This window comes from Argopecten irradians, chromosome 10 (genome assembly GCF_041381155.1).
Source record: "Argopecten irradians isolate NY chromosome 10, Ai_NY, whole genome shotgun sequence".
Lineage (NCBI taxonomy): Eukaryota > Metazoa > Mollusca > Bivalvia > Pectinida > Pectinidae > Argopecten > Argopecten irradians.
This window is the reverse complement of record NC_091143.1, coordinates 42,080,957-42,153,045: the sequence shown is the minus strand read 5'-3', so window position 1 is coordinate 42,153,045 and position 72,089 is coordinate 42,080,957. Positions and strand designations below refer to the sequence as shown.

The following is a 72,089-nucleotide window of genomic DNA, read 5'->3' as shown; positions in this document are numbered from 1 at the left end:
ATAAATCATATTAATTTGCGTGAAAAACTGTAAATATAAGGAATATATTTTGATTTTCTTAAGGTTATGAGGGTATAATGATAATGTCGCCTGTGTAAATTTCATATCACACGGTTTCGCCGGGGTTACATAATTTACACGTGCTCCATAATCATTATACCCCCATAACCTCAACAGAATTAAAATATATTCCTTCATTGTACATGTTTATTTTACATATATGCTGGCCCCTTTATCAGTGTTTATTACGTATACTTAGCTAACACCGATAGTAGCATTGCTAGTATATTGTACATGTTAATTTTACATATATACTTAGCTAACACCGATAGTAGCATTGCTAGTATATTGTACATGTTTATTTTACATATATACTTATCTAACATCGATAGTAGCATTGATAGTGTATTGTACATGTTTATTTTACATATATACTTATCTAACATCGATAGTAGCATTGATAGTGTATTGTACATGTTTATTTTACATGTATACTTATCTAACACCGATAGTAGCATTGATAGTGTATTGTACATGTTTATTTTACATATATACTTATCTAACATCGATAGTAGCATTGATAGTGTATTGTACATGTTTATTTTACATATATACTTATCTAACACCGATAGTAGCATTGATAGTGTATTGTACATGTTTATTTTACATATATACTTATCTAACACCGATAGTAGCATTGATAGTGTATTGTACATGTTTATTTTACATATATACTTATCTAACACCGATAGTAGCATTGATAGTGTATTGTACATGTTTATTTTACATATATACTTATCTAACATCGATAGTAGCATTGATAGTGTATTGTACATGTTTATTTTACATATATACTTATCTAACACCGATAGTAGCATTGATAGTGTATTGTACATGTTTATTTTACATATATACTTATCTAACATCGATAGTAGCATTGATAGTGTATTGTACATGTTTATTTTACATATATACTTATCTAACATCGATAGTAGCATTGATAGTGTATTGCACATGTTTATTTTACATATATACTTATCTAACATCGATAGTAGCATTGGTAGTGTATTGTACATGTTTATTTTACACGAATACTTATCTAACCCCGATATTAGCACTGATAGTGTATTGTACATGTTTAATTTTTATTTATATATACTTATCTAACATTGATAGTAGCATTGATAGTGTATTGTACATGTTTATTTTACATATATACTTATCTAACATCGATAGTAGCATTGATAGTGTATTGTACATGTTTATTTTACACGAATACTTATCTAACCCCGATATTAGCACTGATAGTGTATTGTACATGTTTAATTTATATATATACTTATCTAACATTGATAGTAGCATTGATAGTGTATTGTACATGTTTATTTTACATGAATACTTATCTAACCCCGATATTAGCACTGATAGTGTATTGTACATGTTTATTTTACATATATACTTATCTAACATCGATAGTAGCATTGATAGTGTATTGTACATGTTTATTTTACATATATACTTATCTAACATCGATAGTAGCATTGATAGTGTATTGTACATGTTTATTTTACATATATACTTATCTAACAATGATAGTAGCATTGATAGTGTATTGTACATGTTTATTTTACATATATACTTATCTAACAATGATAGTAGCATTGATAGTGTATTGTACATGTTTATTTTACATATATACTTATCTAACATCGATAGTAGCATTGATAGTGTATTGTACATGTTTATTTTACATATATACTTATTAACAATGATAGTAGCATTGTAGTGTATTGTACATGTTATTTTACATGATACTTATCTAACATTAGTAGCATTGTAGTGTATTGTACATGTTTATTTTACATATATACTTATCTAACATCGATAGTAGCATTGATAGTGTATTGACATGTTTATTTTACATATATACTTATCTAACATCGATAGTAGCATTGATAGTGTATTGTACATGTTTATTTTACATATATACTTATCTAACATCGATAGTAGAATTGATAGTGTATTGTACATGTTTATTTTACATATATGCTTATCTAACATCGATAGTAGAATTGATAGTGTATTGTACATGTTTATTTTACATATATACTTATCTAACATCGATAGTAGAATTGATAGTGTATTGTACATGTTTATTTTACATATATATGCAGTCTGGCCCCTTTAACAGTGTTTATTACGTATACTTAGCTTACATTGATAGTAGCATTAATAGTACATTGTACATGTTTAATATACATATAGTCTGGCCCCTTTAACAGTGTTTATTAGTGCGAATCCTCTGCGTTCCAGGTCAGTATATAAAATGTTATCATTAAGTCTGCATGTGATTCGTTTAATGTTAACGTTATAGTTTAATAATTTTAACGTTGGTAATGATGCTGAAAATAATTAGGGTCAGCTTAAAACAATAAACTTATATGAAATTGGTACACAATATGTACGTATGTTCGTTCCAATAAAATTCCAGCACATCTTACAACCCAACACTCATCACTACTTTATAGAGAAAGTAAGTAGCTTCCCAATCATCCTTAAAGTACACCAACTACCTATATGATTATAGGGAATTTCACGCTTCATATGCTTGAAGATAGTTATCAGGACGTAGGTGGGAAAATACAATAATGCCATCTTTTACGGGTAGAATAGGGTCACAGGCAATCTTTCCTTTATTGTAAGGTATTTCCCTGTAATAAATTCTGATGTCTGTAATGTATTTGAACATCTACACAGGTATTTCTCGGGTAAATATTTAAAGGACTATTTGAAACTTATAATATAGAGGCTTTATTATAGATATGATAAAAATGAAAAAGAAATAAGGTGAACATCAAAATATGTTTACATTGGTACTTAGAAAATGAAGGGTCTGTTGGTCCTAGATTTACACGGAAACTTTTGATAGGACCATGTTATGAGAAAGAAATTAACCATGGAAATATATGGTAAAATAAAAATAATAAACAACAATACTCAAATTGTCTGTGTTTTCATACCAAATCTGACTTTCTGATTGGCCAATACTTTTTTACATACCACTAAGAAAAAAAATCCGAAAATGGCGTGAAATCCCAACGTTATCGTGACGTCACAATAGAGATATTGACGTTGCGTATTGATTTTGGGAAAATCCCTTTATTGTATCAAAAATTAATAGTAAGCATAATAAAAATTAATGATAAGCATTGATGAAGTAACTCTTATTTTTTATTTTATCGGGTTATGAAAAAGATTTTGTTTGCAAACTTTTGTAAGAATAAAAATGGAAAATAGTGACATCAATACTTAAATATTTTAATAGAACCAGATATCGCTGAAAAAACCAGTATAACATAAATATTAGTTCTGACTGTACTGTGAGGAGTCTTGATTGTATTGTGAGTCCTAATTGTATTGTGAGTCCTGATTGTATTGTGAATCCCGATTGAATTGTGAGTCCTGATTGTGTTGTGAAACCTGATTATATTGTGAGTCCTGATTGTATTGTGAGTTCTAATTGTATTGTGAGTCCTGATTGTATTGTGAATCCTGATTGTATTGTGAGTCCTGATTGTATTGTGAAACCTGATTGTATTGTGACTCCTGATTGTATTGTGAGTTCTGATTGTATTGTGATTTCTGATTGTATTGTGAATTCTGATTGTATTGTGAGTTCTGATTGTATTGTGAATCCTGATTGTATTGTGAAACCTGATTGTATTGTGAGTCCTGTTTGTATTGTGAGTCCTGATTGTATTGTAAGTCCTGATTGTATTGTGAGTCCTGATTGTATTGTGAGTCCTGATTGTATTGTGAGCTCTGATTGTATTGTGAGTTCTGATTGTATTGTGAATCCTGATTGTATTGTGAGTTCTGATTGTATTGTGAGTCCTGATTGTATTGTGAGTCCTGATTGTATTGTGAATCCTGATTGTATTGTGAAACCTGATTGTATTGTGAGTCCTGATTTGTATTGTGAGTCCTGATTGTATTGTGAGTCCTGATTGTATTGTGAGTTCTGATTGTATTGTGAGTTCTGATTGTATTGTGAATCCTGATTGTATTGTGAGTTCTGATTGTATTGTGAATCCTGATTGTATTGTGAAACCTGATTGTATTGTGAGTCCTGATTGTATTGTGAGTCCTGATTGTATTGTGAGTCCTGATTGTATTGTGAGTCCTGATTGTATTGTGAGTCCTGATTGTATTGTGAGTCCTGATTGTATTGTGAATCCCGATTGTATTGTGAGTCCTGATTGTATAGTGAGTTCTGATTGTATTGTGAGTCCTGATTGTATTGTGAAATCTGATTGTATTGTGAGTCCTGATTGTATTGTGAGTCCTGATTGTATTGTGAGTCCTGATTGTATTGTGAGTCCTGATTGTATTGTGAGTTTTGATTGTATTGTGAGTCCTGATTGTATTGTGAGTCCTGATTGTATTGTGAGTCCTAATGGTACTATGAGTCCTTATTGTATTGTGAGTCGTGATTGTATTGTGAGTCGTGATTGTATTGTGAGTCCTGATTGTATTGTGAATCCTCATGGTATTGTGAGTCGTGATTGTAATGTGAGTCCTATCGTATTGTGAGTCCTGATTGTATTGTGAATCCTGATTGTGTTGTGAGTCCTGATGGTATTGTGAGTCCTGATTATATTGTGAATCCTGATTGGATTGCGAATCCTGATTGTATTGTGAGTCCCGATTGTATTGTGAATCCTGATTGTATTGTGAATCCTGATTGTATTGTGAAACCTGATTGTATTGTGAAACCTGATTGTATTGTGAGTTCTGATTGTATTGTGAGTCCTGATTGTATTGTGAGTTCTGATTGTATAGTGAATCCTGATTGTATTGTGAGTCCTGATGGTATTGTGAATCCTGATTGTATTGTGAGTCGTGATTGTATTGTGAGTCATAATGGTACTGTGAGTTCTGATTGTATTGTGAGTTCTGATTGTATTGTGAATCCTGATTGTATTGTGAGTTCTGATTGCATTGTGAATCCTGATTGTATTGTGAAACCTGATTGTATTGTGAGTCCTGATTATATTGTGAGTCCTGATTGTATTGTGAGTTCTGATTGTATTGTGAGTCCTGATTGTATTGTGAGTCCTGATTGTATTGTGAGTCCTAATGGTACTATGAGTCCTGATTGTATTGTGAGTCGTGATTGTATTGTGAGTCGTGATTGTATTGTGAATCCTCATTGTATTGTGAGTCGTGATTGTAATGTGAGTCCTATCGTATTGTGAGTCCTGATTGTATTGTGAATCCTGATTGTGTTGTGAGTCCTGATGGTATTGTGAGTCCTGATTGTATTGTGAATCCTGATTAGATTGTGAATCCTGATTGTATTGTGAGTCCCGATTGTATTGTGAATCCTGATTGTATTGTGAATCCTGATTGTGTTGTGAGTCCTGATTGTATTGTGAGTCCTGACTGTAATGTGAATCCCGATTGTATTGTAAATCATAATTGTATTGTGAATCCCGATTGCATATTGAGTTCTGATGGTAATGCGACAGACAGATTAACAGACGTAAAGAAGGCCACTTGGTACCCATGTACAGCTGGATATATAATCATCATTTTATTCGACCGATCGTTCTTTATTTCGATCGTTCGTTACTGTTTTTCGTTTGTTCGTTCGCCAGTGATTTCTTTCTTTTTAGTGATTACGTTCTTTCGTTCCCGTGATCGTTCATCTGTTCGTTCTTTCAATCGAATTAAAGGGAAGGGACAATGATCGTTTGTTCGCAAATATATTACTAATATCATTACCTGAGTGGATATCCATAATTACCTACATTTTAGTTTTTTCTCTATTAATGCTACTGTTCTGTGTGTAGATTTTTACTTTTTACTTTAAATACATCAGAGAACTTTGTTACATATATTTCATTTTAGAAGGTATTCGACTGTTCTATAGATATTTCACTCCCAGTTTAATATTTTCATTTTTCATGTTCATATATAAGTTAACAGCCGAGAAGCAGTTGTATGCCAATTCTACTAAATGATATCCAGCTGCCTAAATGGTACTGCATGGTACTTTGTTATCATATTACATATTACGTTTGCATTGACCGATTTTTTATGCCTCTATTAATAAGGTCAATGTAATATGTTGTTTGTATAAACAAATGCCGTCAAAGCAAGAACAAAAAACAAAAAAACAAAAAAAAACGTTATCGGATCGTCCCACGATGAACTCTATAGATACTTCTATGATCTACAAAAACTTAATAAAAATGTCAAAGCGAACAAATTAGTGTAAAGCAAGAATTAATCGTTTTTTATATAAATTTCTAGATTTTTGCGAAAATAATACTATATTCATTGCTAATGGTCGGGTTGGGAAAGACAAATTTATTGGAAAAGTCACATGTAATGAAACTGGCGTAATTGATTATCTTCGACTGTCATCTGATTGTTTCAAGCACATATCTTAGTTGGAAATATTTGTTTTTTACCCCTCATTTTCGGATGTTCACTGTAGACTCGATTTTTACAATGTACATCATTAGGAAAATGTACATGGTATATGGTGAATCAGGGGGGTTCCCTCACTATATAGAGGTTAAAACAGAATAATTGTGTTCTGACACAAATTGATCACTACTGATAATCTTTCTAGCAATATATAAGTTGATATTAAACTTGCAAACAAATAATAATATTAAATATTCAAATGGATGTATAACGTTGAAAATATTTTGAAAGGAACTTGTTTGAATTACATATATATGGTTTAGTGACATCGAGAAATCATCGAGAGCTCATATATATTCTTTTTTTAAAAGTAATTTTGTATTTGAAAAATATCTGTGAAAGTAAAGCTAAAAGATAGGAAAATCATCATACAATTCAGAACTTAAAGCATGAGCTTACCTGAAACTGAAAGAGAACTTGTCTGTGTTTTACTGATGTTGAAAACGAATACCAGTATTTGTTTGAATGCAGCAATGAAATGGCGAGACATTTAATAGAAATGTACATACCAAGTTACTATTATATTATGTGTAGTGACCTCTTGTTACATATATCTGAATCAATATTTGAGGTGGGTATTGGTTTGGAAAAATACTTTCTTCATAAATCAATACAATCATGCATTCTATTTTAGATTGTCTTGTAGTCTGACACTTTTATTGTAACCATTGATGTCATCATTTGGCTTTAATTTTACGAAAACAAATAATTTTCTGCAAACTCTTGTGAAAATTTGCTACTTCGATTAAAACAGTTTCCAAATATTTGTGTTCATACAGTACCGTTATGGATAAAAAATAGTGACATCTTTAAATTGTACTTCTAAATCATTTGAATAAAAAGAATATATCCAAACTATTTTATATATAAGATTCAGTTGTTTTTGTTTTTGTGTCTGAAAGTGGTAGCTGATAAGCTGAAGAGAACAGACTGTGGACTGATGCATTACTTGGTGCTTTGTAGTGATATAACACTGTGTAAACAAGTATTGATTACATTATAGGCACCAACACATATTTATCCCGGAGGGCTGTGTCGCAATTATCAACAGGTCGTTACCATTTTTGGTTTATTTTCATGGCTGTATTTCTATTTATAAGATCGATTTTATTATATAATGACAAATGTTAAATTAAACAATATGACAACAATGTGTTACTTATGTACATTACCAGGTTACCTATTCTTTAATGTATTATTTTCAATGTCTTTAATAATTATTCTCCAAAAGAAGATAATAAACCACTCTGAACTACCAAAAATAGATAATCGATACACCGATCAATCGAATTACATTTCATTTTAATAAGTTTGTCTTGAATTTGTCAACCTTGTTAATGTATACAAACGCATTAACCGTAGGGACGGGTATTCAACAGGTCAACAGGTGTTCCCATTGTATGTATACATTGTAAGGTATTGTAAATAAAGGTAGTACTACGTTTACTAGACTAAGTATGTTTAACCATTAAGCTGTTCATGTTGATTTAATTACGGATAAATGCGTTTTTACTGTGTAACAACCGAATAGAGTTTATTCACTGAAGTAAATTGCGTTAAAGAAGACAGAGTTGTCGAACTTCAGTTGCCAGATAATTTTCTGTATGGGGAAACATTTGGTTTAAAAACTGTCATCTCAAATGTGTATATCCTAAATCATTTAACGATAAATATTGATCAGCCAAACACATCATATCATAGACTGACTCAAACAGGACGTAGATTCCTAGAAACGGATAAGAATATAATGAAATGATCCACAGAAGCGTTTGAAGTACAATCAAATGACTTCGGTTCTTATTGTTTTATAGACAAACCGTGTACATTGTAGATAACAATTTTGATAGCAAGTAAGGCAAGATAAAAAAATTATAATCCTTGTCATTGAGAATATTAGTAATTCGACAATAGTATAAATATACACATCTGTCCGACAATAGTATAAATATACATCTGTCCGACAATAGTATAAATATACACATCTGTCCGACAATAGTATAAATATACATCTGTCCGACAATAGTATAAATATACATCTGTCCGACAATAGTATAAATATACATCTGTCCGACAATAGTATAAATATACATCTGTCCGACAATAGTATAAATATACATCTGTCCGACAATAGTATAAATATACATCTGTCCGACAATAGTATAAATATACATCTGTCCGACAATAGTATAAATATACATCTGTCCGACAATAGTATAAATATACATCTGTCCGACAATAGTATAAATATACATCTGTCCGACAATAGTATAAATATATACATTTGTACGACAATAGTATAAATATACATCTGTCCGACAATAGTATAAGTATACATCTGTCCGACAATAGTATAAATATACATCTGTCCGACAATAGTATAAATATACACATCTGTCCGACAATAGTATAAATATACATCTCTCCGACAATAGTATAAATATACAACATCTGTCCGACAATAGTATAAATATACATCTGTCCGACAATAGTATAAATATACATTTGTACGACAATAGTATAAATATACATTTGTACGACAATAGTATAAATATACATCTGTCCGACAATATTATAAATATACAGCTGTCCGACAATAGTATAAATATACACATCTGTCCGACAATAGTATAAATATACATTTGTACGACAATAGTATAAATATACATTTGTACGACAATATTATAGATATACATCTGTCCGACAATATTATAAATATACATTTGTACGACAATAGTATAAATATACATTTGTACGACAATAGTATAAATATACATTTGTACGACAATAGTATAAATATACATCTGTCCGACAATATTATAAATATACATCTGTCCGACAATATTATAAATATACATCTGTCCGACAATAGTATAAATATACATCTGTCCGACAATAGTATAAATATACATCTGTCCGACAATAGTATAAATATACATCTGTCCGACAATAGTATAAATATACATCTGTCCGACAATAGTATAAATATACACATCTGTCCGACAATAGTATAAATATACATCTGTCCGACAATAGTATAAATATACATCTGTCCGACAATAGTATAAATATACATCTGTCCGACAATAGTATAAATATACATCTGTCCGACAATAGTATAAATATACACATCTGTCCGACAATAGTATAAATATACATCTGTCCGACAATAGTATAAATATACATCTGTCCGACAATAGTATAAATATACATCTGTCCGACAATAGTATAAATATACATCTGTCCGACAATAGTATAAATATACATCTGTCCGACAATAGTATAAATATACATCTGTCCGACAATAGTATAAATATACATCTGTCCGACAATAGTATAAATATACATCTGTCCGACAATAGTATAAATATACATCTGTCCGACAATAGTATAAATATACATCTGTCCGACAATAGTATAAATATACATCTGTCCGACAATAGTATAAATATACATCTGTCCGACAATAGTATAAATATACATCTGTCCGACAATAGTATAAATATACATCTGTCCGACAATAGTATAAATATACATCTGTCCGACAATAGTATAAATATACATCTGTCCGACAATAGTATAAATATACATTTGTCCGACAATAGTATAAATATACATCTGTCCGACAATAGTATAAATATACATCTGTCCGACAATAGTATAAATATACATCTGTACGACAATAGTATAAATATACATTTGTACGACAATAGTATAAATATACATCTGTCCGACAATAGTATAAATATACATCTGTCCGACAATAGTATAAATATACATTTGTACGACAATAGTATAAATATACATCTGTCCGACAATAGTATAAATATACATCTGTCCGACAATAGTATAAATATACATCTGTCCGACAATAGTATAAATATACATCTGTCCGACAATAGTATAAATACAATTTGTACGACAATAGTATAATATACATCTGTCCGACAATAGTATAAATATACATCTGTCCGACAATAGTATAAATATACATCTGTCCGACAATAGTATAAATATACATCTGTCCGACAATAGTATAAATATACACATCTGTCCGACAATAGTATAAATATACACATCTGTCCGACAATAGTATAAATATACATCTGTCCGACAATAGTATAAATATACACATCTGTCCGACAATAGTATAAATATACATCTGTCCGACAATAGTATAAATATACATTTGTACGACAATAGTATAAATATACATCTGTCCGACAATAGTATAAATATACATCTGTCCGACAATAGTATAAATATACATCTGTCCGACAATAGTATAAATATACATCTGTCCGACAATAGTATAAATATACATCTGTCCGACAATAGTATAAATATACATCTGTCCGACAATAGTATAAATATACATCTGTCCGACAATAGTATAAATATACATCTGTCCGACAATAGTATAAGTATACATCTGTCCGACAATAGTATAAGTATACATCTGTCCGGTTTAAGTTTGCACACAAACATTTTGGAGCTCTGTTTTTACTAAAACACATAATTTTAAATATAGTACCTTTTTCCTAATACAAAGTTCCATATCGTTTCACCAATATTATCATTAACATGTATTCATTGCATTCCTCTTATAATCTGCTTGTCTGCGAAATGATTTGAAACAGAACTATTAGGGATAGTAAATGAAATCCTACATATTGAGATGTGATTCTGACCACACTACAAACTTTAAAGTCTCTCCAAGTTTACCGTCAAAGAAGTCGGACGTAGTAATTTGACTGGCCAATTTGAAAGGTCACCAGAACGTGACATTAACCATTGAACGAAATGAAAATAAAAATTTCATTTTAATCAGATTAGTTTATATGAAGTAATACTTAACATGAGAATTTGGTCGATTTTATGTCAAAGTCATTTATTTGTCACTTGTTCAAAACTACAAGCATATGATTAGTTTATGTTTAAAATATTTAAAATCATGCTAAATAACTGCATTGGTGAAATTGCGGAATCCTCTTTTCAATCTTTTAATGTTCCCAGCAAATTGGACCCTCGGGGTTGGGGCCCCAGAGGCTCATCACAAAACAATTGCAACATCCCACAGATTTAACAAATCATACTTGCATTTCTATATAAAAAAATTTACTGAAAATCAATTCGAATACAATGTAAGCATAAAAATTAGATATATTAGACAAAGGAATTGCAAATTGGAAATTAAAGAAACATCACGACTTTTAAATCATAAATATCAACAGCACTATTGTAACTCTGAACAGCTGTTATTTCTTTATTATTGATCATAATCCCTAACAACAGGTCTGTTGCTTAAGTACGTAAAGATGGAGGATGGGGATGTAAGACAAAATATATAGCGGCACAGCAAAATGTAGATGTAGGACAAAATGTGGATGTTGTACCAAATATATAGAGGCACAGCAAAATGTAGATGTAGGACAAAATGTGGATGTTGTACCAAATATATAGAGGCACAGCAAAATGTAGATGTAGGACAAAATGTGGATGTTGTACCAAATATATAGAGGCACTGCAGAATGTAGATGTAGGACAAAATGTGGATGTTGTACCAAATATATAGAGGCACTGCAGAATATAGATATAGGACAAAATGTGGATGTTGTACCAAATATATAGAGGCACTGCAAATATAGTATAGGACAAATGTGGTGTGTACACAAATATAAACAGCAGAATATAGATATAGGACAAAATGTGGATGTTGTACCAAATATATAGAGGCACTGCAGAATGTAGATGTAGGACAAAATGTGGATGTTGTACCAAATATATAGAGGCACTGCAGAATGTAGATGTAGGACAAAATGTGGATGTTGTACCAAATATATAGAGTCACTGCAGAATGTAGATGTAGGACAAAATGTGGATGTTGTACCAAATATATAGAGGCACTGCAGAATGTAGATGTAGGACAAAATGTGGATGTTGTACCAAATATATAGAGGCACTGCAGAATGTAGATATAGGACAAAATGTGGATGTTGTACCAAATATATAGAGGCACTGCAGAATGTAGATGTAGGACAAAATGTGGATGTTGTACCAAATATATAAAGGCACTGCAGAATGTAGATGTAGGACAAAATGTGGATGTTGTACCAAATATATAGAGGCACTGCAGAATGTAGATGTAGGACAAAATGTGGATGTTGTACCAAATATATAGAGGCACTGCAGAATGTAGATGTAGGACAAAATGTGGATGTTGTACCAAATATATAAAGGCACTGCAGAATGTAGATGTAGGACAAAAATGTGGATGTTGTACCAAATATATAGAGGCACTGCAGAATGTAGATGTAGGACAAAATGTGGATGTTGTACCAAATATATAGAGGCACTGCAGAATGTAGATATAGGACAAAATGTGGATGTTGTACCAAATATATAGAGGCACTGCAGAATGTAGATGTAGGACAAAATGTGGATGTTGTACCAAATATATAGAGGCACTGCAGAATGTAGATGTAGGAAAAGATGGGGATTATGTACCAAATATATAGAGGCACTGCAGAATGTAGATGTAGGAAAAAATGGGGATGTTGTACCAAATATATAGAGGCACTGCAGAATGTAGATGTAGGACAAAATGTGGATGTTGTACCAAATATATAGAGAGGCACTGCAGAATGTAGATGTAGGACAAAATGTGGATGTTGTACCAAATATATAGAGGCACTGCAGAATGTAGATGTAGGACAAAATGTGGATGTTGTACCAAATATATAGAGGCACTGCAGAATATAGATGTAGGACAAAATGTGGATGTTGTACCAAATATATAGAGGCACTGCAGAATGTAGATGTAGGACAAAATGTGGATGTTGTACCAAATATATAGAGGCACTGCAGAATGTAGATGTAGGACAAAATGGGGATTTTGTACCAAATATATAGAGGCACTGCAAAATGTAGATGTAGGATAAAATGTGGATGTTGTACCAAATATATAGAGGCACTGCAGAATGTAGATGTAGGACAAAATGTGGATGTTGTACCAAATATATAAAGGCACTGCAGAATGTAGATGTAGGACAAAATGTGGATGTTGTACCAAATATATAAAGGCACTGCAGAATGTAGATGTAGGACAAAATGTGGATGTTGTACCAAATATATAGAGGCACTGCAGAATGTAGATGTAGGACAAAATGTGGATGTTGTACCAAATATATAGAGGCACTGCAGAATGTAGATGTAGGACAAAATGTGGATGTTGTACCAAATATATAGAGGCACTGCAGAATGTAGATGTAGGACAAAATGTGGATGTTGTACCAAATATATAGAGGCACTGCAGAATGTAGATGTAGGACAAAATGTGGATGTTGTACCAAATATATAGAGGCACTGCAGAATGTAGATGTAGGACAAAATGTGGATGTTGTACCAAATATATATAGAGGCACTGCAGAATGTAGATGTAGGACAAAATGTGGATGTTGTACCAAATATATAGAGGCACTGCAGAATGTAGATGTAGGACAAAATGGGGATGTTGTACCAAATATATAGAGGCACTGCAGAATGTAGATGTAGGACAAAATGGGGATGTTGTACCAAATATATAGAGGCACTGCAGAATGTAGATGTAGGAAAAATGGGGATTTGTACCAAATATATAGAGGCACTGCAGAATGTAGATGTATTAAAAATGTGGATTTTGTACCAAATATATAGAGGCACTGCAGAATGTAGATGTAGGACAAAATGTGGATGTTGTACCAAATATATAGAGGCACTGCAGAATGTAGATGTAGGAAAAGATGGGGATTTTGTACCAAATATATAGAGGCACTGCAGAATGTAGATGTATGACAAAAATGTGGGATGTTGTACCAAATATATAGAGGCACTGCAGAATGTAGATGTATGACAAAATGGGGATTTTGTACCAAATATATAGAGGCACTGCAGAATGTAGATGTATGACAAAATGTGGATGTTGTACCAAATACATAGAGGCACTGCAGAATATAGATGTAGGACAAAATGTGGATGTTGTACCAAATATACAAGAGGCACTGCAGAATGTAGATGTAGGACAAAATGGGGATGTTGTACCAAATATATAGAGGCACTGCAGAATGTAGATGTAGGACAAAATGTGGATGTTGTACCAAATATATAGAGGCACTGCAGAATGTAGATGTAGGAAAAGATGTGGATGTATGTACCAAATATATAGAGGCACTGCAGAATGTAGATGTAGGAAAAGATGGGGATTATGTACCAAATATATAGAGGCACTGCAGAATGTAGATGTAGGAAAAGATGGGGATTATGTAACCAAATATATAGAGGCACTGCAGAATGTAGATGTAGGAAAAGATGTGGATTATGTACCAAATATAAGAGGCACTGCAGAATGTAGATGTAGGAAAAGATGGGTGATTATGTACCAAATATAGAGAGGCACTGCAGAATGTAGATGTAGGAAAATGGGATTATGTACAAATATATAGAGGCACTGCAGAATGTAGATGTAGGAAAAGATGGGATTATGTACCAAATATAGAAGGCACTGCAGAATGTAGATGTAGGAAAAGATGGTGATTATGTACCAAATATATAGAGGCACTGCAGAATGTAGATGTAGGAAAAGATGGGGATGTTGTACCAAATATATAGAGGCACTGCAGAATGTAGATGTAGGAAAAGATGGGGATTATGTACCAAATATATAGAGGCACTGCAGAATGTAGATGTAGGAAAAGATGGGGATTATGTACCAAATATATAGAGGCACTGCAGAATGTAGATGTAGGAAAAGATGGTGATTATGTACCAAATATATAGAGGCACTGCAGAATGTAGATGTAGGAAAAGATGGTGATTATGTACCAAATATAGAGAGGCACTGCAGAATGTAGATGTAGGAAAAGATGGTGATTATGTACCAAATATAAAGAGGCACTGCAGAATGTAGATGTAGGAAAAAATGTGGATGTTGTACCAAATATATAGAGGCACTGCAGAATGTAGATGTAGGACAAAATGTGGATGTTGTACCAAATATATAGAGGCACTGCAGAATGTAGATGTAGGACAAAATGTGGATGTTGTACCAAATATATAGAGGCACTGCAGAATGTAGATGTAGGAAAAAATGTGGATGTTGTACCAAATATATAGAGGCACTGCAGAATGTAGATGTAGGAAAAGATGGGGATGTTGTACCAAATATATAGAGGCACTGCAGAATGTAGATATAGGAAAAATGGGGATGTTGTACCAAATATATAGAGGCACTGCAGAATGTAGATGTAGGACAAAATGTGGATGTTGTACCAAATATATAGAGGCACTGCAGAATGTAGATATATTAAAAAATGGGGATTTTGTACCAAATATATAGAGGCACTGCAGAATGTAGATGTATGACAAAATGTGGATGTTGTACCAAATATATAGAGGCACTGCAGAATGTAGATGTAAGGACAAAATGTGGGGATGTTGTACCAAATATATAGAGGCAGAATGTAGAAGGAAAAGATGGGATTATGTACCAAATGTATAAGGGCCAAAAATGTAGATAAAAGGCAAGAATGGGGATGTTGTACCAAATATATAGAGGCACTGCAGAATGTAGATGTAGGAAAAAATGGGGATGTTGTACCAAATATATAGAGGCACTGCAGAATGTAGATGTAGGAAAAGATGGGGATTATGTACCAAATATATAGAGGCACTGCAGAATGTAGATGTAGGAAAAGATGGGGATGTTGTACCAAATATATAGAGGGCACTGGCAGAATGTAGATGTAGGAAAAAATGGGGATGTATGTACAAATATAGAGAGGCACTGCAGAATGTAGATGTAGGACAAAGATGTGGAATGTTGTACAAATCATATATAGAGGCACTGCAGAATGTAGGATGTAGGACAAAATGTGGATGTTGTACCAAATATATAGAGGCACTGCAGAATGTAGATGTAGGAAAAAATGGTGATGTTGTACCAAATATATAGAGGCACTGCAGAATGTAGATGTAGGAAAAAATGTGGATGTTGTACCAAATATATAGAGGCACTGCAGAATGTAGATGTAGGAAAAAATGTGGATGTTGTACCAAATATATATAGAGGGCACTGTAGATGTAGGAAAGATGGGGTGTTGTACCAAATATATAGAGGCCTGTGAGATGTAGGAAAAATGAGGGATTATGTACCAAATATATAGAGGGCAACTGGCAGAAAGGTGTGTATGATGTGGTAAAATGGGGATGCGGATGTGTACCAAAATATATAGAGGCACTGCAGAATAGTAGATGTAGAAAAAGATGGGATTATGTACCAAATATAGAGAGGCACTGCAGAATGTAGATGTAGAAGAAGATGGGGATTATGTATTAAATATAGAGAGGCACTATAGAATGTAGATGTAGGAAAAAGATGGGATTATGTACCAAATGTAGAGAGGCACTGCAGAATGTAGATGTAGGAAAAAAGATGGGGATTATGTACCAAATATAGAGAGGCACTGCAGAATGTAGATGTAGGAAAAGATGGGGATTATGTACCAAATATATAGAGGCACTGCAGAATGTAGATGTAGGAAAAGATGGGGATTATGTACCAAATATATAGAGGCACTGCAGAATGTAGATGTAGGAAAAGATGGGGATTATGTACCAAATATATAGAGGCACTGCAGAATGTAGATGTAGGAAAAGATGGGGATTATGTACCAAATATATAGAGGCACTGCAGAATGTAGATGTAGGAAAAGATGGGGATTATGTACCAAATATATAGAGGCACTGCAGAATGTAGATGTAGGAAAAGATGGGGATTATGTACCAAATATATAGAGGCACTGCAGAATGTAGATGTAGGAAAAAATGTGGATGTTGTACCAAATATATAGAGGCACTGCATAATGTAGATGAATAGGAAAAGACTGCAGATGTACCAATAAATATAGATGGCACTGCAAAATGTAGATGTAGGAAAAGATGGGGATTATGTACCAAATATATAGAGGCACTGCAGAATGTAGATGTAGGAAAAGATGGGGATTATGTACCAAATATATAGAGGCACTGCAGAATGTAGATGTAGGAAAAGATGGGGATTATGTACCAAATATAGGAGGCACTGCAGAATGTAGATGTATGAAAAAATGGGGATTATGTACCAAATATAGAGAGGCACTGCAGAATGTAGATGTAGGAAAAGATGGGGATTATGTACCAAATATAGAGAGGCACTGCAGAATGTAGATGTAGGAAAAGATGGTGATTATGTACCAAATATAGAGAGGCACTGCAGAATGTAGATGTAGGAAAAGATGGTGATTATGTACCAAATATATAGAGGCACTGCAGAATGTAGATGTAGGAAAAGATGGGGATTATGTACCAAATATATAGAGGCACTGCAGAATGTAGATGTAGGAAAAGATGGGGATTATGTACCAAATATATAGAGGCACTGCAGAATGTAGATGTAGGAAAAGATGGGGATTATGTACCAAATATATAGAGGCACTGCAGAATGTAGATGTAGGAAATGATGGGGATGTTGTACCAAATATATAGAGGCACAGCAGAATGTAGATGTATGACAAAATGTGGATGTTGTACCAAATATATAGAGGCACTGCAGAATGTAGATGTAGGAAAAGATGGGGATTATGTACCAAATATATAGAGGCACTGCAGAATGTAGATGTAGGAAAAAATGTGGATGTTGTACCAAATATATAGAGGCACTGCAGAATGTAGATGTAGGAAAAAAATGGGATTTATGTACCAAATATATAAAAGGCACTGCAGAATGTAGATGTAGGGAAAGAATGTAGGGTGATGTATGTACCAACTATAGAGGCACTGCAGAATGTAGAATAAATGTTGAAAAATGATGGGGATTGTATATGTATTGTACCATATATATAGAGGCACTGCAGAATGTAGATGTAGGAAAAGATGGGGATTATGTACCAAATATAGAGAGGCACAGCAAAATGTAGATGTAGAAAAAGATGCGGATTATGTACCAAATATATAGAGGCACTGCAGAATGTAGATGTAGGAAAAGATGGGGATTATGTACCAAATATATGGACACTGCAGAATAAAGATGTAGAAAGAGATGGGGATTATGTACCAAATATAGAGAGGCACTGCAGAATGTAGATGTAGGAAAAGATGGTGATTATGTACCAAATATAGAGAGGCACTGCAGAATGTAGATGTAGGAAAAGATGGGGATTATGTACCAAATATAGAGAGGCACTGCAGAATGTAGATGTAGGAAAAGATGGGGATTATGTACCAAATATAGAGAGGCACTGCAGAATGTAGATGTAGGAAAAGATGGGGATTATGTATTAAATATAGAGAGGCACTGCAGAATGTTGATGTAGGAAAAGATGGGGATTATGTATTAAATATAGAGAGGCACTGCAGAATGTAGATGTAGGAAAAGATGGGGATTATGTATTAAATATAGAGAGGCACTGCAGAATGTAGATGTAGGAAAAGATGGGGATTATGTATTAAATATAGAGAGGCATTGCAGAATGTAGATGTAGGAAAAGATGGTGATTATGTACCAAATATATAGAGGCACTGCAGAATGTAGATGTAGGAAAAAATGGGGATGTTGTACCAATATATAGGCGGAACGACTGAAAAATGTAGATGCAGAATGTCAAAGGCGTTATTTTAATCCCTTAAATACATTCGTCTCAGCATCATTAATAGTTATGGATTACAAAATTGAGATAACAAAAAACATAAAGATGGCTGATAACTGATCCATTCAGCCTACATGTTAGAAAAACACGAATATTGATGGTGATTTTGTCTCCTTTAGTTCAGAATGATTAGACCATAACTAACTTAATACTACGTTTTCTATTAGAAGCCTACATAATTATCATTTTATTATACAGGTAAGTCCATAATACTCAAACACAACAAAACAATCCAACATCTGTGCTCAAGTTGCTTAACCCTTACAGGATTCCACTTTTTTCCATTGGATCGGCTTTGGGACTGTATGTATGATTCCACTGTTTTGTCATGTGCACATTTAATATTTGTTTTTTTCAATTTAAAAATATAGAAATAATCAGCATAAGAAATTCTTATAATGCTTAAAAATAATTGAGGAATAAAAACACCTTATGCAATTAATAAGAATTTAATTAAAACAAGATGCGGAAATCGAGCACCGCCGCCGTCGGCGCCGAGCGCATGAAATGAGCAGAAGAATCCTAACCACTAGTCACGCTGTCTTGGATTATATATGATAACGATTAATTCATACGCAGGGGGAGGACGTGTTTTTTTTTTTAACGGTTACGCTCTCTATTAATGAAAACGGGATGTGAGGAGTAATCAATGTAGCCTTATTGCTATAAAGACCTGCTATTCTGAGCATGAAACAAAAATAAGGAAACCAGTTATACCAAAATCAAAAGTTTTTGTTGCATATCGTTTAAATAACCTCATATGCTCTCTTTTTCGATAGCTTATCAATTCTATTCTCAAAACATTTTTTTGCTTACTATAGATCTCGAAGACTAAACATTATCATATTAACTTATACTGTCAGACAAAACAAACATACGCAAAACTCGTAACCCCACTATTAACGCTAGTCCTGAATAAATATCCTCTAGTCCGCCTATTGCTTAGACTGTTAATCATTAGAATTACTTATGACATCAGTAAATTGTCCTCGCAGACAGTTATAAGAGCTTACCAACAGTATAATTTGGCGTATGGTCAGTATAAAATGAAGTTAAAAGAGAGTCCATTTATTTATACGCAGTTGAATATAGTTAACGTAGTACTGTTGATTTTTACCCTAGAAATGAAGATTTAAGGAAAAAGTTTTTGTCATTTTTAAGTATTTGCCCCCCCACTTCTTACTGTCTAATTCCTTGAAAAAGATGTCAAAAAACTTTCGTAATTAAGATTCACCATTTCATCCACATAGAAGCAGTTATGCGTAGTGGATTGACCGAGCTTCCAATTGAATCTCTCCTAAAATAATTTAAAGTCTAGAGCCATGGCACAAAAGCGGCGTCTATGGACGCTGCCGTTCAGGTCTCGCAATAGTCGGGCTACCTTCCAGTGCAGCCTGGCGTTAGGAATCTCCTACTTTCTGACATAAAAACACATTTTTATGTAGATTCGCTTTTTGCACTAAGATATTAGTTTTATTACTCATCTCACGTAAGCCAGTATGCCAGCTGACACATATTCTTATCAAAAATACACATCCTTATTCTCTCTATTACGATAAACCATACTAGCGACTGGTTTGACATACCATAATAGAGGCTTCATCTATCTCTATGATGACTTTTTGATACTTCATTGATATTTGCAGTTTCAAATGCCATTTATTACCTGGATTACATACAAACTGACGACACGTCCATTTCATCAACAGCAATGCGTTATTACTTAATATCGATGTTGTGCTTTTTGTTGTACGGTACACTAATGAGCATACATACACTCCATCGAATTTTATTTTTTTAATACTCTTCCTATTATATTTCTTAGTCGGCTTGCCTGCAAATTCAACGTCTAGGGAATATACGGAGGTACAGGATATATTGGATTGGGTTTTTTTTTTATTCGCGTCAATTTGAGAAGTGTCAGACCAGGTACCGTGACTACTTAACTGTGATTGTTTATAGAGCACCGCCCAGAACCAAACATTTTCTCTCTATATACGGATATGTTTAATGTTTGTCCACTGTCCAGGTGAAATGGCAGTTTTTAAGTGTCTGGTACTCTTGTCACATAAATGTGGAAGGCAAGAACTGGCCACCCTCGCATATCACTGTGCGATAATAAGAAACTTAAGATTATTCGCCCCTTGCTAAACTTTTATGTTGCGGCGCGTAAACTTTGGTGAGGTGCCATCTATTATGCTCTGAATTTTCCCGCTCACAATATATTTGTCTACCAAAATTTTCATGAAATGAATCTGCCATTATTGATTTCCTCCCCCTCCGTCATCTCTCAGAAATCAATTAGAATATGCTACGGTTATAGGGCGGTAAACGGTGCCTATTCATGGTACGAAACGAAAATGAATGACGCCACTACAAAATCAAAAGCGCTCTCCCTTGTGCATGTATAGTAAAAATAATCTACTTATGCCTTTCATTATACGCTAATTAATCGCTATATAATAATGATTCTAGAATCATTAATTAGTATCAATTATTTTATATACCCGTTAGATAGATAAAAAAACGCAAAATAAAGTCATATATTGCACTCTGAGTAATATCCTCAGTCGTAATGGAGTCTTAAATTATTAAATAATAAACACAATATATTTGTCTCGAAGTTTTTAAAACTGATTACTGTCCGGAAATTCTCAATAACAACTTGCACACATCGAAGAAAGTGTCCATAATTTGAAACAAAATAAAGTACTGTATTATTTACCCTAGAATGACGATATAAAGAATTACTTTTTGTCATTTTAAGTCTTTGTGTCCAATCCTAGAAAGGATCCGAAACCAGTAATTTTGTTTACATTCCATCAAAAAGCAGCTTTGTATGGTAGTGATAATCCAATAGAATCTCCTAAGTAGTATGAAGTCAGGATGGTCCGAGCGGTCTAAGGCGCTGCGTTCAGGTCGCTTCTCCAGGTTCGCAGTCGGGCTCAACAACTTCCCGGCGTGGGTTCGAATCCCACTTCTGACATTAAACTTTTTTTAGAATCGTTTGTGCAAGATAATTATTTATTTCTACGGTTACAGTAAGCCGATGCGGTGAATTCGATTAAAATACATATCCTTATTTTCTTTTCGTACCCATACAGGAGGATTTGACAACAAAACCCCATCAGAGGCTTCATACTATGCATGACTTTTATTACTCATTGTATTTCAGTTCAAATGCATTTTTTCTCCATCAGCCCCTGGAGCTACATCAACTGAGAAGGATGTTATTAGATCACTCTAATGCATGGTTAAGTTCTCGAATAAGCGATGCTGCAATTTACAGATGAATGGAGTAATGACTTATACATTAACTATATTTGGCGACTTTGTCGTCTAAGAAGATGAAATCGCATGGGTAGGGATCGGCTTTGAGGATATACCATATTTCATGTGGAATTTGTTTTCAATTAAAACTTCCAGCATAAAATTCGTTAATGCTAAAAATATTGAATCGAACCCCGGCCGCCGCGGTGAGAGCGCAGATTCCTTTTTTTTATCTTTAAAGATAATCTTTTTAATTTTTCCAGCAAATAGGACTCTCGGGATTGGGCCCCGAAGACTCCTCACATTTCATTTAACGTTTAATTAAAACATACAAAGCATACTTTCAATTATCTATCATAAGGTTTTTGAGTATTCATTCGATGTGTAAAAAATTAGATATCTAAGAAATAAGAATTCAAATCCTTTTGCAATTTAAGGAAATATCACCACCTCTCATCAATGTATTATCTGCAGCAATATACCTTTTGATAGAGGGCGGAATCCTAACCACTAGACCACTTAGGATATATATGCTACAATAACATATGCACACGTGTTTAATGGTATAAAATGAAACGGATGTAGGAATGGCTATGGTAAACGGTGTATCTGTGAACGAAAATGAAGACGCACTCCAAAATCAAAAGCGCTTTCTTGTATCGTAAAATAATCTCTTTGCTTTTTTATAGCTAATAATCGTTATAAAAATTATCTAGAACTTAATAGTATCATTTTATATACCGTTAGATAAAAAAAACCGCAATATAAGTCATATATTGCACTCTGAGTAATATCCTCAGTCGTAATGGAGTCTTAAATTATTAAATAATAAACATATATTTGTCTCGAAGTTTTAAAACTGATTACTGTCCGGAATTCTCAATAACATCTTGCACACATCGAAGAAAGTGTCCATAATTTGAAACAAAATAAGTACTGTATTATTTACCCTAGAATGACGATATAAAGAATTACTTTTTGTCATTTTAAGTCTTTGTGTCCAATCCTAGAAAGGATCCGAAACCAGTAATTTTGTTTTTAATCAAAAAGCAGTATGCTAGTGATTGCAGTCCAATAGAATCTCCTAAATAGTATGAAGTCAGGATGGCCGAGCGGTCTAAGGCGCTGCGTTCAGGTCGCAGTCGGGTCTTCCCGGCGTGGGTTCGAATCCCACTTCTGACATTAAACTTTTTTTTAGAATCGTTTTGCAAGATAATATTTATTTCTTACAGTAAGCCGATGCGGAATTCGATTAAAATACATATCCTTATTCTCTTTTCGTACCATACAGGAGGATTTGACAACAACCCATCAGAGGCTTCATACTATGATGACTTTCATACTCATTGTATTTCAGTTCAAATGCATTTTTCTCCATCGGGCTACATCAACTGAGAACGACATTTCATCACAGCATGGTTATTCTGATAGCGATGTTGTGTTTTGTGAATGGAATGACTACATACACTAAAAAAATTCTAAAAGTTTTATATATTACTTTGGCTGCTGAAAATTCACGTCTAGGAATACGGAGGTAGATATTTGATTGGTCAATTTGAAAGGTCACCAGGTCGTGACTACTTACAGGATGTTATAGAGACCGCAGAACCAAACCAATTCTCTATATACGATACGTTAACGTTTGCCACTGTCCAGGTTAAATGGAGTTTTCAAGTCTGGTCACCTGTCACTAATTTTGAAGAATGGCATGTCGCATACCTGTGAATAAAAAGAAATTAAGATCTGTCATCTTGCTAAATTTTTTATGTCGGATGCCATCTTATGTTGAATTCCGCACCAAAATTTTACCAAAATGTTCATGAAATTCCAATATTGATTACCTCCCCATGTCAGAAACACACTTGACAGAATCTTAAAATTTCTTTACATATTTTACATATATATGTATTGCCTAACCCACACATTGAACATTTGAAACTGATTCGCCCTCAATACCCAATCAGAAGGCTCCGAAACATTCACTTCTCTCTGAAATCTTGTGCCCAAAAGGGAGTTTCCAGGAAACTATTCTTGGTTTGATTCTGCGGTCTCTATTAGATCCTCTATGAACCGAAGTGATAATACGGATCTGCATGTTATACAGATTGATGAACGCGTTATGTTTAACCTTTTCGGCGACTTTGTCGTCAAGAAGATGAGATCGCATAGGAAGGGATTGGGTATGAAGACATACCATATTTCATATCGAATTTGTTTTCAATTAAAAAACCTTTCAGCATAAAATTCGTTAATACTTAAAATATTGAAGAAAAAACAATCTAATTAGTTAAAATGAATAAAAACATCCCTAACAAACGGGGAATCAAATCCCGGCGGCCGCGATGGGAGAGCGGAATCCTAACCACTAGACTACTTAGGATATATATGCTACGATAACATACCCACACGTGTTTAATGGTATTAATGAAACGGATGTAGGAATGGCTATGGTAAACGCTTATCTGTGAACGAAAGTGAAGGCGCACTACAAAATCAAAAGCGCTTGTTGTATCGTTAAAACATCTCTTTGCTTTTTTATAGCTAATAATCGTTATAAAAAAATTCTAGAATTAAATATTATAATTTTATATACCGTTAGATAAAACAAACAGCTCAAAATAACTCATATAATGCACCCTGAGTAATATCCTCAGTCGTAATGGAGTCTTAAATTATTAGATAATAAACATATATTTGTCTCGAAGTTTTAAAACTGATTACTGTCCGGAATTCTCAATAACAACTTGCACACATCGAAGAAAGTGTCCATAATTTGAAACAAAATAAGTACTGTATTATTTACCCTAGAATGACGATATAAAGAATTACTTTTTGTCATTTTAAGTCTTTGTGTCCAATCCTAGAAACGATCCAAAACCAGTAATTAACATTTCATCAAAGAGCTGTATGGTAGTGATAATCCAATAGAATCTCCTAAGTAGTATAAAGTCAGGATGGCCGAGCGGTCTAAGGCGCTGCGTTCAGGTCGCAGTCGGGTCTTCCCGGCGTGGGTTCGAATCCCACTTCTGACATAAAACTTTTTTTAGAATCGCTTTGCAAGATAATGTTTATTTCTTACAGTAAGCCGATGCGGAATTCGATTAAAATACATATCCTTATTTTCTTTTCGTACCATACAGGAGGATTTGACAACCCATCAGAGGCTTCATACTATAATGACTTTTACACTCATTGTATTTCAGTTCAAATGCATTTTTCTCCATCTGGCTACATCAACTGAGAAAGGATGTTATTAGATCCTCTATGAACCGAAGTTAGAATAAGGATCTGCAATTTATACAGATTGATGAACGCGTTATGTTTAACCTTTTGGCGACTTTGTCGTCAAGAAGATGAAATCGCATGGGTAGGGATCGGCTTTGAGGATATACCATATTTCATGTGGAATTTGTTTTCAATTAAAACTTCCAGCATAAAATTCGTTAATGCTAAAAATATAAAATTGAATTTAAATCGAACCCCGGCCGCCGCGGTGAGAGCGCAGATTCCTTTTTTTATCTTTAAAGATAATCTTTTAATTTTTCCAGCAAATAGGACTCTCGGGATTGGGCCCCGAAGACTCCTCACATTTCATTTAACGTTTAATTAAAACATACAAAGCATACTTTCAATTATCTATCATAAGGTTTTTGAGTATTCATTCGATGTGTAAAAATTAGATATCTAAGAAATAAGAATTCAAATCATTTGCAATTTAAGGAAATATCACCACCTCTCATCAATGTATTATCTGCAGCAATATACCTTTTGATAGAGGGCGGAATCCTAACCACTAGACCACTTAGGATATATATGCTACAATAACATATGCACACGTGTTTAATGGTATAAATGAAACGGATGTAGGAATGGCTATGGTAAACGGTGTATCTGTGAACGAAAATGAAGACGCACTCCAAAATCAAAAGCGCTTGTTGTATCGTAAAATAATCTCTTTGCTTTTTTATAGCTAATAATCGTTATAAAAATTATCTAGAACTTAATAGTATCATTTTATATACCGTTAGATAAAAAAAACGCAATATAAGTCATATATTGCACTCTGAGTAATATCCTCAGTCGTAATGGAGTCTTAAATTATTAAATAATAAACATATATTTGTCTCGAAGTTTTAAAACTGATTACTGTCCGGAATTCTCAATAACAACTTGCACACATCGAAGAAAGTGTCCATAATTTGAAACAAAATAAGTACTGTATTATTTACCCTAGAATGACGATATAAAGAATTACTTTTTGTCATTTTAAGTCTTTGTGTCCAATCCTAGAAAGGATCCGAAACCAGTAATTTTGTTTTTTTAATCAAAAAGCAGTATGCTAGTGATTGCAGTCCAATAGAATCTCCTAAATAGTATGAAGTCAGGATGGCCGAGCGGTCTAAGGCGCTGCGTTCAGGTCGCAGTCGGGTCTTCCCGGCGTGGGTTCGAATCCCACTTCTGACATTTAACTTTTTTTAGAATCGTTTTGCAAGATAATATTTATTTCTTACAATAAGCCGATGCGGAATTCGATTAAAATACATATCCTTATTCTCTTTTCGTACCATACAGGAGGATTTGACAACAACCCATCAGAGGCTTCATACTATGATGACTTTCATACTCATTGTATTTCAGTTCAAATGCATTTTTCTCCATCGGGCTACATCAACTGAGAACGACATTTCATCACAGCATGGTTATTCTGATAGCGATGATGTGTTTTGTGAATGGAATGACTACATACACTAAAATAATTCTAAAAGTTTTATATATTACTTTGGCTGCTGAAAATTCACGTCTAGGAATACGGAGGTAGATATTTGATTGGTCAATTTGAAAGGTCACCAGGTCGTGACTATTTACAGGATGTTATAGAGACCGCAGAACCAAATCAATTCTCTATATACGATACGTTAACGTTTGCCACTGTCCAGGTTAAATGGAGTTTTTCAAGTCTGGTCACCTGTCACTAATTTTGAAGAATGGCATGTCGCATACCTGTGAATAAAAAGAAATTAAGATCTGCCATCTTGCTAAATTTTATGTCGGGTGCCATCTTATGTTGAATTCCCCACCAAAATTTTACCAAAATGTTTCATGAAATTCCAATATTGATTACCTCCCCATGTCAGAAACACACTTGACAGAATCTTAAAAATTTCTTTACATATTTTACATATATATGTATTGCCTAACCCACACATTGAACATTTGAAACTGATTCGCCCTCAATACCCAATCAGAAGGCTCCGAAACATTCACTTCTCTCTGAAATCTTGTGCCCAAAAGGGAGTTTCCAGGAAACTATTCTTGGTTTGATTCTGCGGTCTCTATTAGATCCTCTATGAACCGAAGTGATAATACGGATCTGCATGTTATACAGATTGATGAACGCGTTATGTTTAACCTTTTCGGCGACTTTGTCGTCAAGAAGATGAGATCGCATAGGAAGGGATTGGGTATGAAGACATACCATATTTCATATCGAATTTGTTTTCAATTAAAAAACCTTTCAGCATAAAATTCGTTAATACTTAAAATATTGAAGAAAAAACAATCTAATTAGTTAAAATGAATAAAAACATCCCTAACAAACGGGGAATCAAATCCCGGCGGCCGCGATGGGAGAGCGGAATCCTAACCACTAGACTACTTAGGATATATATGCTACGATAACATACCCACACGTGTTTAATGGTATTAAATGAAACGGATGTAGGAATGGCTATGGTAAACGCTTATCTGTGAACGAAAATGAAGGCGCACTACAAAATCAAAAGCGCTTGTTGTATCGTTAAAACATCTCTTTGCTTTTTTATAGCTAATAATCGTTATAAAAAAATTCTAGAATTAAATATTATAATTTTATATACCGTTAGATAAAACAAACAGCTCAAAATAACTCATATAATGCACCCTGAGTAATATCCTCAGTCGTAATGGAGTCTTAAATTATTAGATATAATAAACATATATTTGTCTCGAAGTTTTAAAACTGATTACTGTCCGGAATTCTCACTAACAACTTGCACACATCGAAGAAAGTGTCCATAATTTGAAACAAAATAAGTACTGTATTATTTACCCTAGAATGACGATATAAAGAATTACTTTTTGTCATTTTAAGTCTTTGTGTCCAATCCTAGAAAGGATCCAAAACCAGTAATTTACATTTCATCAAAAGCTGTATGGTAGTGATAAGTCCAATAGAATCTCCTAAATAGTATGAAGTCAGGATGGCCGAGCGGTCTAAGGCGCTGCGTTCAGGTCGCAGTCGGGTCTTCCCGGCGTGGGTTCGAATCCCACTTCTGACATAAAACTTTTTTTAGAATCGTTTTGCAAGATAATGTTTATTTCTTACATAAGCCGATGCGGAATTCGATTAAAATACATATCCTTATTTTCTTTTCGTACCATACAGGAGGATTTGACAACCCCATCAGAGGCTTCATACTATAATGACTTTTACACTCATTGTATTTCAGTTCAAATGCATTTTTCTCCATCTGGCTACATCAACTGAGAGCCGCAGAGAACCAAATGATTTCGCTATATTACGATATATTAACACGTGTGCCGCCTGACGAAGAGTTAAATGGAGATTTTCAAACTAAGTCCTAGGGCACCATGTCACAATTTTTGAAGAGAAATGCTATCTCGCCATAACTGTATGCCTTACCTGTGAATAAAAAGAAATAAAAGTATCTGCCCATACTTGCTATATCTTGTTATGTGGGGGATGCCAAATCTTATATGTGAAGAATTCTCCCACCAAAATCTTACCTAAATTATTCTTGAAAATCTAATTATTGATTACCTCACCCCTCTGTACAGACACACACACTTGACAGAATCTTTAAAATCTTCATTTATATATGTTTACATCTGAACAGGTATTGCCCAACCCCACACTTGTGAACAATTTGAATACTGATTCAAACTTGGTCAATACCCACTCAGGCATGACACCGGAACATTCACACTCTCTCTGAAAAATCTTTGCTGCACCATAAAAAGGAAGATGGATTTCCAGGAAACTATTCTTGGTTTTGATTCTGCGACCTGCCGCCGGATCCTCAGGGTCCCTATAGCATTTTACATATTTGGAACTCAATTTATCCATTTTTGACGAATGCTACATGTCATAAGGTCTCTGATTCCAAAAATGGGAGTATGCTCGCTGCTGCATGGGTTGGTATCTCGAGTACTGATAATTGAACCAAAGAAGGTATATGAGAGATATGTATATGGAGAAATAAACAATAATTATACTCACAATTTTAAATACTCAAGTCCAAACTTATGGTAATGGTAACTCCGTCTAGTATTTTCATGAAATGTGTTGTTAGAAGGTTAATCCCATTGGCAGCACGGGTCCTTCTGTCAGGAAAATGCCTGGTTGTTTTAAACTGGTCGCCCCAATAAAAGGTTTAACACCATGGTTCATAGCTCGGCTGATACAGAAGAAATGTATAAATTAATAAATAAATGACTAAAATGAAAGAGTTAAATAGCTGATTAATGAACACAAAAACAGAAAGTGTTTTTATATAGATCGATTAGGGTTCATGGCCATTTAAGGATGTGTCAATACTTGGAGGAACCCAGAGTATCAAAATAAAAACCACCGTCCTACAGCCTGAATCTATTACCTATTCCTGACCAGTCTTAAACATTTAATTTTGAAAAAGAAGACTATACTGTTTATTTTACAGAACCAAACAACACTATATCCATTTGATGAATTTATATATAAAATATTTGACTTACATATACAGATAAATAGAATAGTGATCATGATAAATAGATAAATACAGGGAAAGAGATTATTAGGCTTGAATAACTCCTAATCACAGAGTATCACGCAATTCAGAGAAGTTTACTAAATATCATTGAAATACACATCATATTCTAAATATTCTAAGTCACCAGACTTCTTACATGTACCCCCCCCCCCCCCCCCCCGGGCCAGGACCCTAGCCCCTGTGTCATACTGCCCCAAGCCCCTGTGTCATAATCGTGACAAAAACATCTTCTGTGTAATCACTTTCTAAGATATTGGTTCATGTGCTAAGCTATATTAACAACATATGTGTAATGTGATTTTTTTCAACAAAATCCACCAATTTACAGTGTCGTTATCAAGACAGAAAGGCCTCCGTACTAAAAATAGCTACCAAATATTTATAAAATACAAGCAAAATACCTTCAACACTCGATTTCCAGTCAAATACATGCAATTTGGGTTCAGTCAAATGGTGTCCAGGGACGCTGAATGACGGAAACGTCATATCCGGTTTCGATTATGCAGGCTCTATAGAGACCGCAGAACCAAATGATTTCGCTATATACGATATATTAACGTTTGCCGCTGTCAAGGTTAAATGGAGTTTTCAAGTCTGGTCACCTGTCACTAATTTTGAAGAATGGCATCTCGCATACCTGTGAATAAAAAGAAATAAAGATCTACCATCTTGCTAAACTTTTATGTGGGGGGTGCCATCTTATGTTGAATTCCGCACCAAAAATTGACCAAAATATTCATGAAATTCTAATATTGATTACCTCCCCCTGTCAGACACACACTTGACAGAATTTTAAAATTTCTTTATATATTTTTACATCTACATGTATTGCCCAACCCACACATTAAACATTTGAAACTGATGCACCCTGGATACCCAATCAGCAGGCTCCGAAACATTCACCTCTCTATGAAATCTTGTGCCCAAAAGGGGATTTCCAGGAATCTATTTTTGGTTTGATTCTGCGGTCCCTATAGCATTTTACATATTTTTCAAATTTACCATTTTTGGAAAGCTACATGTCCATAAGGTCTGATTCCAAAATGGGAGTTTGCTCGCTGCATGGGTTGGTCTGGTACTGCAAGCTGTGTACTCGTATCGACAATGAAGATTCCTGTAAGAAAAATTATGAGAATTGAAACAGTTTTGAAATAAAAATTTAAATATTTCAATGAGTTTTGAAATTAGACTTTTGACTTTTACTTATAACTATAGTATAGTTAGTGTACTACAAGGAAATATGACCAATTGAATTAAACTTGGAGGTCAGGGGGAGATAACTCATATTCTTTACCCCCACCCCCCATTTTTGGAATTTCTAGCAAAAAATATCCAGAACTGAACAATTAAGCAAATCAAAGTTCCAGAACTGGCTCAATACTATAGATATATAACTTAGTAAACAATAGAATATCATAAAGAAATGATTATAACATATTATGTCATAATATATCTGATATAACACAGAGAAATTACGGTGCAGCTAATAAAATATGGATACAAAATAGCCCCAAAAATTTAAAATTTGTCCTGATTTTCTGAATCAGATGATTCTAAAATTACAAATGTATACCAATTGATGTAAAAAAGGGAATTATTAACCTCTGAAGGATTCCAAGGACAGATAAAATCAAATCTAGAGCAACATTTGAACCCGAAAAACTGGACAGAACTAAAGAATCGTGGCTATTAGAAAGAAAATGATTTTGAAAAATAGAATTAAACTTATCCTTCACTCACATATTGATGTATACTAGTCAGTTACAAGATCTGGAAGTGAAAGAATTACACAATTCACCTCTAAATTTGCACCATCTCACTGCTAAAAAAACCCGTTTACCAGAGACCTACAAATGTACAGACAATGGAAGGGAGATAACTCGAATTTCACTCGACTATCGATCTCGAATAAATTAATAACACTGATAATTGAACCAAAGAGGTATATGAGAGAAATATATAGAGAAAAAAAAACAAATTATACTCACAATTAAATACTCAGGTCAATTATGGAAAGGTAACTCTGTCTAGTATTTTCATGAAATGAGTTAACTCCCCTTGGCGCTGTCTTCATGTCAGGAAAAAGCTGTTAAACTGGTCGGCCCAAAAGGTACCATGGTCAAAGCTCGGCTGAAACAGAAGAAATGTATAAATTAATAAATAAATGACTAAAATGAAAGAGTTAAATAGCTGATTAATGAACAACAAAAACAGAAAGTGTTTTATATAGATCGATTAGGGTTCATGGCCATTTAAGGATGTGTCAATACTTGGAGGAACCCAGAGTATCAAAATAAAAACCACCGTCCTACAGCCTGAATCTATTACCTATTCCTGACCAGTCTTAAACATTTAATTTTGAAAAAGAAGACTATACTGTTTATTTTACAGAACCAAACAACACTATATCCATTTGATGAATTTATACAATTACATTTTTAATTACCCCAACAGATAAATAGAATAGTGATTATGATAAATAGATAGATACAGGGAAAGAGATTATTAGGCTTGAATAACTCCTAATCACAGAGTATCACGCGAATTCAGAGAAGTTTACTAAATATCATTGAAATACACATCATATTCTAAATATTCTAAGTCACCAGACTTCTTACATGTACCCCCCCCCCCCCCCCGGGCCAGGACCCTAGCCCCTGTGTCATACTGCCCCAAGCCCCTGTGTCATAATCGTGGACAAAAACATCTTCTGTATAATCACTTTCTGAGATATTGGTTCATGTGCTAAGCTATATTAACAACATATGTGTAATGTGATTTTTTTCAACAAAATCCACCAATTTACAGTGTCGTTATCAAGACAGAAAGGCCTCCGTACTAAAAATAGCTACCAAATATTTATAAAATACAAGCAAAATACCTTCAACACTCGATTTCCAGTCAAATACATGCAATTTGGGTTCAGTCAAATGGTGTCCAGGGACGCTGAATGACGGAAACGTCATATCCGGTTGTCATCCTATAGAGACCGCAGAACCAAATGATTTCGCTATATACGATATATTAACGTTTGCCGCTGTCAAGGTTAAATGGAGTTTTCAAGTCTGGTCACCTGTCACTAATTTTGAAGAATGGCATCTCGCATACCTGTGAATAAAAAGAAATAAAGATCTACCATCTTGCTAAACTTTTATGTGGGGGGTGCCATCTTATGTTGAATTCCGCACCAAAAATTGACCAAAATATTCATGAAATTCTAATATTGATTACCTCCCCCTGTCAGACACACACTTGACAGAATTTTAAAATTTCTTTATATATTTTACATCTACATGTATTGCCCAACCCACACATTAAACATTTGAAACTGATGCACCCTGGATACCCAATCAGCAGGCTCCGAAACATTCACCTCTCTATGAAATCTTGTGCCCAAAAGGGGATTTCCAGGAATCTATTTTTGGTTTGATTCTGCGGTCCCTATAGCATTTTACATATTTTTCAAATTTACCATTTTTGGAAAGCTACATGTCCATAAGGTCTGATTCCAAAATGGGAGTTTGCTCGCTGCATGGGTTGGTCTGGTACTGCAAGCTGTGTACTCGTATCGACAATGAAGATTCCTGTAAGAAAAATTATGAGAATTGAAACAGTTTTGAAATTTTTTTATGACTTTTGAAACAGTTTTGAAATTTTTTTTGACTTTTACTTATAACTATAGTATAGTTAGTGTACTACAGGGAAATATGACCAATTGAATTAAACTTGGAGGTCAGGGGGAGATAACTCATATTCTTTACCCCCACCCCCCATTTTTGGAATTTCTAGCAAAAAATATCCAGAACTGAACAATTAAGCAAATCAAAGTTCCAGAACTGGCTCAATACTATAGATATATAACTTAGTAAACAATAGAATATCATAAAGAAATGATTATAACATATTATGTCATAATATATCTGATATAACACAGAGAAATTACGGTGCAGCTAATAAAATATGGATACAAAATAGCCCCAAAAATTTTCAAAATTTGCCCTGATTTTCTGATATCAGATGATTCTAAAATTACAAATGTATACCAATTGATGTAAAAAAGGGAATTATTAACCTCTGAAGGATTCCAAGGACAGATAAAATCAAATCTAGAGCAACATTTGAACCCGAAAAACTGGACAGAACTAAAGAATCGTGGCTATTAGAAAGAAAATGATTTTGAAAAATAGAATTAAACTTATCCTTCACTCACATATTGATGTATACTAGTCAGTTACAAGATCTGGAAGTGAAAGAATTACACAATTCACCTCTAAATTTGCACCATCTCACTGCTAAAAAAACCCGTTTACCAGAGACCTACAAATGTACAGACAATGGAAGGGAGATAACTCGAATTTCACTCGACTATCGATCTCGAATAAATTAATAACACTGATAATTGAACCAAAGAGGTATATGAGAGAAATATATAGAGAAAAAAAAAAAAACAAATTATACTCACAATTAAATACTCAGGTCAATTATGGAAAGGTAACTCTGTCTAGTATTTTCATGAAATGAGTTAACTCCCCTTGGCGCTGTCTTCATGTCAGGAAAAAGCTGTTAAACTGGTCGGCCCAAAAGGTACCATGGTCAAAGCTCGGCTGAAACAGAAGAAATGTATAAATTAATAAATAAATGACTAAAATGAAAGAGTTAAATAGCTGATTAATGAACACAAAAACAGAAAGTGTTTTTATATAGATCGATTAGGGTTCATGGCCATTTAAGGATGTGTCAATACTTGGAGGAACCCAGAGTATCAAAATAAAAACCACCGTCCTACAGCCTGAATCTATTACCTATTCCTGACCAGTCTTAAACATTTAATTTTGAAAAAGAAGACTATACTGTTTATTTTACAGAACCAAACAACACTATATCCATTTGATGAATTTATATATAAAATATTTGACTTACATATACAGATAAATAGAATAGTGATCATGATAAATAGATAAATACAGGGAAAGAGATTATTAGGCTTGAATAACTCCTAATCACAGAGTATCACGCGAATTCAGAGAAGTTTACTAAATATCATTGAAATACACATCATATTCTAAATATTCTAAGTCACCAGACTTCTTACATGTACCCCCCCCCCCCCCCCCCGGGCCAGGACCCTAGCCCCTGTGTCATACTGCCCCAAGCCCCTGTGTCATAATCGTGACAAAAACATCTTCTGTGTAATCACTCTCTAAGATATTGGTTCATGTGCTAAGCTATATTAACAACATATGTGTAATGTGATTTTTTTCAACAAAATCCACCAATTTACAGTGTCGTTATCAAGACAGAAAGGCCTCCGTACTAAAAATAGCTACCAAATATTTATAAAATACAAGCAAAATACCTTCAACACTCGATTTCCAGTCAAATACATGCAGATTGGGTTCAGTCAAATGGTGTCCAGGGACGCTGAATGACGGAAACGTCATATCCGGTTGTCATCCTATAGAGACCGCAGAACCAAATGATTTCGCTATATACGATATATTAACGTTTGCCGCTGTCAAGGTTAAATGGAGTTTTCAAGTCTGGTCACCTGTCACTAATTTTGAAGAATGGCATCTCGCATACCTGTGAATAAAAAGAAATAAAGATCTACCATCTTGCTAAACTTTTATGTGGGGGGTGCCATCTTATGTTGAATTCCGCACCAAAAATTGACCAAAATATTCATGAAATTCTAATATTGATTACCTCCCCCTGTCAGACACACACTTGACAGAATTTTAAAATTTCTTTATATATTTTACATCTACATGTATTGCCCAACCCACACATTAAACATTTGAAACTGATGCACCCTGGATACCCAATCAGCAGGCTCCGAAACATTCACCTCTCTATGAAATCTTGTGCCCAAAAGGGGATTTCCAGGAATCTATTTTTGGTTTGATTCTGCGGTCCCTATAGCATTTTACATATTTTTCAAATTTACCATTTTTGGAAAGCTACATGTCCATAAGGTCTGATTCCAAAATGGGAGTTTGCTCGCTGCATGGGTTGGTCTGGTACTGCAAGCTGTGTACTCGTATCGACAATGAAGATTCCTGTAAGAAAAATTATGAGAATTGAAACAGTTTTGAAATAAAAATTTAAATATTTCAATGAAATTTGAACCTAGACTTTTGACTTTTACTTATAACTATAGTATAGTTAGTGTACTACAAGGAAATATGACCAATTGAATTAAACTTGGAGGTCAGGGGGAGATAACTCATATTCTTTACCCCCACCCCCCATTTTTGGAATTTCTAGCAAAAAATATCCAGAACTGAACAATTAAGCAAATCAAAGTTCCAGAACTGGCTCAATACTATAGATATATAACTTAGTAAACAATAGAATATCATAAAGAAATGATTATAACATATTATGTCATAATATATCTGATATAACACAGAGAAATTACGGTGCAGCTAATAAAATATGGATACAAAATAGCCCCAAAAATTTAAAATTTGTCCTGATTTTCTGAATCAGATGATTCTAAAATTACAAATGTATACCAATTGATGTAAAAAAGGGAATTATTAACCTCTGAAGGATTCCAAGGACAGATAAAATCAAATCTAGAGCAACATTTGAACCCGAAAAACTGGACAGAACTAAAGAATCGTGGCTATTAGAAAGAAAATGATTTTGAAAAATAGAATTAAACTTATCCTTCACTCACATATTGATGTATACTAGTCAGTTACAAGATCTGGAAGTGAAAGAATTACACAATTCACCTCTAAATTTGCACCATCTCACTGCTAAAAAAAACCCGTTTACCAGAGACCTACAAATGTACAGACAATGGAAGGGAGATAACTCGAATTTCACTCGACTATCGATCTCGAATAAATTAATAACACTGATAATTGAACCAAAGAGGTATATGAGAGAAATATATAGAGAAAAAAAAACCAAATTATACTCACAATTAAATACTCAGGTCAATTATGGAAAGGTAACTCTGTCTAGTATTTTCATGAAATGAGTTAACTCCCCTTGGCGCTGTCTTCATGTCAGGAAAAAGCTGTTAAACTGGTCGGCCCAAAAGGTACCATGGTCAAAGCTCGGCTGAAACAGAAGAAATGTATAAATTAATAAATAAATGACTAAAATGAAAGAGTTAAATAGCTGATTAATGAACACAAAAACAGAATGTGTTTTATATAGATCGATTAGGGTTCATGGCCATTTAAGGATGTGTCAATACTTGGAGGAACCCAGAGTATCAAAATAAAAACCACCGTCCTACAGCCTGAATCTATTACCTATTCCTGACCAGTCTTAAACATTTAATTTTGAAAAAGAAGACTATACTGTTTATTTTACAGAACCAAACAACACTATATCCATTTGATGAATTTATATATAAAATATTTGACTTACATATACAGATAAATAGAATAGTGATTATGATAAATAGATAAATACAGGGAAAGAGATTATTAGGCTTGAATAACTCCTAATCACAGAGTATCACGCGAATTCAGAGAAGTTTACTAAATATCATTGAAATACACATCATATTCTAAATATTCTAAGTCACCAGACTTCTTACATGTACCCCCCCCCCCCCCCCCCCCGGGCCAGGACCCTAGCCCCTGTGTCATACTGCCCCAAGCCCCTGTGTCATAATCGTGACAAAAACATCTTCTGTATAATCACTTTCTAAGATATTGGTTCATGTGCTAAGCTATATTAACAACATATGTGTAATGTGATTTTTTTCAACAAAATCCACCAATTTACAGTGTCGTTATCAAGACAGAAAGGCCTCCGTACTAAAAATAGCTACCAAATATTTATAAAATACAAGCAAAATACCTTCAACACTCGATTTCCAGTCAAATACATGCAATTTGGGTTCAGTCAAATGGTGTCCAGGGACGCTGAATGACGGAAACGTCATATCCGGTTGTCATCCTATAGAGACCGCAGAACCAAATGATTTCGCTATATACGATATATTAACGTTTGCCACTGTCCAGGTTAAATGGAGTTTTCAAGTCTGGTCACCTGTCACTAATTTTGAAGAATGGCATCTCGCATACCTGTGGAATAAAAAGAAATAAAGATCTACCATCTTGCTAAACTTTTATGTGGGGGGTGCCATCTTATGTTGAATTCCGCACCAAAAATTGACCAAAATATTCATGAAATTCTAATATTGATTACCTCCCCCTGTCAGACACACACTTGACAGAATTTTAAAATTTCTTTATATATTTTACATCTACATGTATTGCCCAACCCACACATTAAACATTTGAAACTGATGCACCCTGGATACCCAATCAGCAGGCTCCGAAACATTCACCTCTCTATGAAATCTTGTGCCCAAAAGGGGATTTCCAGGAATCTATTTTTGGTTTGATTCTGCGGTCCCTATAGCATTTTACATATTTTTCAAATTTACCATTTTTGGAAAGCTACATGTCCATAAGGTCTGATTCCAAAATGGGAGTTTGCTCTCTGCATGGGTTGGTCTGGTACTGCAAGCTGTGTACTCGTATCGACAATGAAGATTCCTGTAAGAAAAATTATGAGAATTGAAACAGTTTTGAAATAAAAATTTAAATATTTCAATGAAATTTGAACCTAGACTTTTGACTTTTACTTATAACTATAGTATAGTTAGTGTACTACAAGGAAATATGACCAATTGAATTAAACTTGGAGGTCAGGGGGAGATAACTCATATTCTTTACCCCCACCCCCCATTTTTGGAATTTCTAGCAAAAAATATCCAGAACTGAACAATTAAGCAAATCAAAGTTCCAGAACTGGCTCAATACTATAGATATATAACTTAGTAACTTTAACTTTAAACAATAGAATATCATAAAGAAATGATTATAACATATTATGTCATAATATATCTGATATAACACAGAGAAATTACGGTGCAGCTAATAAAATATGGATACAAAATAGCCCCAAAAATTTCAAATTTGCCCTGATTTTCTGAATCAGATGATTCTAAAATTACAAATGTATACCAATTGATGTAAAAAAGGGAATTATTAACCTCTGAAGGATTCCAAGGACAGATAAAATCAAATCTAGAGCAACATTTGAACCCGAAAAACTGGACAGAACTAAAGAATCGTGGCTATTAGAAAGAAAATGATTTTGAAAAATAGAATTAAACTTATCCTTCATTCACATATTGATGTATACTAGTCAGTTACAAGATCTGGAAGTGAAAGAATTACACAATTCACCTCTAAATTTGCACCATCTCACTGCTAAAAAAACCCGTTTACCAGAGACCTACAAATGTACAGACAATGGAAGGGAGATAACTCGAATTTCACTCGACTATCGATCTCGAATAAATTAATAACACTGATAATTGAACCAAAGAGGTATATGAGAGAAATATATAGAGAAAAAAAAACAAATTATACTCACAATTAAATACTCAGGTCAATTATGGAAAGGTAACTCTGTCTAGTATTTTCATGAAATGAGTTAACTCCCCTTGGCGCTGTCTTCATGTCAGGAAAAAGCTGTTAAACTGGTCGGCCCAAAAGGTACCATGGTCAAAGCTCGGCTGAAACAGAAGAAATGTATAAATTAATAAATAAATGACTAAAATGAAAGAGTTAAATAGCTGATTAATGAACACAAAAACAGAAAGTGTTTTATATAGATCGATTAGGGTTCATGGCCATTTAAGGATGTGTCAATACTTGGAGGAACCCAGAGTATCAAAATAAAAACCACCGTCCTACAGCCTGAATCTATTACCTATTCCTGACCAGTCTTAAACATTTAATTTTGAAAAAGAAGACTATACTGTTTATTTTACAGAACCAAACAACACTATATCCATTTGATGAATTTATATATAAAATATTTGACTTACATATACAGATAAATAGAATAGTGATTATGATAAATAGATAAATACAGGGAAAGAGATTATTAGGCTTGAATAACTCCTAATCACAGAGTATCACGCGAATTCAGAGAAGTTTACTAAATATCATTGAAATACACATCATATTCTAAATATTCTAAGTCACCAGACTTCTTACATGTACCCCCCCCCCCCCCCCCCCCGGGCCAGGACCCTAGCCCCTGTGTCATACTGCCCCAAGCCCCTGTGTCATAATCGTGACAAAAACATCTTCTGTATAATCACTTTCTAAAGATATTGGTTCATGTGCTAAGCTATATTAACAACATATGTGTAATGTGATTTTTTTCAACAAAATCCACCAATTTACAGTGTCGTTATCAAGACAGAAAGGCCTCCGTACTAAAAATAGCTACCAAATATTTATAAAATACAAGCAAAATACCTTCAACACTCGATTTCCAGTCAAATACATGCAGATTGGGTTCAGTCAAATGGTGTCCAGGGACGCTGAATGACGGAAACGTCATATCCGGTTGTCATCCTATAGAGACCGCAGAACCAAATGATTTCGCTATATACGATATATTAACGTTTGCCGCTGTCAAGGTTAAATGGAGTTTTCAAGTCTGGTCACCTGTCACTAATTTTGAAGAATGGCATCTCGCATACCTGTGAATAAAAAGAAATAAAGATCTACCATCTTGCTAAACTTTTATGTGGGGGGTGCCATCTTATGTTGAATTCCGCACCAAAAATTGACCAAAATATTCATGAAATTCTAATATTGATTACCTCCCCCTGTCAGACACACACTTGACAGAATTTTAAAATTTCTTTATATATTTTACATCTACATGTATTGCCCAACCCACACATTAAACATTTGAAACTGATGCACCCTGGATACCCAATCAGCAGGCTCCGAAACATTCACCTCTCTATGAAATCTTGTGCCCAAAAGGGGATTTCCAGGAATCTATTTGGTCAATTTGAAAGGTTCATTCTCGTGTCCCTTTACAGGATGTTATAGAGACCGCAGAACCAAATCAATTTCTCTATATACGATATGTTAACGTTTGCCACTGTCCAGGTTATGGAGTTTTCAAGTCTGGTCACCTGTCACTAATTTTGAAGAATGGCATGTCGCATACCTGTGAATAAAAAGAAATTAAGATCTGCCATCTTGCTAAATTTTTATGTCGGGTGCCATCTTATGTTGAATTCCGCACCAAAATTTTACCAAAATTTTCATGAAATTCCAATATTGATTACCTCCCCATGTCAGAAACACACTTGACAGAATCTTAAAATTTCTTTACATATTTTACATTGTATGTATTGCCTAACCCACACATTGAACATTTGAAACTGATTCGCCCTCAATACCCAATCAGCAGGCTCCGAAACATTCACTTCTCTCTGAAATCTTGTGCCCAAAAGGGAGTTTCCAGGAAACTATTCTTGGTTTGATTCTGCGGTCTCTATTAGATCCTCTATGAACCGAAGTGATAATGGATCTGCATGTTATACAGATTGATGAACGCGTTATGTTTAACCTTTTCGGCGACTTTGTCGTCAAGAAGATAAGATCGCATAGGAAGGGATTGGGTATGGGGACATACCATATTTCATATCGAATTTGTTTTCAATTAAAAAACCTTTCAGCATAAAATTCGTTAATACTTAAAAATATTGAAGAAAAAACAATCTAATTAATAAAAATGAATGAAAACATCCCTAACAAACGGGGAATCAAATCCCGGCGGCCGCGATGAGAGAGCGGAATCCTAACCACTAGACTACTTAGGATATATATGCTACGATAACATACCCACACGTGTTTAATGGTATTAATGAAACGGATGTAGGAATGGCTATGGTAAACGGTGTATCTGTGAACGAAAATGAAGACGCACTACAAAATCAAAAGCGCTTGTTGTATCGTAAAATAATCTCTTTGCTTTTTTATAGCTAATAATCGTTATAAAAATTATCTAGAACTTAATAGTATCATTTTATATACCGTTAGATAAAAAAAACCGCAAAATAACTCATATAATGCACTCTGAGTAATATCCTCAGTCGTAATGGAGTCTTAAATTATTAAATAATAAACATATATTTGTCTCGAAGTTTTAAAACTGATTACTGTCCGGAATTCTCAATAACAACTTGCACACATCGAAGAAAGTGTCCATAATTTGAAACAAAATAAGTACTGTATTATTTACCCTAGAATGACGATATAAAGAATTACTTTTTGTCATTTTAAGTCTTTGTGTCCAATCCTAGAAAGGATCCGAAACCAGTAATTTTGTTTTTTAATCAAAAAGCAGTATGCTAGTGATTGCAGTCCAATAGAATCTCCTAAATAGTATGAAGTCAGGATGGCCGAGCGGTCTAAGGCGCTGCGTTCAGGTCGCAGTCGGGTCTTCCCGGCGTGGGTTCGAATCCCACTTCTGACATTTAACTTTTTTTAGAATCGTTTTGCAAGATAATATTTATTTCTTACAATAAGCCGATGCGGAATTCGATTAAAATACATATCCTTATTCTCTTTTCGTACCATACAGGAGGATTTGACAACAACCCATCAGAGGCTTCATACTATGATGACTTTCATACTCATTGTATTTCAGTTCAAATGCATTTTTCTCCATCGGGCTACATCAACTGAGAACGACATTTCATCACAGCATGGTTATTCTGATAGCGATGATGTGTTTTGTGAATGGAATGACTACATACACTAAAATAATTCTAAAAGTTTTATATATTACTTTGGCTGCTGAAAATTCACGTCTAGGAATACGGAGGTAGATATTTGATTGGTCAATTTGAAAGGTCACCAGGTCGTGACTATTTACAGGATGTTATAGAGACCGCAGAACCAAACCAATTCTCTATATACGATACGTTAACGTTTGCCACTGTCCAGGTTAAATGGAGTTTTCAAGTCTGGTCACCTGTCACTAATTTTGAAGAATGGCATGTCGCATACCTGTGAATAAAAAGAAATTAAGATCTGCCATCTTGCTAAATTTTTATGTCGGGTGCCATCTTATGTTGAATTCCCCACCAAAATTTTACCAAAATGTTCATGAAATTCCAATATTGATTATCTCCCCATGTCAGAAACACACTTGACAGAATCTTAAAATTTCTTTACATATTTTACATATATATGTATTGCCTAACCCACACATTGAACATTTGAAACTGATTCGCCCTCAATACCCAATCAGAAGGCTCCGAAACATTCACTTCTCTCTGAAATCTTGTGCCCAAAAGGGAGTTTCCAGGAAACTATTCTTGGTTTGATTCTGCGGTCTCTATTAGATCCTCTATGAACCGAAGTGATAATACGGATCTGCATGTTATACAGATTGATGAACGCGTTATGTTTAACCTTTTCGGCGACTTTGTCGTCAAGAAGATGAGATCGCATAGGAAGGGATTGGGTATGAAGACATACCATATTTCATATCGAATTTGTTTTCAATTAAAAAACCTTTCAGCATAAAATTCGTTAATACTTAAAATATTGAAGAAAAAACAATCTAATTAGTTAAAATGAATAAAAACATCCCTAACAAACGGGGAATCAAATCCCGGCGGCCGCGATGGGAGAGCGGAATCCTAACCACTAGACTACTTAGGATATATATGCTACGATAACATACCCACACGTGTTTAATGGTATTAATGAAACGGATGTAGGAATGGCTATGGTAAACGCTTATCTGTGAACGAAAATGAAGGCGCACTACAAAATCAAAAGCGCTTGTTGTATCGTTAAAACATCTCTTTGCTTTTTTATAGCTAATAATCGTTATAAAAAATTCTAGAATTAAATATTATAATTTTATATACCGTTAGATAAAACAAACAGCTCAAAATAACTCATATAATGCACCCTGAGTAATATCCTCAGTCGTAATGGAGTCTTAAATTATTAGATAATAAACATATATTTGTCTCGAAGTTTTAAAACTGATTACTGTCCGGAATTCTCACTAACAACTTGCACACATCGAAGAAAGTGTCCATAATTTGAAACAAAATAAGTACTGTATTATTTACCCTAGAATGACGATATAAAGAATTACTTTTTGTCATTTTAAGTCTTTGTGTCCAATCCTAGAAAGGATCCAAAACCAGTAATTTTGTTTTTTAATCAAAGAGCAGTATGGTAGTGATTGCAGTCCAATAGAATCTCCTAAATAGTATGAAGTCAGGATGGCCGAGCGGTCTAAGGCGCTGCGTTCAGGTCGCAGTCGGGTCTTCCCGGCGTGGGTTCGAATCCCACTTCTGACATTTAACTTTTTTTAGAATCGTTTTGCAAGATAATATTTATTTCTTACAATAAGCCGATGCGGAATTCGATTAAAATACATATCCTTATTCTCTTTTCGTACCATACAGGAGGATTTGACAACAACCCATCAGAGGCTTCATACTATGATGACTTTCATACTCATTGTATTTCAGTTCAAATGCATTTTTTCTCCATCGGGCTACATCAACTGAGAACGACATTTCATCACAGCATGGTTATTCTGATAGCGATGATGTGTTTTGTGAATGGAATGACTACATACACTAAAATAATTCTAAAAGTTTTGTATATTACTTTGGCTGCTGAAAATTCACGTCTAGGAATACGGAGGTAGATATTTGATTGGTCAATTTGAAAGGTCACCAGGTCGTGACTATTTACAGGATGTTATAGAGACCGCAGAACCAAACCAATTCTCTATATACGATACGTTAACGTTTGCCACTGTCCAGGTTAAATGGAGTTTTCAAGTCTGGTCACCTGTCACTAATTTTGAAGAATGGCATGTCGCATACCTGTGAATAAAAAGAAATTAAGATCTGCCATCTTGCTAAATTTTTATGTCGGGTGCCATCTTATGTTGAATTCCCCACCAAAATTTTACCAAAATGTTCATGAAATTCCAATATTGATTATCTCCCCATGTCAGAAACACACTTGACAGAATCTTAAAATTTCTTTACATATTTTACATATATATGTATTGCCTAACCCACACATTGAACATTTGAAACTGATTCGCCCTCAATACCCAATCAGAAGGCTCCGAAACATTCACTTCTCTCTGAAATCTTGTGCCCAAAAGGGAGTTTCCAGGAAACTATTCTTGGTTTGATTCTGCGGTCTCTATTAGATCCTCTATGAACCGAAGTGATAATACGGATCTGCATGTTATACAGATTGATGAACGCGTTATGTTTAACCTTTTCGGCGACTTTGTCGTCAAGAAGATGAGATCGCATAGGAAGGGATTGGGTATGAAGACATACCATATTTCATATCGAATTTGTTTTCAATTAAAAAACCTTTCAGCATAAAATTCGTTAATACTTAAAATATTGAAGAAAAAAACAATCTAATTAGTTAAAATGAATAAAAACATCCCTAACAAACGGGGAATCAAATTATCTGCAGCAATATACCTTTTGATAGAGGGCGGAATCCTAACCACTAGACCACTTAGGATATATATGCTACAATAACATATGCACACGTGTTTAATGGTATAAATGAAACGGATGTAGGAATGGCTATGGTAAACGGTGTATCTGTGAACGAAAATGAAGACGCACTACAAAATCAAAAGCGCTTGTTGTATCGTAAAATAATCTCTTTGCTTTTTTATAGCTAATAATCGTTATAAAAATTATCTAGAACTTAATAGTATCATTTTATATACCGTTAGATAAAAAAAACGCAATATAAGTCATATATTGCACTCTGAGTAATATCCTCAGTCGTAATGGAGTCTTAAATTATTAAATAATAAACATATATTTGTCTCGAAGTTTTAAAACTGATTACTGTCCGGAATTCTCACTAACAACTTGCACACATCGAAGAAAGTGTCCATAATTTGAAACAAAATAAGTACTGTATTATTTACCCTAGAATGACGATATAAAGAATTACTTTTTGTCATTTTAAGTCTTTGTGTCCAATCCTAGAAAGGATCCGAAACCAGTAATTTTGTTTTTTAATCAAAAAGCAGTATGCTAGTGATTGCAGTCCAATAGAATCTCCTAAATAGTATGAAGTCAGGATGGCCGAGCGGTCTAAGGCGCTGCGTTCAGGTCGCAGTCGGGTCTTCCCGGCGTGGGTTCGAATCCCACTTCTGACATTTAACTTTTTTTAGAATCGTTTTGCAAGATAATATTTATTTCTTACAATAAGCCGATGCGGAATTCGATTAAAATACATATCCTTATTCTCTTTTCGTACCATACAGGAGGATTTGACAACAACCCATCAGAGGCTTCATACTATGATGACTTTCATACTCATTGTATTTCAGTTCAAATGCATTTTTCTCCATCGGGCTACATCAACTTAGAACGACATTTCATCACAGCATGGTTATTCTGATAGCGATGATGTGTTTTGTGAATGGAATGACTACATACACTAAAATAATTCTAAAAGTTTTATATATTACTTTGGCTGCTGAAAATTCACGTCTAGGAATACGGAGGTAGATATTTGATTGGTCAATTTGAAAGGTCACCAGGTCGTGACTATTTACAGGATGTTATAGAGACCGCAGAACCAAACCAATTCTCTATATACGATACGTTAACGTTTGCCACTGTCCAGGTTAAATGGAGTTTTCAAGTCTGGTCACCTGTCACTAATTTTGAAGAATGGCATGTCGCATACCTGTGAATAAAAAGAAATTAAGATCTGCCATCTTGCTAAATTTTTATGTCGGGTGCCATCTTATGTTGAATTCCCCACCAAAATTTTACCAAAATGTTCATGAAATTCCAATATTGATTATCTCCCCATGTCAGAAACACACTTGACAGAATCTTAAAATTTCTTTACATATTTTACATATATATGTATTGCCTAACCCACACATTGAACATTTGAAACTGATTCGCCCTCAATACCCAATCAGAAGGCTCCGAAACATTCACTTCTCTCTGAAATCTTGTGCCCAAAAGGGAGTTTCCAGGAAACTATTCTTGGTTTGATTCTGCGGTCTCTATTAGATCCTCTATGAACCGAAGTGATAATACGGATCTGCATGTTATACAGATTGATGAACGCGTTATGTTTAACCTTTTCGGCGACTTTGTCGTCAAGAAGATGAGATCGCATAGGAAGGGATTGGGTATGAAGACATACCATATTTCATATCGAATTTGTTTTCAATTAAAAAACCTTTCAGCATAAAATTCGTTAATACTTAAAATATTGAAGAAAAAACAATCTAATTAGTTAAAATGAATAAAAACATCCCTAACAAACGGGGAATCAAATCCCGGCGGCCGCGATGGGAGAGCGGAATCCTAACCACTAGACTACTTAGGATATATATGCTACGATAACATACCCACACGTGTTTAATGGTATTAATGAAACGGATGTAGGAATGGCTATGGTAAACGCTTATCTGTGAACGAAAGTGAAGGCGCACTACAAAATCAAAAGCGCTTGTTGTATCGTTAAAACATCTCTTTGCTTTTTTATAGCTAATAATCGTTATAAAAAATTCTAGAATTAAATATTATAATTTTATATACCGTTAGATAAAACAAACAGCTCAAAATAACTCATATAATGCACCCTGAGTAATATCCTCAGTCGTAATGGAGTCTTAAATTATTAGATAATAAACATATATTTGTCTCGAAGTTTTAAAACTGATTACTGTCCGGAATTCTCACTAACAACTTGCACACATCGAAGAAAGTGTCCATAATTTGAAACAAAATAAGTACTGTATTATTTACCCTAGAATGACGATATAAAGAATTACTTTTTGTCATTTTAAGTCTTTGTGTCCAATCCTAGAAACGATCCAAAACCAGTAATTAACATTCCATCAAAGAGCTGTATGGTAGTGATAATCCAATAGAATCTCCTAAGTAGTATAAAGTCAGGATGGCCGAGCGGTCTAAGGCGCTGCGTTCAGGTCGCAGTCGGGTCTTCCCGGCGTGGGTTCGAATCCCACTTCTGACATAAAACTTTTTTTAGAATCGTTTTGCAAGATAATATTTATTTCTTACAGTAAGCCGATGCGGAATTCGATTAAAATACATATCCTTATTCTCTTTTCGTACCATACAGGAGGATTTGACAACAACCCATCAGAGGCTTCATACTATAATGACTTTCATACACTCATTGTATTTCAGTTCAAATGCATTTTTCTCCATCTGGCTACATCAACTGAGAACGACATTTCATCACAGCATGGTTATTCTGATAGCGATGTTGTGTTTTGTGAACGAATGACTACATACACTAAATGAATTCTAAAAGTTCTAATATTACTTTGGCTGCTGAAAAATTCACGTCTAGGAATACGGAGGTAGATATTTGATTGGTCATTTGAAAGGTCACCAGGTCGTGACTATTTACAGGATGTTTATAGAGACCGCAGAACCAAATCAATTCTCTATATACGATACAACGTTTGCACTGTCCAGGTTAATGAGTTTTCAAGTCTGGTCACCTGTCACTAATTTTGAAGAATGGCATGTCGCATACCTGTGAATAAAAAGAAATTAAGATCTGCCATCTTGCTAAATTTTTATGTCGGGTGCCATCTTATGTTGAATTCCCCACCAAAATTTTACCAAAATGTTCATGAAATTCCAATATTGATTATCTCCCCATGTCAGAAACACACTTGACAGAATCTTAAAAATTTCTTTACATATTAAACATACAAAGCATACTTTCAATTATCATTCATCATAAGGTTTTTGAGTATTCATTCGATTGTGTAAAAATTAGATATCTAAGATAAAGGTAAGAAAAATCAAATCCTTTGCAATTTTAAAATATTGAAATATCACCACCTCTCATCAATGTATTATCTGCAGCAATATACCTTTTGATAGAGGGCGGAATCCTAACCACTAGACCACTTAGGATATATATGCTACAATAACATATGCACACGTGTTTAATGGTATTAATGAAACGGATGTAGGAATGGCTATGGTAAACGGTGTATCTGTGAACGAAAATGAAGACGCACTACAAAATCAAAAGCGCTTGTTGTATCGTAAAATAATCTCTTTGCTTTTTTATAGCTAATAATCGTTATAAAAATGATCTAGAACTTAATAGTATCATTTTATATACCGTTAGATAAAAAAAAACGCAAAATAAGTCATATATTGCACTCTGAGTAATATCCTCAGTCGTAATGGAGTCTTAAATTATTAAATGATAAACATATATTTGTCTCGAAGTTTTAAAATTGATTACTGTCCGGAATTCTCACTAACAACTTGCACACATCGAAGAAAGTGTCCATAATTTGAAACAAAATAAGTACTGTATTATTTACCCTAGAATGACGATATAAAGAATTACTTTTTGTCATTTTAAGTCTTTGTGTCCAATCCTAGAAAGGATCCAAAACCAGTAATTTACATTTCATCAAAAAGCAGTATGCTAGTGATTGCAGTCCAATAGAATCTCCTAAATAGTATGAAGTCAGGATGGCCGAGCGGTCTTAGGCGCTGCGTTCAGGTCGCAGTCGGGTCTTCCTGACATGGGTTCGAATCCCACTTCTGACATTAAACTTTTTTTAGAATCGTTTTGCAAGATAATATTTATTTCTTACAGTAAGCCGATGCGGAATTCGATTAAAATACATATCCTTATTCTCTTTTCGTACCATACAGGAGGATTTGACAACAACCCATCAGAGGCTTCATACTATGATGACTTTCATACTCATTGTATTTCAGTTCAAATGCATTTTTCTCCATCGGGCTACATCAACTGAGAACGACATTTCATCACAGCATGGTTATTCTGATAGCGATGATGTGTTTTGTGAATGGAATGACTACATACACTAAAATAATTCTAAAAGTTTTATATATTACTTTGGCTGCTGAAAATTCACGTCTAGGAATACGGAGGTAGATATTTGATTGGTCAATTTGAAAGGTCACCAGGTCGTGACTATTTACAGGATGTTATAGAGACCGCAGAACCAAACCAATTCTCTATATACGATACGTTAACGTTTGCCACTGTCCAGGTTAAATGGAGTTTTCAAGTCTGGTCACCTGTCACTAATTTTGAAGAATGGCATGTCGCATACCTGTGAATAAAAAGGAAATTAAGATCTGCCATCTTGCTAAATTTTTATGTCGGGTGCCATCTTATGTTGAATTCCCCACCAAAATTTTACCAAAATGTTCATGAAATTCCAATATTGATTATCTCCCCATGTCAGAAACACACTTGACAGAATCTTAAAATTTCTTTACATATTTTACATATATATGTATTGCCTAACCCACACATTGAACATTTGAAACTGATTCGCCCTCAATACCCAATCAGAAGGCTCCGAAACATTCACTTCTCTCTGAAATCTTGTGCCCAAAAGGGAGTTTCCAGGAAACTATTCTTGGTTTGATTCTGCGGTCTCTATTAGATCCTCTATGAACCGAAGTGATAATACGGATCTGCATGTTATACAGATTGATGAACGCGTTATGTTTAACCTTTTCGGCGACTTTGTCGTCAAGAAGATGAGATCGCATAGGAAGGGATTGGGTATGAAGACATACCATATTTCATATCGAATTTGTTTTCAATTAAAAAACCTTTCAGCATAAAATTCGTTAATACTTAAAATATTGAAGAAAAAAACAATCTAATTAATTAAAATGAATAAAAACATCCCTAACAAACGGGGAATCAAATCCCGGCGGCTCGATGGAGAGCGGAATCCTAACCACTAGACTACTTAGGATATATATGCTACGATAACATACCCACACGTGTTTAATGGTATTAATGAAACGGATGTAGGAATGGCTATGGTAAACGCTTATCTGTGAACGAAAATGAAGGCGCACTACAAAATCAAAAGCGCTTGTTGTATCGTTAAAATAATCTCTTTGCTTTTTTATAGCTAATAATCGTTATAAAAAATTCTAGAATTAAATATTATAATTTTATATACCGTTAGATAAAACAAACAGCTCAAAATAACTCATATAATGCACCCTGAGTAATATCCTCAGTCGTAATGGAGTCTTAAATTATTAGATAATAAACATATATTTGTCTCGAAGTTTTAAAACTGATTACTGTCCGGAATTCTCACTAACAACTTGCACACATCGAAGAAAGTGTCCATAATTTGAAACAAAATAAGTACTGTATTATTTACCCTAGAATGACGATATAAAGAATTACTTTTTGTCATTTTAAGTCTTTGTGTCCAATCCTAGAAACGATCCAAAACCAGTAATTAACATTCCATCAAAGAGCTGTATGGTAGTGATAATCCAATAGAATCTCCTAAGTAGTATAAAGTCAGGATGGCCGAGCGGTCTAAGGCGCTGCGTTCAGGTCGCAGTCGGGTCTTCCCGGCGTGGGTTCGAATCCCACTTCTGACATAAAACTTTTTTTAGAATCGCTTTGCAAGATAATATTTATTTCTTACAGTAAGCCGATGCGGAATTCGATTAAAATACATATCCTTATTTTCTTTTCGTACCATACAGGAGGATTTGACAACCCATCAGAGGCTTCATACTATAATGACTTTTATACTCATTGTATTTCAGTTCAAATGCATTTTTCTCCATCTGGCTACATCAACTGAGAACGACATTTCATCACAGCATGGTTATTCTGATAGCGATGTTGTGTTTTGTGAACGGAATGACTACATACACTAAATTAATTCTAAAAGTTCTATATATTACTTTGGCTGCTGAAAATTCACGTCTAGGAATACGGAGGTAGATATTTGATTGGTCAATTTGAAAGGTCACCAGGTCGTGACTACTTACAGGATGTTATAGAGACCGCAGAACCAAATGAATTCTCTATATACGATATGTTAACGTTTGCCACTGTCCAGGTTGAATGGAGTTTTCAAGTCTGGTCACCTGTCACTAATTTTGAAGAATGGCATGTCGCATACCTGTGAATAAAAAGGAAATTAAGATCTGCCATCTTGCTAAACTTTTATGTCGGGTGCCATCTTATGTTGAATTCCGCACCAAAATTTTACCAAAATTTTCATGAAATTCCAATATTGATTACCTCCCATTGTCAGAAACACATTTGACAAAAGTTAAAAATTTTCTTTACATATTTTACATGTAAATGTATTGCCTAACCCACACATTAAACATTTGAAACTGATGCGCCCTCGATACCCAATCGGCAGGCTCCGAAACATTCACTTCTCTATGAAATCTTGTGCCCAAAAGGGGATTTCCAGGAATCTATTCTTGGTTTGATTCTGCGGTCTCTATTAGATCCTCTATGAACCGAAGTGAGAATAAGGATCTGCATGTTATACAGATTGATGAACGCATGATGTATAACCTTTTCGGCGACTTTGTTGTTAAGATGAGATCGCATAGGAAGGGATAGGCTTTGAGGACATATTATATTTCATGTGGAATTTGTTTTCAATTAAAAAAACTTTAAGCATAAAATTCGTTAATGCTTAAAATATTGAAGAAAAAACTAATTAATGGAATTGAATAAAAACATCCTTCCCAAACGGGAAATCGAACCCGGCGGCTCGATGAGAGCGCGGAATCCTAACCACTAGACTACTTAGGATATATATGCTACGATATTATACCCACACGTGTATTAATGAAACGGATGTAGGAATGGCTATGGTAAACGCTGTATATGTGAACGAAACTGAAGACGCACTACAAAATCAAAAGTGCTTGTTGTATCGTAAAATAATCTATTTGCTTTTTATAGCTAATAATCGTTATAAAAAAGATCTAGAACTAGATATTATAATTTTATGTACCGTAAGATAAAAACAAACAGCCCAAAATAACTCATATAATGCACATTGAGTAATATCCTCAGTAGTAATGCAGACTTTAATAATTAGATAATAATCACATAAATGTCTCGAAGTTTTAAAGTGATTACTGTCCAGGATTCTCTCTAACAACTTGCACACATCGAAGAAAATGTCCATAATTTGAAACAAAATAAGTACTGTATTATTTACCCTAGAATGACGATATAAAGAATTACTTTTTGTCATTTTAAGTCTTTGTGTCCAATCCTAGAAACGATCCAAAACCAGTAATTAACATTCCATCAAAGAGCTGTATGGTAGTGATAATCCAATAGAATCCCATAAGTAGTATGAAGTCAGGATGGCCGAGCGGTCTAAGGCGCTGCGTTCAGGTCGCAGTCGGGTCTTCCCGGCGTGGGTTCGAATCCCACTTCTGACATAAAACTTTTTTTAGAATCGCTTTGCAAGATAATGTTTATTTCTTACAGTAAGCCGATGCGGAATTCGATTAAAATACATATCCTTATTTTCTTTTCGTACCATACAGGAGGATTTGACAACCCATCAGAGGCTTCATACTATAATGACTTTTACACTCATTGTATTTCAGTTCAAATGCATTTTTCTCCATCTGGCTACATCAACTGAGAACGACATATTTCATCACAGCATGGTTATTCTGATAGCGATGTTGTGTTTTGTGAACGGAATGACTACATACACTAAATTAATTCTAAAAGTTCTATATATTACTTTGGCTGCTGAAAATTCACGTCTAGGAATACGGAGGTAGATATTTGATTGGTCAATTTGAAAGGTCACCGGGTCGTGACTATTTACAGGATGTTATAGAGACCGCAGAACCAAATGAATTCTCTATATACGATATGTTAACGTTTGCCATGTCCAGGTTAAATGGAGTTTTCAAGTCTGGTCACCTGTCACTAATTTTGAAGAATGGCATGTCGCATACATATGAATAAAAAGAAATTAAGATCTGCCATCTTGCTTAAATTTTTGATGAGGGGGTGCCATCTTATGTTGAATTCCGCAGATCCTCTATGAACCGAAGTGAGAATAAGGATCTACATGTTATACAGATTGATGAACGCGTTATGTTTAACCTTTTCGGCGACTTTGTCGTCAAGAAGATAAGATAGCATAGGAAGGGATAGGGGTTTTGGGAAATACCATATTTCATATCGAATTTCTTTTCAATTAAAAAACTTTTCAGCATAAAATTCGTTAATGCTTAAAATATTGAAGAAAAAAACAATCTAATAAAAATGAATAAAAACATCCTTCCTAAACGGGGAATCGAACCCCGTCGGCTGCGATGGGAGCGCGGAATCCCTAACCACTAGACCATACTCACAGTTGTTTTATGGTATTAATGAAACGGATGTTAGGAATGGCTATGGTAAACGCTGTATCTGTGAACGAAAATGAAGACGCACTACAAAATCAAAAGCGCTTGTTGTATCGTTAAATAATCTCTTTTCTTTTTTATAGCTAATAATCGTTATAAAAAATCTAGAACTAAATATTATAATTTCATATACCGTTAGATAAAACAAACAGCTCAAAATAACTCAAATAATGCACTCTGAGTAATATCCTCAGTCGTAATGGAGTCTTTAATAATTAGATAATAATCATATAAATGTCTCGAAGTTTTTAAAAGTGATTATTGTCCAGGATTCTCACTAACACACATCGAAGAATTTGAAACAAAATAAGTGCTGTATTACTTACCCTAGAATGAAGATATAAAGAATTACTTTTTGTCATTTTAAGTCTTTGTGTCCAATCCTAGAAAGGATCCAAAACCAGTAATTTACATTTCATCAAAGAGCAGTATGGTAGTGATAGTATGAAGTCAGGATGGCCGAGCGGTCTAAGGCATGTATTGTCTGCTGCTACTATATCCGAATTACATAAAGTTCAGATAAAAGAAATGTGCTTGGAATTTCTCTGGAACAATGATAAACATTTTGTTTCGTATAAAACGATCATAGGCCTGAAAGGTAAAGGTGGTTTGCAGTTTCCCGACATTGATTTGAAATTGAAATCTTTCAGAATTAAATTTGCATTTAGATTTTTGAACAATGACAATATATTATGGAAAAAACCGGAAAATATTTCCTATCTTTAGTTGGGAAAATGAAATTAGGTTTATCTTGTTTTAACTGCAATTTCAAGCGTTCGCAATTAAATAATATTCCTATTTTTTATCAAGAAATGTTGCTTGCTTGGGTGGATATATTTAATTTTCTTAAATTTTGAGGAAAAAAGTGATTATATGTATAGCCAGCCTGTATTTTTTAACCCGCTGTTTCAATATTGTGGAAAAGAACTGAACAGTAGTGTGTTTATTCAAGCGGGTCTTGTCTACGTGAAAGATTTTACTTACGAGGTACTTCCAAGTTTACTTCCAATAGAATCCATTGTTGAATTAGTCCATGAATATAATCCATATATCCCAAGAAAGAATATAATCACTGAGTATGTAAAGGTAATCCATAGTTTTCCTGATAAAGTCCTCACAAGTATTCTCAATTACTGTTATGAAAAAACATGTGCCGTAGATCCCGTTGTTACTATCAAGTCAGGATGGCCAAGCGGTCCAAGGCGCTGTGTTCAGGTCGCAGTCGGGTCTTCCCGGCGTGGGTTCGAATCCCACTTCTGACATAAAACATTTTTAGGATCGTTTTGCAAGATAATGTTTATTTCTTACAGTAAGCCGATGCGGAATTCGATTAAAATACATATCCTTATTCTCTTTTCGTACCATACAGGAGGATTTGACAACCCATCAGAGTCTTCATACTATGATGACTTTTTTACACTCATTGTATTTCAGTTCAAATGCATTTTCTCCATCTGGCTACATCAACTGAGAACGACATTTCATCACAGCATGGTTATTCTGATAGCGATGTTGTGTTTTGTGAACGGAATGACTACATACACTAAATTAATTCTAAAAGTTCTATATATTACTTTGGTTGCTGAAAATTCACGTCTAGGAATACGGAGGTAGATATTTGATTGGTCAATTTGAAAGGTCACCAGGTCGTGACTATTTACAGGATGTTATAGAGACCGCAGAACCAAATGAATTCTCTATATACGATATGTTAACGTTTGCCATGTCCAGGTTAAAAGGAGTTTTCAAGTCTGGTCACCTGTCACTAATTTTGAAGAATGGCATGTCGCATACATATGAATAAAAAGAAATTAAGATCTGCCATCTTGCTTAACTTTGATGAGGGGGTGCCATCTTATGTTGAATTCCGCAGATCCTCTATGAACCGAAGTGAGAATAAGGATCTACATGTTATACAGATTGATGAACGCGTTATGTTTAACCTTTTCGGCGACTTTGTCGTCAAGAAGATAAGATAGCATAGGAAGGGATAGGGTTTTGGGAAATATCATATTTCATATCGAATTTCTTTTCAATTAAAAAACCTTTCAGCATAAAATTCCTTAATGCTTAAAATATTGAAGAAAAAAACAATCTAATAAAAATGAATAAAAACATCGTTCCTAAACGGGGAATCGAACCCCGTCGGCTGCGATGGGAGCGCGGAATCCTAACCACTAGACCATACTCACAATTGTTTTATGGTATTAATGAAACGGATGTAGGAATGGCTATGGTAAACGCTGTATCTGTGAACGAAAATGAAGACGCACTACAAAATCAAAAGCGCTTGTTGTATCGTTAAATAATCTCTTTTCTTTTTTATAGCTAATAATCGTTATAAAAAATCTAGAACTAAATATTATAATTTCATATACCGTTAGATAAAACAAACAGCTCAAAATAACTCAAATAATGCACTCTGAGTAATATCCTCAGTCGTAATGGAGTCTTTAATAATTAGATAATAATCATATAAATGTCTCGAAGTTTTAAAAGTGATTATTGTCCAGGATTCTCACTAACACACATCGAAGAATTTGAAACAAAATAAGTGCTGTATTACTTACCCTAGAATGAAGATATAAAGAATTACTTTTTGTCATTTTAAGTCTTTGTGTCCAATCCTAGAAAGGATCCAAAACCAGTAATTTACATTTCATCAAAGAGCAGTATGGTAGTGATAGTATGAAGTCAGGATGGCCGAGCGGTCTAAGGCATGTATTGTCTGCTGCTACTATATCCGAATTACATAAAGTTCAGATAAAAGAAATGTGCTTGGAATTTCTCTGGAACAATGGTAAACATTTTGTTTCGTATAAAACGATCATAGGCCTGAAAGGTAAAGGTGGTTTGCAGTTTCCCGACATTGATTTGAAATTGAAATCTTTCAGAATTAAATTTGCATTTAGATTTTTGAACAATGACAATATATTATGGAAAAATTCCGGAAAATATTTCCTATCTTTAGTTGGGAAAATGAAATTAGGTTTATCTTGTTTTAACTGCAATTTCAAGCGTTCGCAATTAAATAATATTCCTATTTTTTATCAAGAAATGTTGCTTGCTTGGGTGGATATATTTAATTTTCTTAAATTTGAGGAAAAAAGTGATTATATGTATAGCCAGCCTGTATTTTTTAACCCGCTGTTTCAATATTGTGGAAAAGAACTGAACAGTAGTGTGTTTATTCAAGCGGGTCTTGTCTACGTGAAAGATTTTACTTACGAGGTACTTCCAAGTTTACTTCCAATAGAATCCATTGTTGAATTAGTCCATGAATATAATCCAGATATCCCAAGAAAGAATATAATCACTGAGTATGTAAAGGTAATCCATAGTTTTCCTGATAAAGTCCTCACAAGTATTCTCAATTACTGTTATGAAAAAACATGTGCCGTAGATCCCGTTGTTACGCTACAAAGGCCTGACGGCACGCGCGTGTCACCACGATCCACACGTGATATTTATGCGGTACTGTTGAGTGGGACATTCGTTGCACCTGTTGCCCTACAGTTTTGGGGAAGTAGGTTTCCGGATTATCAGGTCAAGCGCGTATTTAGTATAATCCATGCCCCAACTTATCCAGTCGAAGTAGCGGAAGTGCATTTTAAGGTTGCTCATAATTCTATATTCACACGCGACAAATTATTTAGATGTGGAATTTCGGATACGAATGTATGTCCTGTCTGTAAACAGGCAACGGAAACGTTATGGCACTTGTTTTTAGATTGTCCCAAATTAAATGAATTTTATGTGTTTTTTAATGATTTTGTCAAAAAGTTTTTTTCTGGTACTAGTGATGAAAACAGAAATGGTATAGACTGGCATCGTTTGATATTGCTTGGATTTTATGAGAAGTGGAAGAATGTAAATCATCATGTAGTTAACTTTACCTTAAGTGTTGCCCGATTTTGTGTTTTTAAAAGAAGGAATATTGTCATGTGCAATGAAGGAAATGTGGATATTATCAATTTTTTCAAATTCACGTTCAAACGTTTTGTTCGATATATTTTTCATTATTTTATAAGTACGCATAAAAGAGCTTTTTTCATAAAGTATTTCATCTCTTCAAATGATATTATCGTACTAGACGACTGTGATATTCAAATTATTTTTTAAAACTATTTACGAAGTTGTGAGTCCTATGATTATGTATTGCCTGTATTTACAGTATTAGTGCAAATGTTTTTTATGATTATTTTTATTTGTTTGTTTTGTGAAGAACCTCGGGGGACCCAACCCCCGCGCTGCGTTCAGGTCGCAGTCGGGTCTTGCCGGCGTGGGTTCGAATCCCACTTTTGATATAAAATATTTTTTAGAATTAATTTGGCCAAAATTTTTGTTGTCACTTAATTAAAGTTATGGTCTATAACTTTCGCCCTTTTTGTCATAGTGAAAACTGTCTAAGTGTTATACATATTTTTCTCCGTCTGTCTGAGATAAAACTTTTCTAATTTTACCACTTTTTATAAAGTTGCAGCACTAGAAGTATTTTTAATTATAAAAGTAAAAAATCTTTTTAACGTGTACATGCGAAAAATAGGCTCGAAAGATGCCGAATCATTCCGAACTCTTCCGAACATGGTCACGACAATCTCGAAGTAAAACGAGAGTTGTGAAACCAAGAGAAAGTGTCAACAATTTTTCATAAACAAAACATGTGGTCGACCTCAGCAGACTCTATCTACAAAGAAAATAATGCACGCACATTACAATATTTGATACACACAATATTTTACGGCAATGTGTAAATTGGATGTTTCAAATACTCAATCTGTGGACATATACCAGCATAATTTGCACATATTAGCTCGAAGGAAAACGTAAACAAACACATGTGCGCTTACGGTAGTTACCTGGCTCACCACGTGCATGCCGTGTCGAACGTCAGCCACGTGATACGATTCGGAATCCGATAAAACCCGAAGCCACTGAACATGGCGGTGATTGAAGGCGCTTTATTCAAAACCAGAAATATATGATACCTAGATTTCGGCTCTCTTACAGGCCGACATATGCTTTTGGGGAGCTAAATCATTAAGATACATGTCAATGTTTAAATATCAAATGTTTAAGTTACATATCGTTACAGTGAAATTAGCAGCAATATAACTTTAAGAGTAATTAATTAAAACAAAGAAAAACCATTACCAGCCATATAATTTATTGCATCAGTAAACTGGTAATGGTTTATAGTTAAGATTTAAGATCAATAAGTTTTAATAATAAATTACTGTAGTGTAAGTCCTATAGCTTCCTGTCTCAGGACACTTTATACCGTTATAAGGTATGAAGTTTTGTAGAGATGTATAGACTAGAGTATATTGTCATTATGTTCATGTCATTTTGGCGGTTGTTGTATTGTGCTTTATTTCTGTAGGTTGAAGTAAAACGCGCCCAGCCTAGAGATGGGAGGGGCCAAGGAGGAGGAGGCGATCGAGGTATGGGAGGTGGACATATGCACCGCGGACCAGTGGTGGGACAGGGCATGAACTCTCCGCCAGAGGGCGACTGGGGGCCTGCAGGAAGTAACTTGAATGGTGGTAGACCTAGACCAGGACCAGGCGGACCGCTAGGCTGAGGCGGTCCTGGTAGGCCAGACGGACCGGGCGGATTCCCAGACCATTTTCAACAAGGAGGATACCAGCAGGGATTCCCACCACAGCCCCCACAACAACAGGGATTCAATCAAAACTAAACACCCAACAGCCTCAAGCACCCCAGGGGCAGCCACAGCCATCCCAGCAACCAGGCTTCCAGCAGGGAGGCTGGGGACAACAACCAGGAGCATCGCCAGGACAACAAGGTAGGTTACTCTGTCAGTGGAGCTAGTGTTTAACATTCCGAGTATAACGGGTGTTTCACATTCCGAGTATAACAAGCGTTTCACATTCCGAGTATAACAAGTGTTTCACATTTTATAACAGGTCTTTTCACTGTTCTATTTTGTGTTATATGCACATTGTTATGTAGATTTTCCTGTTGATGTCGAAAAGCAAATAACTGCTTTAGAAGTAAAAAAAAGAAAATTATTACAAAATGCGTAGATATTATGTTTTTAAGTAAATGTGTAATCAGTACCCTTGAAATTGTTAAATCATACGATGATAATATGATACTTTAGTTAATAAAATATAGCGAATACACGACTGGCATTCATGTTGCACATCTGTCTTCACTAATATTAACATTATGATATGTATTATTAAATATATTTACGCTAACGTTATGTACTTTTCTGTTGGAATATGAAAGTTATGGTAATTTTATAGTGTTTGAATATGTTTTATAAGTTGTACTGGTAATAATCTGTCATATTGATAATGTAGGAATGATTTTACTGTGAAACCATCGACTGACTGTAAAAATAGTTATTTGTACCAGGTATTGAGATATCAAATACACATGCAGACTATCGATATAAGGCTATATATATTCTGTTATGGTTTTGTTACATGCCATACACCTCCTGTGTAAGACCATGGATATTTTACAGGTGCCTGGCCCCCACCAGCACCGACCCAGCCCAGCTCACCCCAGGGCCCTCCTCCCCCTCCCACGCAGGTCCCTGCACAGGCCCCTCTGCCTAACCCTGTTGGTATATAGCTGCATTCTACTGGCATGTTTTTATCACTTGGTTAATGTAGGTTGGTAACTTGGTATTACGGTTCAAGTTGTGTAGGGTAGCATCAGTATATATACCGTTTCTGTCTTGTATAATCTTCTATTTCATGCCTTATTTCATTAAGCCAACAAACAAGATACTCAGATACCCAAAACAAGTAGAATAGATCAAATATGTTATTTAGAATATTTACGTAGACATAAAAGGTAGAAAAGGTAATGTGTTAGCTGTTAAGGGCTGCATGTTTTTTGTTATGTTTCTTAATATTTTCTGTGCTACTAGTAAGTGTTTTGATCAAAATTGATTAACCCATAGTCTTGATTTTGAAATAGATAAACTGATAGGAATTTTCATGAAACTTCATAAAATGACCATAATGAACTTTTCGCTTTTGACAGAAAATGAAGTCATCATTATTGCAAAATTCCCCCCACATCCTCACTCTTCCAAATCCGACAGTTTTAGTGTTACTAATTCTTCCTCAGAGTTTGATTATCATGTTTGATTTACAGGGGCTTGCATATATTTGAATATTGTGGCTGCCAACAAGAAGCAAGTGTCAAATTATTACCAATTGCACTGCAAACAACAGTCTCTAGTTTCAGCACAAACAAAAAGCTTTTTGGCATTGAGAGAAACTTCAATTCAGAGGGGAAAATGGGGAAAACACAGGGTATTCAATTGGAATTTATTTACGAATTATTGTAAATGAGCTAGAAAATACATAGGTTTTTAACCTTTTTCGAACCCTGCCTTCTTGGTGTTGTGTTGGTGTTTTGTTTTCTTATGCATTCTTATGCGTGCATGTATGCTATCTCTATTTTGGGGTGCTGTAGCTACATTTAAGGATTAAATCTTGCTTTGGTCAATTTCATGGGGTGATAAATTGAGTTGCTCTTGAAACAAATTGAATGAACTGCGAAGCAGTTAATGTTGAATTTGTTACAAGAGCAACTCTGGGCAATTTCTGGGCTTGTTTCATGTGGAATTTGTTTTCAATATAAAACCTTTCAGCATAAAATTCGTTAATGCTTAAAATATTGAAGAAAAAACAATGCAATTAATAAAAATGAATAAAAACATCCTTCCCAAACGGGAAATCGAATCCCGGCGGCTGCGATGAGAGCGCGGAATCCTAACCACTAGACCACTTATGATATATAAGCTACGAAAACATACTCACACGTGTTTAATGGTATTAATGAAACGGATGTAGGAATGGCTATGGTAAACGGTGTATCTGTGAACGAAAATGAAAACGCAATACACAATAAAAAGTGCTTGTTGTATCGTAAAATAATCTATTTGCTTTTTATATCTAATAATCGTTATAAAAAAGATCTAGAACTAGATATTATAATTTTATATACCGTTAGATAAAACAAACAGCTCAAAATAACTCATATAATGCACTCTGAGTAATATCCTCAGTCGTAATTGAGACTTTAATAATTTGATAATAATCATATAAATGTCTCGAAGTTTTAAAAGTGATTACTGTCCGGGATTCAACATGAACTGCTTCAATTTGTTTCAAGAGCAACTCAATTCATCACCCCAAATCGACCAAAGTAAGATTCAATCCTTATATTTCAATTCAATCGTACAAGTTTTCAAACGAGAGACATAAGAAAATAGTGCGTCATTAGAATACAACTAATTGAAAATAAATAGCGCAATATATTACAATTTATCATACATTTATTTAGAAGCAACTTTATTATCAATGTAATACAGATGAAACATAAAACATTTACAATAGAGTTAGAAGTGATTGCAAAAATCGTCCGCAGAAGATGCGGAAGGATAATGTCTAGACTGTGTGATACTGTTGTCTCCCGCTTCGATTCAAAATGGAGTCACCGTAACGTGATGGGAACGGAAAGGTTCTAGTGGTTTATGTAGCCTTTAGCCTTGACACAAGTTAAACAACTATTAAAGGTAAATCAACACTCAATGACTTTTATATAGTATTACTTATCGCCGTTTAGGCTTCATGATTTGTTTGTAATTGAGACATTCTAACGTAGTTTCGACACACGTCACACAGGGACATGGCACATTTTATTTTGCTTCGGTAGGCAATGTTGCTGACTCGAACGATACACAAAAGTCACGGAGTCAGTAAAACGAAAATTCATAAAAATGCTTTTAAAATGTAGAAATCTGTCCGTAATATTTGCATTTTTTTAAACCACCGCTGTTTAGATCTAGGCCTAGAAGGAAGCTTCTTCGGCAAAAGTAGGTCTAGATAAAATATTTTCTTGCGCGAAAACTGATGTTAAGATACCCAAGTTCATACCCAATTTCATGAGTACATGAAACAGGATTTTTTAATTAGTTTCATTGAGTCAAACTTCAGTGAAAATTGAAATATTTGAAGATTACTTCTGTTAGGTACTGCAGTGTATAGTAAAATTTATTGTTGTGTTCGGTGTTGTGATGTTGAGGTGTCTTGCCAGGTGTTAGCCAGCCAAGTCTTTATCCTGGGATGCAAAATGACTTTGAGGTTGACTTCCCGGCCTCTAAATCCATGTCTGACATGTTAATTTGTTTTTATAGTTGAGGAAATAGTGAAATAATGGTGATTGTCCTGTTTGTCTGGGCGTTGGTTTCTAGACAATAAGTTGAAATCCATCGATGGATTCTGATGAAACTTCATGCAATGGTAGCTTCTGAGGTAATACATAATTTGGGATCAAAAGGTCATAAACAAAGGTCACTGTTACTGTAAAGAGATTATTTTGGGAAATGGTGGTTTCCAGATAATAATTTGAAAATGGATTGAATTGATGGTTTTTTTTCAAACTTCGTGCAATGGAGTGATACAGATTGGGAGTGAATTTGAAGTCTTAAGGTCGACTACAAAGCTCATTCATACAAAAAAAAAGGGGGGGGGGGGGTATTGTAATAGCTTGCAAGGGTCGGCAGGTGATATGCAATGCGTACTTATTACCACCTTTCACCTTATTTTCTTTGCTAAATCTTGTTATTGTGTGAATGCCAAGATATGATTATATAAAAACTATAAAAATATACAGTAGTAGGAATGTGGAAAATGATCTTTCTAAGATGGTGTTGGTTTAAAGTATCTTCCACATTTTGTTTGATATGGCATGTCTATTGTCATTTCCTTTTTTTACTTCTATTTGCTGCACTTTGTAAATACTGACATGTTTGTATTTCCATATTTACACGTCTATGAAATGATACAATTTTAAATATAAATAAAATTGTATTTCTTATTTTCCTCTCGTAAATAAAATTGTTATGTTGAAGCAGACAATTATTGAAATGTACTTAGAGTGATCTATATATGTATATGTATTGATGAATTTTGACTCGCTAGACTTGTCACACCAGGCTAAAAAGAACAATAGAGGCCCAAAATTTGCAGCAGGCTGTTTAAATTTTTTATAAATGAGTGTAAATATTGATGCATCCTTTAATTTCCATGCTTTACCTTTATACTTCACAGTATGAGGTAAAAATGAAATAGGGCACATCAAACTTTAACAGTGGGGATCAATGCCCCGGCCACAAGGCCTAACACTCTGTTGGTAACGGACAACCTTACTGTTAACCTCTCACTGTTGTTCAGTAGTTCAGTAGCTACTTGGCTTTATTAGATTCCACCTATTTAGGAAGAATAATTTCATGACATGCCTTTGTAGTCAAAGTTGAGATTCGCCACCCAATATTCAGGTATTTCATATAGGCAAAGCAATGGCTTTATCTAAACCAAGCCAGAATCTTTATTTATTAACCAATATTTATGGTAAGCTTATCACATAATGACAAAAGTTTTGTTGTGAAAGATTTATTATTTCATCGTTTTGCTTTGTGATTGTATTCAGTGGCAAATTCTAAATGAAGTCTTAATATATATATAAAACACAGACAAATAATGTTATCTACTGAATTTGAATGGTATACGACCTGTTGTATTACTGTTTGAAGATACTTTTGGATTTTGGATATTCTTACACAGATAGAGTTATCGATCTTTTCCTTGTAGATCCTAGGCCGTTTTCGATTATGCGGTTTGACTGGTTGGGCTTAGTTGTTCGTGTATTAATTAAAGACGGACCTGGTGATTTTATATTGTTTTCAGACGAGGTTTGACAAAGCCCTCACAGGTCTGTATCAAAAAATGCAGGTCCATCAGGATTTATTCTTGAAATAATGACTTAAACCAACGGCCGAACCGGTTGTTCCGAATAAAACACAGCATTTATCTCAGAATCTTCTCTGATCTTTTCTCATCACAAAAAAAGGAATTTTACATTTATGTGCTTCATAATTAGTTGTTTATTTTATGTTTTGATGATCAGTTATTATCCCCGCCCAACGAAGTTGGCTAGACTGGTTCCCTTCCCTTAGTTCTCTACTCTCCGCCAGGCTGCGCTCCGCTCACTAGGAATTCTCACTCAAGATGAAGCGTACGCAAGGGAGGTAACTGAGGCGGGAACCAGTCTACGAAGTTGGCGGGGGATATACAAATGGGTTCCGTCCGTCCGTCTGTCCGTCCGTACGAATGGTTTCCGGAGCATAACTCTAAAACCAGTGGAGATATTTCCACGAAACTTCATACACACATTGGTCTTATGGTCTAGTGGTGCCTTTTGCTATTTTTAGGTTTTCATTTCTTGCATTTTTTCCGTAACCATGGAATTATTGCTGAAAATATCATATTTTTGTACCAGGTTCGTTTCCGGAGCATAACTCTAAAACCAGAAGAGATATTTCCACGAAACTTCATAGACACATTGGTCTTATGGTCTAGTAGTGCCTTTTGCTATTTTAAGGTTTTCACTTTTTGTACTTTTTTCTGTAACCATGGAAACAGATTTTTGTGTAAGAATCGTTTCCGGAGCACAACTCTAAAACTAGCAGAGATAGTTCCATGAAACTTCATAGACACATTGTTCTTATGGTCTAGTAGTGCCTTTTGCTATTTTTAGGTTTTCATTTTTTGCACTTTTTCCGTAACCATGGAAACATTGCTGAAAATATCATATTTTTGTACCAGGTTCGTTTCCGCAGCATAACTGGAAAACTGGTTGAGATATATGCACGGAACTCCATAGGCACATTAGTCTTATGGTCTAGTAGTGCCTTTTGCTATTTTAAGGTTTTCACTTTTTGTACTTTTTTCTGTAACCATGGAAACATTGCTGAAAATGGCAGATTTTTGTGTAAGAATCGTTTCCGGAGCACAACTCTAAAACCAGCAGAGATATTTCCATGAAACTTCATAGACACATTGTTCTTATGGTCTAGTAGTGCCTTTTGCTATTTTTAGGTTTTCACTTTTTGTGCTTTTTTCTGTAATCATAGAAACATTGCTGAAAATATCATGTTTTTGTAGCAGGTTTATTTCCGGAGCATAACTCTAAAACCAGCAGAGATATTTCCACGAAACTTCATAGACACATTCTTTTTATGGTCTAGTAGTACCTTTTGCTATTTTTAGGTTTTCATTTTTTGCACTTTTTCCGTTACCATGGAAACATTGCTGAAAATATCATGGTAAATGGTAAATGTTACTTTGCAAAACTCCACCCATCTTTGTGTATATAGTCTAATATAAATGTCAAGGCTGTATACCTGATTCAACAATTGCAGCCCCGCTCTACTTGAATTATATTCCATCTTTCTTTAGCTCAACTTCCTTTTTCCTGGGTTTTTTTCCATACACATAAGTCTCCACAATCAAACTTACTTCAGCTTTGATATCTCCATTGGCGGGGGATCTGAATGACTATGTCCTTGTTGTAATTAAAAACAATCCAGCAGTTTTTAATAAGGTTTGTTTTTTCTGACTTACAGGAGGATATGGTGATGCAGCTGGAGGATTTGGGGGTGTGGCACAGCCCGCCGGGGGTTACCAGGGACAAGGAGATGCTCAACCAGCCTATGGCTCACCACCGGCCGCCGGTGGCTACCAGAGAGCAGGAGCTGCGGGGGCACAAGGCTACCAACCGTACCGACGCTGAGGCCATCACCAAGTCTGTCATCTTCATAAATTATCTTCAAAAATAATCTCACAACATATGTACATTGTCATCGAAGCTGTGTAGTAAATTCTGCAAGAGTGTGTTTCATCAATTCATCAATGCAAATAATTGGTGGAAAAAATTACATCTTGACTTACCGTATTCGACCCAATAAGCGCCCAGGGCGCTTAAAAATTGATAAAAATGAAAAGGTGCCAATAAGTGAAAATTATTGTAAATCTATACCGTTTTATGTAATTTTGGTCCTTATTTATGCCTGGGCAATTGTAATTGAGGCCTCAAAAAGGGGGAGGGGTGCTTATAGGGACATGGGCGCTTATTGGGTCGAATACGGTAATCAAAATATCTACACATTAGCCAGGGCAAAGTGTACAGGGTATTCAGGGAGCAGGTACACAAAGGGAAATCTGCATTCCAGCTTCTTTTATGTTTTTTTTGGTCTCATACATACTTAACAATATAATTTCTGGTATGAAAACAGCTATTTCATTTTAGTAAGTAGAATTGCATGCTGTTAGTTGTAGACATAGATATATTGTGCAATGGGTTTGACTTTTGAAGCAGAAACATTGATACCAGTGAATACCTATGATTATTTAGTTAAAAAGGTGTATTTTGATAATTCTTTTGATTTTATCATGTTTTAATTTCTCATTTTCTTTTGATTGTTTATTCACTTTAGAGAAGTATTCATGTAGATTTTTGCATCGACAGAACATTTTTCTCCAGTTTTGGCTCCAGTTCCTTCATCCCACCTTCTCCGTGTAGGGATCTTTTCAATCTTTGACTGTTTCACAAAAATCACACTTTTAAAAGGCAAGTTCCTTGAACAAAATTTCCATGAAATTATTTTCAATGGAAAGTTGCTATATAGAACTCAATAACTGAAGGCATAAAATAGGTGCCTTCAAGACAGGATTGTCATGTTTTTAATATTGTTTTGTAAGGCAGCTGATCATCATGTATTATTTCAGCATTTAAAGAAAAAGCATTCTTGTCAAGTGTCAAAATTTCCCTGTGCTTTTTTGTGTATGAAAAAGAATCTTGTTAAAAATCATGTACAGGGTATCGTCATTTATTGTTTAGGTTGATGATTAAGTCAGGAAAATTTGGAAAAGTTATCTCCAAATCAGTTTGTTAGCAGAAATTTGGTAATAGGATTTGTACTACTGTATAGCATGGAACACTTGTATGTAAATTTGTCTGTTTTTGTGGATATTGTTAAATATACTACAAAGAGTATTTATAAATTGCCGTTATCAAGTAACATTGTTTCATTGACTAGACTGAATAGGTAGCCACGAGATCATTTGAAAGCTGCCAAACTTTGGAAGACAATACACACAAATAATCAATCAGATAAGTTGTTTTCTTTCATACCTACATGTGTAATACTGGCTGGTCCAGGGCAATACACTCATGTCGCCTGCGGCTGTATTGCATGTCTACCCATGCAATAAAGCCTCGTGACGTCACGGCGTCAACAAAATCTCTATTTCCTCGGTAAAATTGAAACATTTTTTTCACAAATATGACTGGTTTTACTATAAAAGATGCACACAATGAAATTTGTTTTGAAAATATCACATAAAATTTCATGTATGGAAAATTGATTTCCAGTCGTGGATTTCTTCGAATTTATTTCAAAAAGGCGGGATATATTAGTTGTTAAATTGCAATAAAACGTCGATGTAAGAAAGAAAAATACTCTTTCTTAAGTGGATATGAAAGGATAGGGATATTCTACCCTCGGTGAAAGAGTCTTATAATCTGATTCTGGTAGTGTATATAGCTACAACAAAATGTGGCTACTTTGCTGAAGCCACAAATTAACAAAGAAAAAATAATAAAAATGGAAATGTGATTTTTGATTTGGTTTATTTATTACATGATATAAATAAATTTATTTACAGCACAGATATAAATAAATATATTTTCAGCACAGATCATAGCACATTTTATTAGACAATAGCACACATGTCTGGTAAAATTGGCTTCACAACTTGACACAAGATTCTTAGCCCAAGATGTGTCTGGAAAACACTTTTTATACATTGTCCTTCACATCTATGTTGATGTGCCAAGGATTCTCTCCATGCTCTCAATCGTAAGACTAGAGTTCATCATCGGGATATTGGAGGATATAATCATGATGTCTGGCAGGCAGGGGAGATAATCACAATGTCTGACAGGGGAGATCATTACAATGTCTGACAGGGGAGATAAGCACAATGTCTGACAGGGGCGATAACCCCGATTTCTTGCAGGGGGAATAACCCTGATGTCTGGGAGCTGCAACAAGGCTCTAGCACTTGGAGATCACTAGCACTATACGGGAACTGTTGTGTTGTGAATTCACACTGTAGTCTCAGTGGCAACTCTCTTGGTAGTCGGTGTCAATAGATGCTCAATCTAAAATTGATAAAAAGACAAAATTATAAAAATGATTTATAATACTTAAAACATATGAATATATTCAATGTAAAGCCTGTTTTTATGAATTGGTTACAAAATATACTTATTGTTTGTATTATTGGTTTTGGTGGAAACGAACGATTTAAAGTAAAGTACTTAAAGATGTGATTTCTCAATGTTTTTCTTGCAGTGTGAATTTTGACTGATGTGAAGGTAGTTGATATAAAGTTGTAGATTAAGTGCTCTGCCTACCTTGGTGAAGAGTTTGATGCCGTAACGATGATGTATGTACTGGTTCGCTCCTCTCTGAATGGTCGTCAGTGACTTGGGTCGGGTCTGAGAACATTTCCGGACATAGTCCCAGCAGGCTCCCCTCAAGTCGTCTAATCCAAACTGTTTAGCACCGCATAGTAAACCTGGAAACAGTGATAAAATATATATCAAATAATGCAAATATAACGGATTATCTATGGGACGTAACATTATTTAAATTTATTGTCTTGGGAATGTAACATCATTAGAATCTAAAGTAATAGGAATTGTTTCAAAGATTATTAATAGTAAACAGAAGCACTGATGTTTGCTAAACATAGAAGAGATTTGTTAGTATAATTTTATTATGATTATTGTGTAAATCTCTTGCATTATGTTGTCCAGGAAAAGAAAAATATTAAAAATAGTAGCTTATAACTTTTTCTTACCTGCAACACTTCTGGAGTCTATGTCTACAGAACCACAGTGGATGAACTGCACGATCTTTCGGAAGTCCTCGGCTTGGTACTTGTTCACTTCAATAGTAAGACGGGACTGTCTGGTCTTCCTGGATTTCTTGGCTTCTGACACAGCACGTTTGTTCTTCAGGATGAGCTGGTACATAACCCTGAAACAATAAGAGAATTATTTTAGAAAAGTTGGTCACATTTGATAAATGTAGATTATGGAATCAAGTCATTTGATCTTTTTATGCGTATTGGCTCTTTTGCAATTTTTATACTTTGCTGAGTTGGTGGGCCAAATTCCCTAATAATAGTAGTATGATGATATAATGACAACCTCTCTATGAGGCCAAGAGCCAATTCCTCAAAATTACTAAATCGTCTGAAATACTTCAAATAAGAAATATTAGAAAAAATTGTTGAAGCTCAACCTGAGTAAAATATGATCTTTATCTCACTCTCGTTTATTTACCTGCTGCGTGTTGACAAAATGGCCTTGACTCCATAGATGGGTACTCTTGTTGGACCAACAAGGAATGTGACGTCACAGAGGTCGGGCATGGACATGATGTACTTGAGATGATCACAGAGTGCGCTGGTGTTCTGATACTTCACGTTGCTACCGTTGACGTCACATTCTAATCCCAAGCCGTCATCAGCATCGACGTGGCTGTCTCCATGGTGAAATGCAGACAGTTCAGAGTCGGATATGTCAGAGGAAGAATCGTAACCAGACGAGAAACCTTCATAGACAGAAACAATGCATGATGATTTAGGAATAAGAACAGTGGTACATTGTTCTCCTAGAACGAATATTCAAACATTATGTTAAGAAATTGTTTCATAATACATTTTACATTATTTGTTAGATATCTAAAGTGGCATATACCCTTCTTCAAAATGCATGTTCAGCAAGTATCCCCGATTAATTCAAAATGTACCATACAAAGCAATTATCCACGATTAATTCAAAATGTACCATACAAAGTATCCCCGATTAATTCAAAATGTACCATACAAAGCAATTATCGACGATTAATTCAAAATGTACCATACAAATCATGGGCATTTGAAAGTACATGTATAGCATACAAATTATAATCAAATAAATGCATATGTTATGAATTATGGAAGGTATATTTTCTCGGTCATCAAAAGTCGCAGAGTTCGATCATTTATTTCCACAGTTAGAACAAGTAATGTAATAAGCTTTAAAGATTTCTATCCAGAAATGAAAAAAAAATCAAAATTAATTTACCTTCAGATTCAGTCTGTTCGTTAAGAAGGTCCAGTTGATCATTGTCGACAAGTCTGGCGGTAGATTCAGCTCTCTCCATTGTTGCGATATAAGTGTTATCTTGGTAAGTATTATTGGAAATTGATAGATGATTGTGATGGAAATGATTTGGGGTTTGTGGTATTTATACCAGTTTTTGACCACTATAGGAACCATGACATGGAGCAAATCAGAAATTGTCACTTTCCCTCAGTGTCCAAAAGTGACCGCTGTTGGAACCCACTGGCGTGACCGTCGACCCGTGACAGATTGACGTGTGAGTATAACGCCCGTCGATTTGTTTTGATAACGGATTTCAAAGTGACCATATGCCAGCATTAGAGTTGTTTACATAGATACCGATTGTCTTAAAACGAGGTAATCTAGGCGTGTATCTATATCGTGTACACATTGAGTTCATTATGTAAACAAATACTTATTCCCTTATACCGTAGGATATTGAGAATAAACAGGAAATACCCGTCATGTAGATCGTTCTAGCGTTTAGTCCTAGGATGAAGTTTCATTACTGTTTATCACGAACAACACACGTCCGAATTATCGGAATGTTCACGGCTAGTAGAAAAGAAGAATGAAATG

The 72,089-nt window shown here is 34.6% G+C and overlaps 1 protein-coding gene, 2 long non-coding RNA genes and 13 other non-coding genes across 18 annotated transcripts; 14 read left to right on the top strand and 2 right to left on the bottom strand.

The window, feature by feature from the left end:
• The first annotated feature begins 22,094 nt into the window (after positions 1 to 22,094).
• Positions 22,095 to 22,200, top strand: Trnal-cag (transfer RNA leucine (anticodon CAG)). Its single transcript is given in 2 exon segments — positions 22,095 to 22,133; positions 22,148 to 22,200. It is a non-coding gene; the product is annotated as a tRNA-Leu (tRNA).
• A 1,382-nt stretch (positions 22,201 to 23,582) lies between these two features.
• On the top strand, positions 23,583 to 23,666 carry Trnal-cag (transfer RNA leucine (anticodon CAG)). The gene has a single exon. It is a non-coding gene; the product is annotated as a tRNA-Leu (tRNA).
• Positions 23,667 to 25,432: 1,766 nt separating this feature from the next.
• Trnal-cag (transfer RNA leucine (anticodon CAG)) lies at positions 25,433 to 25,516 on the top strand. Its single transcript has one exon. It is a non-coding gene; the product is annotated as a tRNA-Leu (tRNA).
• A 1,348-nt stretch (positions 25,517 to 26,864) lies between these two features.
• Positions 26,865 to 26,948, top strand: Trnal-cag (transfer RNA leucine (anticodon CAG)). The gene has a single exon. It is a non-coding gene; the product is annotated as a tRNA-Leu (tRNA).
• A 1,769-nt stretch (positions 26,949 to 28,717) lies between these two features.
• On the top strand, positions 28,718 to 28,801 carry Trnal-cag (transfer RNA leucine (anticodon CAG)). The gene has a single exon. It is a non-coding gene; the product is annotated as a tRNA-Leu (tRNA).
• Positions 28,802 to 30,805: 2,004 nt separating this feature from the next.
• Positions 30,806 to 41,140, bottom strand: LOC138333951 (uncharacterized). Of its 3 annotated transcripts, none has more exons than XR_011210051.1 (11): positions 40,609 to 41,140; positions 39,713 to 39,854; positions 38,123 to 38,826; positions 37,228 to 37,369; positions 35,649 to 36,351; positions 34,755 to 34,896; positions 33,765 to 33,876; positions 33,174 to 33,400; positions 32,281 to 32,422; positions 31,295 to 31,406; positions 30,806 to 30,929 (listed from the first exon to the last, which is right to left on the bottom strand). It is a non-coding gene; the product is annotated as an uncharacterized lncRNA (long non-coding RNA). The 3 variants fall into 3 exon arrangements; XR_011210052.1 differs by having other exon boundaries at positions 33,174 to 33,876; positions 35,649 to 35,875; positions 36,240 to 36,351; XR_011210050.1 differs by having other exon boundaries at positions 33,174 to 33,876.
• A 1,407-nt stretch (positions 41,141 to 42,547) lies between these two features.
• Trnal-cag (transfer RNA leucine (anticodon CAG)) lies at positions 42,548 to 42,631 on the top strand. The gene has a single exon. It is a non-coding gene; the product is annotated as a tRNA-Leu (tRNA).
• Positions 42,632 to 44,399: 1,768 nt separating this feature from the next.
• On the top strand, positions 44,400 to 44,483 carry Trnal-cag (transfer RNA leucine (anticodon CAG)). Its single transcript has one exon. It is a non-coding gene; the product is annotated as a tRNA-Leu (tRNA).
• Positions 44,484 to 46,261: 1,778 nt separating this feature from the next.
• Trnal-cag (transfer RNA leucine (anticodon CAG)) lies at positions 46,262 to 46,345 on the top strand. Its single transcript has one exon. It is a non-coding gene; the product is annotated as a tRNA-Leu (tRNA).
• A 1,763-nt stretch (positions 46,346 to 48,108) lies between these two features.
• On the top strand, positions 48,109 to 48,192 carry Trnal-cag (transfer RNA leucine (anticodon CAG)). Its single transcript has one exon. It is a non-coding gene; the product is annotated as a tRNA-Leu (tRNA).
• Positions 48,193 to 49,682: 1,490 nt separating this feature from the next.
• Positions 49,683 to 49,766, top strand: Trnal-cag (transfer RNA leucine (anticodon CAG)). Its single transcript has one exon. It is a non-coding gene; the product is annotated as a tRNA-Leu (tRNA).
• Positions 49,767 to 51,530: 1,764 nt separating this feature from the next.
• Trnal-cag (transfer RNA leucine (anticodon CAG)) lies at positions 51,531 to 51,614 on the top strand. Its single transcript has one exon. It is a non-coding gene; the product is annotated as a tRNA-Leu (tRNA).
• A 1,746-nt stretch (positions 51,615 to 53,360) lies between these two features.
• Trnal-cag (transfer RNA leucine (anticodon CAG)) lies at positions 53,361 to 53,444 on the top strand. The gene has a single exon. It is a non-coding gene; the product is annotated as a tRNA-Leu (tRNA).
• Positions 53,445 to 55,612: 2,168 nt separating this feature from the next.
• Positions 55,613 to 55,696, top strand: Trnal-cag (transfer RNA leucine (anticodon CAG)). Its single transcript has one exon. It is a non-coding gene; the product is annotated as a tRNA-Leu (tRNA).
• On the top strand, positions 55,666 to 70,848 carry LOC138333950 (uncharacterized). The gene is made up of 3 exons (XR_011210049.1): positions 55,666 to 60,243; positions 66,895 to 70,367; positions 70,722 to 70,848. It is a non-coding gene; the product is annotated as an uncharacterized lncRNA (long non-coding RNA).
• LOC138333949 (serine-enriched protein-like) lies at positions 68,944 to 71,833 on the bottom strand. The gene is made up of 5 exons (XM_069282650.1): positions 71,472 to 71,833; positions 70,686 to 70,956; positions 70,199 to 70,377; positions 69,750 to 69,913; positions 68,944 to 69,494 (listed from the first exon to the last, which is right to left on the bottom strand). The coding sequence occupies exons 1-5, from the start codon at positions 71,548 to 71,550 to the stop codon at positions 69,438 to 69,440; spliced, it is 750 nt and encodes a 249-aa protein (XP_069138751.1). The 5' UTR covers positions 71,551 to 71,833; the 3' UTR covers positions 68,944 to 69,437.
• Positions 71,834 to 72,089: the final 256 nt, after the last annotated feature.

Coding starts and splice junctions, on each gene's coding strand:
- LOC138333949 (XM_069282650.1), bottom strand. CDS start 71,550: ATGGAGAGAGCTGAATCTACCGCCAGACTTGTCGACAATGATCAACTG. Junction 70,378..70,685: donor ATTTTGTCAACACGCAGCAG/GTAAATAAACGA, acceptor TTATTGTTTCAG/GGTTATGTACCAGCTCATCC. Junction 69,495..69,749: donor GCATCAAACTCTTCACCAAG/GTAGGCAGAGCA, acceptor TATCAATTTTAG/ATTGAGCATCTATTGACACC.